Source organism: Neolamprologus multifasciatus, chromosome 23, assembly GCF_963576455.1.
Source record: "Neolamprologus multifasciatus chromosome 23, fNeoMul1.2, whole genome shotgun sequence".
Lineage (NCBI taxonomy): Eukaryota > Metazoa > Chordata > Actinopteri > Cichliformes > Cichlidae > Neolamprologus > Neolamprologus multifasciatus.
In genome coordinates, this window is record NC_140460.1 from 42,066,178 (window position 1) to 42,138,266 (window position 72,089).

The 72,089-nt window shown below is 43.0% G+C and overlaps 1 protein-coding gene and 1 long non-coding RNA gene across 3 annotated transcripts; both read left to right on the plus strand.

Moving 5' to 3' along the window:
* Nucleotides 1-2,383: 2,383 nt before the first annotated feature.
* Nucleotides 2,384-46,761, plus strand: anos1a (anosmin 1a). 2 transcript variants are annotated; one of them, XM_085151414.1, is made up of 14 exons: nucleotides 2,384-2,873; nucleotides 5,326-5,385; nucleotides 15,064-15,129; nucleotides 15,473-15,695; nucleotides 17,722-17,906; nucleotides 18,532-18,661; nucleotides 19,874-20,079; nucleotides 21,221-21,347; nucleotides 23,742-23,846; nucleotides 37,024-37,112; nucleotides 37,392-37,563; nucleotides 39,646-39,872; nucleotides 43,316-43,464; nucleotides 44,404-46,761. In XM_085151414.1, the coding sequence occupies exons 1-14, from the start codon at nucleotides 2,694-2,696 to the stop codon at nucleotides 44,441-44,443; spliced, it is 1,959 nt and encodes a 652-aa protein (XP_085007540.1). In that variant the 5' UTR covers nucleotides 2,384-2,693; the 3' UTR covers nucleotides 44,444-46,761. The 2 variants fall into 2 exon arrangements, with proteins under 2 accessions (XP_085007540.1, XP_085007539.1); XM_085151413.1 differs by having other exon boundaries at nucleotides 2,386-2,873; nucleotides 43,316-43,457.
* A 16,017-nt stretch (nucleotides 46,762-62,778) lies between these two features.
* On the plus strand, nucleotides 62,779-64,304 carry LOC146492418 (uncharacterized). Its single transcript, XR_014872370.1, has 3 exons — nucleotides 62,779-63,254; nucleotides 63,333-63,486; nucleotides 63,570-64,304. It is a non-coding gene; the product is annotated as an uncharacterized LOC146492418 (long non-coding RNA).
* Nucleotides 64,305-72,089: the final 7,785 nt, after the last annotated feature.

Consider the following 72,089-nt stretch of genomic DNA (forward strand, 5'->3'; position numbering starts at 1 on the left):
AATCGACGTGTATAGGACATTTTGGGAAAAGAGGGAAAATAGCCCGAGAACACTGGCAGACACAATACACACATAGTGAGTCTATTACGCTGTCATAGTATGTTGTTTTTATTTGTGAGTCAAACCCCTCACCGGGGGGCTCAGAGGGATTTTCTCCATCCTGTAGTGGGTGGGTGGGCCGCCACAGCATCAGCAGCTCACCACTTCTTTGGAGACACTCGCTTCATTAGCAGCCTGTTTTAGGACGATCCCTGGCAGATGCAAAACAAATCGCAAAACAATTCAGAGGATTGCTTGTAGGCTTCGTGTCATTTTCTCCAGCGAGTACACCGAGGAGCCACTGTTAATTAAAACGCTCGGAGCATTTCATCGCCGTGTGTTCTGAATGTATATGCAGAGGCGTAATGAACCTGCTCTGCCTCTCGTTTTGAAACTCTGAGAGGTAAAAAATCTCAGCTGTAAAGGCTCATTAGGTCAAAGACTGTACTATAAAACCTGAGAGGGAGCGGTGAGGCGTGAGTGACTGTTTGGAAATCTAGTGCAGCGGAGAAAAAAGCGCCTATTAACACTGCAGGATGCTCCAGCAGTGCAAGGGGGGCCCTTACGCCAGGCATGAGGGAACTGACAACCCGAGGAGGATCTCTTCAGAATTTCCAAAACGTCATTTTTCTCCTTTCCTTGGGCAAGGAAACCAGCAGTGAACCGCTTACTTATGAGAGATATGCTTGTGGTTACTTTAATAGAGGAGTCTATAAAATGGTGTTTGCAGCTACCACTAAACATACCAGCTAGAATTCCCTGACAAGTACATTCCCTGCTATGCCCTGGTCACGTCGAGGAAAAAGCTCTCGGAAAAAAGGTCTCCAGGGTGTAAAATCACAGATTCAGGAACATAAATGTTTCCTTTCCATTAATGGAGCAGCAACCTGTGCTGGCATCATGCAGCACATACAAGCACAGAGTAGGTAGACTCCTTTTTCATTCACTCAGAAAACACACCAAGGAAACACAAGCTAGAGTAACAGTACAATATTTCATTGACTGTGAAATAAAGGCCTGATTTACATGAAAACAATTAAAATAGGATGATGTGGTGAAAGCAAAGCAAGAGTTCAAATCCAGTCTGAGCCGTGTCTGTGTGGGGTTCTCCCCGAGTACCCTGCTTCCTCCCACAGACATTAATGGGGTTAGCTGGTCATTCTTTATATATGGACAGAAATTTGCCTCAAAAAGGTCACAATTGCTTATGATATGATCCACGAGCATAAAGTAAGATTTACAATCTAGCAGATCATTACATGAAGCAACCTTTTAAAAACAAGCGTCCATGCTCACAGGTGTACACACGGGTGCTCACACACACAAACTACACCCTTTTTGGCTCCTACCTCAAACCACACTGTGCTGTCGATCTTACGTGCTGCACAATAATGTTTAATATTTACTGTTATATTCACATATATCATTGTGATGTTGTTTATTGTATTACTCTCGTTTTCTTATGCTTGTTTTCTTTTTTCTTTCTCAACAGGTGATCCAGGTGATCGATGGATGTATTTTTTTTGTTTTTTTTATCTGCTTATTTAGTTGGTTTTTGTTTTTTTGCCCTTTATCCCCGTCCCTCTTCTCCGCTGTTTTTCCCCCTCTTCCTTTCTCCCTTTTCTTTTCCTCATTCAAGTCTGTCCTGTATCTAGCAAGTAATTTACAATCGTGTAGATTTGTGCGTAACTTTAAAGGGCTCACAAATGCATACTGCAGTCCACACAAAAATACATCTGACTGCATGTAAAACTATTTTACAAATGTGCACATCCAAACCTGAATTAACAGTTCAGCTCCACAAAAGTCTGAAAATCCTCCTGGCTCATAAAACAGGAAGTCTTCACAGAAGTAGATCAATAAAATACAGAAACAAGAACATCAATGAAGCTGGTATCAGACACACAAACCATGATGGTGTAATTAGATGCTCGAGCTTGACATTTATCACGACCAGTGCTCATGAAAGCAAATTTAAGTTTGTATTTTAGTTCTGCGGGAGGGCGTGGTCGGTGGCGGCTGCGGGGGGGCGTGGTCGGACGCACCGGAGCTGCATCGGCTCAACAAGCCTCTTTAAAGGACTGAACTGGGTCGTGACTGTTGGTGGTGTTGGTTTGTGCTCGGCTGGGAGCTGGAAGGCTGCAGCCGTGAGAGGATAAAACAGGAACCGGTAATAAAGAGTGTGAAGAATGCGGTCATTCATTAATGCATTCATAGCTGGCCTTCAATTGGCCTGACTACTACACCTTACTGCCAATCAGCCATTGAACTGGTCATGATCAATTATGACGTCACTGCTCATTTATTCGTCATTGTGCGTTTTTGTGAGCGTCGTATTATTCTGGCTACATCTAATGATAAGTAAATAACTGTCTTGTGGCTTTTTATCATTGTTTGTTTCTTCTTAATGTTGCCCTTGCTGCTAAACTAATCCCCCCTTGTGGGACAATAAAGTACTGAATTGTTGAGCCAAAGCTCCTGCTGTGCGCACATTGACCGACTGGGATGAAAACACCGGCTCGTGAGCATCCTGACCCGAGCTGTGCACGCCTAGATCTCATAGCTCCACCCTTGGCTATATAATAGCCAGTAAAGCGGGGCTTCCATCACATTACTCCGCATCTTTTGTTTCAGCATCCCACCTCGGAGCGGAGATGCTGACCACAAACAGCGGTGTCAGGACCAGCCTGTGGATTATTTTCCTCTGCAGCTCAGGTGTCTGCGCCAGGAGGCGGCACGATGCTGACGAGTCCTGGTCGGAGACCGTTTCCAGGGCCAGGTGTGCGTCGCGATGCCTCAGCTTGCACAGTGTAGCGGCGCTCTCGATTCTGCAGGTCAGGACACCTTTGACATCGGCTGTTTATACATAACCAGCCAAAAGTCCTTAAATTTCACTTATTTAACTTTTTATGCTTTTTTTTTATTGGTTTGAAAGAAAATATCCACGACCTTTACATGAGTTCTGAAAAAGAGTTTCAAACAATAGATATGTGCAATAATATTTATGTAAAGTTACATTACGTTAATAAAATAATAAGTAAATATATTTCTTATTATATATACTGCTATAAAATGAAACATATGCAGTCAGATATGGGCACTTTAGGGAAACCAGTGTGGAAACCAGTGCACAAGGAAATGGAAAGTCATGTTTACACTACAAAACAAGGTCTGAGGATGATGGTGAGTCTGCTCCAGAGACACTGACTCAAGAAGAAAAATGAAAAAAACTTTACTTTAGAAATTACATCTAAATATCATAAAACTCTAAGAGTCTGAAACGATGTAAAACGGTGACGTCATGGAGTCGACAACATGATAAAAATAAGTTCAGTCATGCTTGATGTTCACTGTTCAACTGAAAGGCCAGAATAGACCATACGGCTCATTATAGGGACTCAAACGGATTCTTCTCTCTCTCTCTCACACACACACTGACACGTGCACACGCACACTGACACGTGCACACTCACACTGACACGTGCACACACTTGCAGTGTGACTCTCTGGTCCAGGCTTTCGAGTGTGCCTCACTTAGTCCAATGAAACTGCACAGAATGATGGTCCTGTAACGTGTGCTGTGGTGCTCGTCAAACATGCCATGAAGCAGACCACTGCACCGTGTCCCTGCTTCAGTTCCAGCTCTGCAAAGCTGCACCTCAGACATGCATCACTGATACATCATTTGCCTTTCCTAGTTTTGCAGCAGCCAGTATTCCCACAGCACTCATGTCAATTCATTAACTATTGAAGTGTGAAACGTGCTCACATTGACTTTGTGAACCTGCATGTCACTTTATTTTAGGGCTACCCTTTGTACCCTGTTTTAGATTGAGACTATTATAGTCAACGTCCATCTGCAGGTTTTCACCGCTAATTATTCTTCGGCTCCAGTCCTCACAAAGCTCCTGTGAAAGTCACAGTTAAAAGCACGACTTGTCCTGTATGTTTCATGTTTCACCACTGTCTAATTCAATCAGCACCTCTGTTATGATTTCTACTTTGACAAAATATAGAAATGATTCATTTGTTAACGCTGGTGATGTTTCCAGTTATCGACCTGATGCAGTAGTTCTCACTGCACTGTAATGGTAAACAGACTGGTTCTTATATAACGCTTCTCTTCTGAGCACTACACAACGTGTGCATTCACCCATTGACACAAGTACTTTCTAACTAACATTCACACACATCAGAGAACAATTTAGGGTCAGTATCCTGCTCATGGATATTTGGCATGCAGACTAGGGGAAGCCAGGAATCGAACCACCAACCTTCCAATAAGTAGATGACCTGCTCTACTGCCTGAGCTACAGCCACCCACATGTGAGGCTCACTGGCCAGCTTAAACTGGTAACAGCCAGAGCTACACTGGAGTGGTGTAGACAGTGCTAGAATTAAAGTCCACACCTAGATTGAAATTCTGTGGCAAGGCTTGAAAATTGGGATTCACAGATGACTAAACTGGAGCTATTTTGCAAAGAAGAATGGGCGAAGATTGCATGGAAAAAGTCAATGAACACTTTTTCATTATCCCTGTGATTCTGTGGAAGGAGTCTTCTCAGGAAATTGATGCGAGCTCAGTTTTAAACAGCCGATAACAAAATAACTAAAACTGTTGATTGACATAATGACCTCGGCTTCAATAAAACCAAACAGAAGACAGTTTGTCTCCGCTCTCGATCATCCATTTATCTACGGGCAGAGCAAACAGCGCTGTTAGACTGTTCGATATTTCAATCTCACTGTTTGCTGCCAACATTTTCAACGGCTTTGAAATGGAAAAGAAGAAGAAATGGAGAACAGTGTTCCCCAGCTGGTCGTAGATTAAAAAGAAACAAACATTTCTTATTCACCTGCCAAGTCACCAGGTTTAACTGCAGAAGAGCAGGAGACTGTCAGCGTTAATTCAAAAATGGATGTAGCCACCACTACTTACTGGTCAGTGGCATCCTGTCTCCATCTGAGCACTTTGGATGTTTGTGTTTTAAAACCAGGTCATAAGGTTTTTATGGAGGTTGTATTCGGTTACACTGGATTGTTCTGTGATAAGAGAAAACTGGGAGTCTGTTAAAGGGTTAAAACATCAGAGTAACAGGCCTGCAATCAGTCTTTGCTGTCTCATCCCAAACACAGAAGCTGCTCCGACAACAGCAATGTGTTTGGAAGTTTGAATATTGGTGGAAAAGATCGTCGTGCATAAAGTATCTGTAATCACGTGTGGGCTGAGCTATGAGGGCTGCATGCTTTATTTAAATGAACGTGTCCTTGTCTTCCTCATTTTAGTCTCGTCTTCAGAACAACGGATCCCTGGGCTGGTGTCGTAATCATAAACAGTGTGCAAAGGTAGGAGACATTTTTAAAAGTACGTCCTTCTGATTTTCCATTCGTCACACCAACCTGAGACAGTGGGTTGTTCCTGAGACAGTGGGTTGTTCCTGAGACAGTGGGTTGTTCCTGAGACAGTGGGTTGTTCCCGAACCTCATTTGCATGAAGTGCTCTGATTTTCCATAGAAAATAACAACAGGTGGTGCAGTCCTGCAGCGGTTTGCACTCTCATCTCCTGGATAAATCTCCTGGTTAACTGGGCCACACTACATGTTCTTCCTCCCTGTGTGGGTTTCCCCACTACATGCAATTTAAGTTTGACAAGCATGTAAAGAAGATTTCTAAGACGGTCAAGGCTAATCTGAATTGTTTTAAGTTAATTCGGCACCATATACCCACTTCAGCAGCTCAGATATTTATGCATTCTATGATATTTTCTCATTTTTCATATTGTATGACAGTTTGGACCCAAGCAGCACCATCTACACTTCAGCCTGTGGTGTCCTTATATGATCAAACCTTAAAAATAATGGATAAAAAATCTATTTGGTGGCATCACTGTCACATTTTACAGAAGTATAACTTACTTAGCTTTAAGAGTTTTAATCATTGGTGTTATCTTAAATTAGTTTTTAAATGTATAAATAGGATGGCCCCAGAGTGTCTCAATAGATACATTCAGAGACAAGACAGTAATCGTGTTACTAGGAGTAAGGTGAACGGCAACTGCAAGATATCATATCACAGATCTACATTCAGTCAGTCAGCTTTTTCTATAAAGGCCTGACGTCTGTGGAGCTTCCAACCGACATCAAACTGATCACAGACATCAGATCCTTTACATTGAAGGTTAAAGGGAAACCAAAGTTGTCATTTTATCTGATGATTTTAATTTTATTTTAAATTATTGTCTATCAATTGTAATTGTATTTCTGATGTAATTTGGTTTATGAAAAATGTATGTTTTATTGTAATATGTATTTATTTAGATTGAAGCCCAACAAGGGACAATTGTTGAAAATTAGCAGTAGCTATAAACCTGTGTGCGGTACATCAGTCTCATGTCTTGCACTTGAACTATGTTTAACTGCACTGTCCCTTTTAAATAAATAAATTCAAATTCAATTTAAGTTAATTGTTGTAAGTGTGGATGCACGATGGATGAAGTGCACTAAATGATTTAAATGTGGCTTGTAGTCTAAAGTGTTTTACATTGTGCTATTTTCATACAGTATAAGACAGAAGTTTATAAAGTGATGAGCTCATTAATGCATGAATGCATGTAACATGAATGTGCTCCTCGTCCAATCTGAAGCACTTTATTGAAGTGTTTTTGTACTTTTGTAAGGGTGCAAATTCAATTCAATTCAATTCAATTTTATTTATATAGCGCCAAATCACAACAAATGTCGCCTCAAGGCGCTTCATAGATACAGAGAAAAGCCCAACAATCATATGACCCCCTATGAGCAAGCACTTTGGCGACAGTGGGAAGGAAAAACTCCCTTTTAACAGGAAGAAACCTCCGGCAGAACCAGGCTCAGGGAGGGGCGGCCATCTGCTGCGACCGGTTGGGGTGAGAGAAGGAAGACAGGATAAAGACATGCTGTGGAAGAGAGACAGAGATTAATAACAGATACGATTCAATACAGAGAGGTCTGTTAATACATAGTGAGTGAGAAAGGTGACTGGAAAGGAAAAACTCAATGCATCATGGGAATCCCCCGGCAGCCTACATCTATTGCAGCATAACTAAGGGAGGATTCAGGGTCACCTGGTCCAGCCCTAACTATATGCTTTAGCAAAAAGGAAGGTTTTAAGCCTAATCTTAAAAGTAGAGATAGTGTCTGTCTCCTGAATCCAAACTGGAAGCTGGTTCCACAGAAGAGGGGCCTGAAAACTGAAGGCTCTCCCTCCCATTCTACTTTTAAATACTCTAGGAACAACAAGTAGGCCTGCAGAGCGGGAGCGAAGTGCTCTAATAGGGTGATATGGTACTACAAGGTCATTAAGATAAGATGGGGCCTGATTATTTAAGACCTTGTATGTGAGGAGCAAGATTTTGAATTCAATTCTGGATTTAACAGGAAGCCAATGAAGGGAAGCCAAAACAGGAGAAATATGCTCTCTCCTTCTAGTCCCTGTCAGGACTCTTGCTGCAGCATTTTGGATTAACTGAAGGCTTTTCAGTGAGTTTTTTGGACATCCTGATAATAATGAATTGCAGTAGTCCAGCCTGGAAGTAATAAATGCATGAACTAGTTTTTCAGCGTCACTCTGAGACAGGATATTTCTAATTTTAGAGATGTTGCGCAAATGGAAGAACGCAGTCTTACATATTTGTTTAATATGTGCGTTGAAGGACATATCCTGGTCAAAAATGACTCCAAGGTTCCTCACAGTGTTACTGGAGGCCAAGGTAATGCCATCCAGAGTAAGAATCTGGTTAGATACCATATTTCTAAGCTTTTCAGCGCCGAGTACAATGACCTCAGTTTTATCTGAGTTAATATTTCCATTAACATGCAGTTTTGAATCCAACACAACTTCCCTCGTTCCTCAACTCTATATTTATTTCTAATAGATTGTCTTATTTCCCACGGGCCCCTCTCACTTGCTCTCCCTTAGTACATTTTTAAAAATCCTGGAATTGCCTGGAAAAAAATTGTATTGTGTAAATCTCCCCTTGTTTTGCAGTGTGAAAGAAAAGATGCAGATTAAAATGTAAAGATAGAGTTATTGGCTCACACTGTGCTCTTATACACTTTCAGTTAGCTGTTGAGTGTAAAAATAGGAAGTCATGTGGGACCGCTGGAGCCGTTCAGAGTAATAAATCACTCTTTCTCGCTCTCCTTACGTGTGTGCAGTTTTATGCTCCCTGCTTTTGCAGCAATAAATCAGCCCACATGCAGCCTGACAGCGTGCTCTGTGCACAGGTGTACATCTGTATGTACGGAGACGTGCTGGTGGATTATCGTGGTTATTACCCATTTCTTAAGTCTGCCATTCATCACCAGTTGTGGCTCTTTATTCTGTGACATCCTACATGTCACAGCAGTTTCCCCGTTAATACATCAGGAGTCATGAAAGAGGCCGACAGTAAAAGATGGATGACATTGTTTGCAAGCTATCTTTTTGATAATCTGAACATTGTTTGTGAAATGATGCTCAGGTAGTCCTGCTGTTTTTAAATCCACTCGTGTGAAAAACAAAGTATTCAGCAGCGTGAACAACCATCTTTAGCAGCAATAATAAGAAATAATCCTTTTCTATATGACTTATTAGTGTCGCACACTGATGTGGGGAATGTTGCTGCTTTTTAGTGTTACGTCAGTTCATTGAGGTTTGTGGGCTTTTCTCTGTCCTTTCAGCCCGGCTCTGCTCTGTGATTGGCCACTGCAGCACTTTGAGTCTTTTCTTTTTCAGCCTTTGTGTTGTAGATTTGCTGCTGAGATCATCGTCCTGTGCAAGGTGCCCATGTCCCAATAAACCCAAATCAGAGCTTATCAGTGTGAGATACTCTAACATGCAACATCAAGCAATTTTGATAAGAATGTAACTTTTTTTAAATTTTATTATTATTATTATTATTATTATTATTATTATTATTATTATTATTATTTATTATTATTATTATTATTTATCATTAATATTATTATTATTATTATTATTATTATTTTTTTTTTTTGCCTATCCCATTTGGTTCTTTAGCCGTCAGAATTGTTGTCTGAAGACCAACAAGGAGACCCAATGGATTTATTTTGCCAAATGGATCATCATGGCATTGCCGTATTGGTCCATTTGATCAACCTTTGTTTTTATTGTTTATTTTATTTTATTTTCAGTTGTTACAGACGGGACAGACATGAGTGAGGGATAGGAAAGGGAGAAAGAAAGAGGAAGGAAAAGAAAAACAGAAGGGGAGAGGGACAGTGAGAAAGGGGGGGAAAAAAAATATCTCCGGGATCACCTGTTGAGAGAAAAAGAAGAGAAATCAAGCAAAAAAACCCAAAACAAAGCAACATACTAAACAACTAACTTATAGAAAATAAAATGGTTATTTATCTAAATAATTAAACATCCTTTGTATGAACTGACTGTATATCAGATTCCATTAAATTGAACATTTATACCCAAATTACATGGAAAATTTACATGAATTTACTTAAAGTCGCCATTTTGGGCATAAATACTTTTTTAATTTTAATGTGACAGGACACAACAAGGAACAGAGAAGACAAAAAGGACGATGCAGTGGTATATAAACGTGTGTGAAAAGAGATGAATGAAGAAGAAGAGCCGGCCATCACACAGAGTACTGAGATAGTCTGAGCCTATAATTGTATAACAGATGGTTCAACTCCACCTGGTCCAGCCCTAACTATATGCTTTAGCAAAAAGGAAAGTTTGAAGCCTAATCTTGAAAGTAGAGATAGTGTCTGTCTCCTGAATCCAAACTGGAAGCTGGTTCCACAGAAGAGGGGCCTGAAAACTGAAGGCTCTGCCTCCCATTCTACTTTTAAATACTCTAGGAACAACAAGTAGGCCTGCAGAGCGAGAGCGAAGTGCTCTAATAGGGTGATATGGTACTACAAGGTCATTAAGATAAGATGGGGCCTGATTATTTAAGACCTTGTATGTGAGGAGCAGGATTTTGAATTCTGGATTTAACAGGAAGCCAAAACAGGAGAAATCTGCTCTCTCTTTCTAGTCCCTGTCAGGACTCTTGCTGCAGCATTTTGGATTAGCTGAAGGCTTTTCAGTGAGTTTTTAGGACTTCCTGATAATAATGAATTACAGTCGTCCAGCCTGGAAATATGTTAATGAAGGCAAAGGTAATGAATCCGGTCAGACACCATCTTTCTGAGAGTTTTAGTCGTAAATATAAAAACTTTTTTGTCTGAGTTTAGAAGGAAATTGGAGAATTTATGTCTTTAATACATGCCTGTAGTTTCATTGATTGATTGATGCCACCAGGCTTTATGAATAATAAAAACTGACTCTAATGATTCCTACTGTGTCCACATGCTTGCTCTCAGGAGTTCATCTGATTGTTGGGTTTCTCTGTATTATTGTACAGTCTTACAATATAAAGCACCTTGAGGTGATTGTAGTGATTTCGTGCTGTGTAAATTAATCTGAATTGAATTGTATGCACAATTATCAGGGGAAGGCTTAATGATGTTGGCCAGCGGTCCCCGAGCCCCCGAGCCCCCGGGCCAAACGTACCATGTTTCAGTACCAAACGACTTAGTTAGATCTCTCACCACCTTAGCAGCCTTGTTGTTGCACAACATCCTGATGGGCTGGTTACAGAAGAACTACTGAAGCTTCCAGTGAGCACTACTGGGCCATAATCTGAAAGTGGAAACATCATTTCACTCTACACAGCTGTTCCCCACAAGATTTCAGACAGTGGAGTAAAAAGTTATCAAGAGTTGTCCCAGAGCCAACCTGTGAACGACCTGGAGTCAGCAGTCGTTACCGCGCTGCCAGAGTTCAGGCTTTTCACACTTTCGGCTGTGAAATTTATGATTTTCAGGGTTTTCATCGTTAACTCGGTTTCCCTGGGTCTTTTCCCGTGTTGTAGTCGTGCGTCTTATTTTGAAAGAAATATTTACGTGTTACCATAGCGACCAGAGAGCATTAAGGGGCAGAGAGGAGGATGTTCCTCTCAATGTTGTTGGTGCATTTCAGGAGGACGCTGCTAACAACGTTACACAGTTACACAGTGAATTCACCTTTATTATTATATTTACAAAATACCAGTTTCTGTCTCTGCAGTTTTATTTTGTCGTATTTATCTGCGACACCTTAAAGGCCCTGAAAATGACTTTAAACCGTCCGTGGCACAAAGACGGTTGGGGGCCGCTGTGATAGGCTGATTAACAGCTTACCTACTTACATTTATAACAAGCATGCATATTTAAAGTATCAGACTGATTTAAGAACTACAATTAAAGTTGGAAACGTAAATGACGATGCAGATCTTTATTAAAGTACTAAATCCTCCACTCATGTCTGCCCACATTCGCCTGTCAGCTGACATCGAACCTCAGCAGTAAAAACACAGAGGCTGGATGTGGGCCTCACTCATTACTTTTATACTTACAGACAAACAGCACTTTAAATATGAACCACAGTAAAAGATAAAACATCTTATATTTAATATTCCTCCGAGTTATAAAATATTACTCGTGTCAGACTTGTGAGTGTGGCTAACATGACAGTCCCAGTTCCAACACACCCCTGCCCAGCTCTTAATCTCAGAGAGGTCTGATGATAAGCTTGCTGATCCTTGTTGCTGTGAGACAGCCTCACTTTGGCCTCGTGTCGTCCTCATGGGCTCTGGTGGTAATGAGCGCTTGTTAATCCTTCTGTCACTATTTCCTGCAGGCATACAGCCATTTGCAAATGCCAGAGTTGATTAACAAGACAGTCCCGCACAGTCTAGTTCGATTCAGCTCTTAAAAAAGGCTTAAGATGGCACTGTGGCATTGGAACAATGAGCGAGCATCACGGTCACGCGCTGACACCAGCGTCCTCAGCGAAACATACACAAACTGGACCTTCTTCTTCCTCTCAGCAGTAATTAGTGTAACTTCAACACACAACAGCCTTGATGTGATGTTTGATTAAGAGCCAGGAAACCTTTTCTTTCATTCCTTCAACTCATATTTTCAAGCAAACAAAGAACCTGCGAAATAATTTGCTGGGAAAAGTTAAAGTTCGCCTGTGGATGTTCAAAAATCTGGAACACTTTCAAAGACAATGTCAAACAGGAAACAAGAGACGACTGTTTGGTCTCTGTGGGGTTCGTCTGGGCAGAGAATCAAACTGGAACCAAAGGAGAGAAGATGATCTGCTCCATTATCTCCGTTTGCTCACGGAGGAACTGGAGCCTCCACTGCCAACATCACACAACAGTAATATGTCCATTAGTTTACTAATGTAAACTAATGGACATATTACTGACATGTTGATGCTGACATATGGACCATAGCTGAAACTCACCAACCAAACCTGCACCTGACCTTTAACCCCAACATCAAACCCACTGAACATCCTGAATTACGACGACTTGTGAAGACACACAACATGACCACATAAACAGAATCACTACAATAATAATAGTATAATGACACAAACACTGCTGGTAGATAAGCATGGCTCAGGTTTCAGTAAGAAAACATTTCACGGGCTGCTTTATCTTCAGAGCAGTGAAATAAAAATGCTTGATTGAAGCTTGAAATGGGGCAGAAAACTCAGTGATGCTGAGCTACAAAGGGAACGACACGAGAGTAGGAATGTCAGTGTGCGTTAGTGGAAGCGTCCTCGTGTGGAGAGCGTGGACAGGAGATGGGAGATGACAGGCCTGGAACAGGGCAATCAGACTGTGGAGCAGCACAGTGTGGTTCACACTCTGTGCTCTATTCTGCAGCAACTTCTTCTTCCCTTATCTTAGTGCACATCACTGACTGTGAGTTTTGCCCTTTTTAACTTTCAGAAGCCTTTTGTTGATTAAAAGATGTGGAATTTGTGGTTGCCTCAGCACGGGGCTCTAAAACATCATGTCAAATAATTTTGCAGCTCTCCCTTGTCACTGCAGGGCGACCTGACCAGGTACCTGCCTCTCACGCAGCAAACTCAGTGATGTACATGATCATTACGGGTTGATCTGTGATACTGGAAGAACAAACAGATAAAGCCGCCGACTGAGTGACTGGAATTTGTTGTCACTCGTTGTTCTGATCACAGATATTTCCATCAGGTTGCAAATGACCCAAACTAGTTGGAACATCAAAGCGAGTCTGTGATCTGTGTTGTTGTTTGCCTCTGCAGCAGGTCGACGCTCGCACACAACATCTTTAACGTGTTCTTCATCTTGCTTGTGCTGCTGAACTCTTCCTCGTGGAGCACTAAGAGCACCTGCTTCATTCAGCACGTCTACAACAGGACACGTGCGGCTCGTTTGTGTCTGTGGCTTCATATTAACCCAAAAGCTTATTGTCCACCCTGTGATGACAAATCTGTAAGCTTTACAGAAAATAGTAAACATGTGTGACTGTAAGCCACAGCTACACTCTGAGGATCGAGCCGCTGACGTCTGGTTGGTAAATGACGCCGCTGTGTCTCCTGAGCCACAGCCGAGACTATGAGCTTAACCAAAAAAGACGTTTAAAGCCCAATTTGTGTCGTTTCATTTCTTCTTTCTCTGCAGTGGACTATTGTGCTGCATACCTGAGCAACTGCATCTCCCCGTGTTGCAAAGTGGATCGAACCATCTGTCTGAGAGGGAGACCAGGATGATGCTCATGTTATTGTACGAAATAAAGCAGAAACAATGGTGCAAACTGGATTAATGGAACCTTGTCTTGCAGCTTTATGTCTATTTAATATAACGTTAGACTGAGTTTAGCTTCTGCACATGAGCACTGGGAAGCAGCCTGAGGCCAGCTGAGCAGGATCTTTACTCAGAGCGACAACAGGCTTCAGCATGGCGAGAAAAATCATTCATGGGGAGATCTGTTACGACTTGGTGCAAACATATTATTGACATTAAAGGTCTACAGATTGGATTGTGAGGGTATGAGTGATAGATTCATCTAATTCTACTTTAAATGTCCAGTGAAACACAGTAGGCCCACAGTGTGAGACACAGTGAGAGACTCTGAGTGTAAGATGGGCCTGAAGTATTTGTGGAGATTTTAAATGTGATTCTGGATGTAACAGCAGACATGCTCGCTCTTTCTGTGGAAGTAAACAAATGCATGAGCTCGTTTTCACTCCGAGACAGGACATTTCTAATTTTAGAGATACTGCATAAAAGGAAGAAAGCAGTTTGAGATGTTTGTTTATATGTGGATTGATGTCCTGATTACCAACAGTGTTACTGGAGCTCAACGTAAGGCCAGAGTAAGTATGGCAGTAGATTTGAAGGACAGAGTACAACAAACGGTTTTTCCAGGCCAGACAAAAGTGTTGTGAGTTAGTGAAGCGTCACTTCCTCTGCAGCGTTTATCTGCTGAGCATTTGGAGCACTCCTCCAACTCTCAGATGACCTGCTACGCCCTCGTGAGGCGTGCTTTTCACTTTTCCCCGCTGCTTCTTACAGCGTGAAATTAGAATGAGTGCACACTTGCTCCCCTGGGCTGCTTACTGGTGCAGGATTGGGCTTCGTGGTGCAGAGGACTACACTGTTCATTCTTGACATGCAGAAACCCCCTGAGTGTGACTTAAGCCCCCTCACACAGGTGTGCACCTACACAGTGTTGTGTCAGTGTGTTTGCTGACAGACGTGACAGAGAAATATGATCATATTTAAAAAGGAAGGAGGCACTGATCTCCTCACTGTGCAACGAGTCTGATGTCACCACACTTTCATGTCCACTTCCCCTGGAAACAATCATTATGAATTAATAACATTCATGAAAAAAGCACCAATTATTCTAAGTTTTTTTTGTGCATCGTTGCATTTGTTTGCATAATCTTTACAATTATTTCTACTTAACTAAAGCGAGATGTGACGGGCTGTGATCTGTGGTTACCTGCAGTTTCACAGAGACGTTAAACTGTCTGACACGCTTGTGTTCAGCAATAAAACACGAACACTTCACTGTGTATAACCTCTAAATGTATTTCTTCATTTCTGACCGTAAACCTTAAACGTGCTCACGCTGCTTTGACTTCCACAGTGCCTGGAGCCCTGCAGAGACTCCTGGGAGATGACGGGGAAAGGCAACTGCAGAGAGTTATGTGAGGTACGGTGCAGCATAGAGTCAGGCGTACTGTATGCTTTCTGAGTACAGTAGAAAAACAGCCGAGGGTTGTTTTGTGCAATCACAGTTTGAAATAAAGGTGGAGGGTCTGTTAAACTCCTGGAAATGATTTTCATATTCAGTGCTGTTCTTTTTGTCTCGCTTTTCTTCATTTTCTTGTCTAGATGCTACTTATTGATGCAAAGCTGACATTATCATATTTCACCGTTTATTCATCACTGTCGTATGTCAAGTGTGAGAATTACACCATGTTCTCAGCAAAGAGCAGAAAGTCGCTGTGAAAGTCGTTAACCTCTGCTAACTAGTTTGCCTTTGATTCATCCAGCGGCTGTTTCCCAGAAAGCACTGGGAGTGTGTGACCAGCTGTGAGTTCCTTCACTCTGTGCTGATGGTGAAGCAGGGCAGCTGTCCACCTCCACAGAGAGCCAGTGGTTTTGCTGCTGCCTGTGTGGAAAGCTGTGACCACGACAGAGAATGCTCTGCTCAGAAGAAATGCTGCTCTAACAGCTGTGGCCACACCTGCCAGACTCCCAGTGACATCTACAAGGGTACGTTGAGCCAGAATCACTGGCACATCACTATAACCAGGGCTGCACATACGCAGGTGAACATTCGCTGTCAAAATAAAAGACGCGCACCAGATAAGAAGTTGCAACGCGCGTTTGCGTACATAAGATTTTGTGGAGGAGGACAGACGTTTGTTTAGAACTCTTAAAGATGTCGAAGAAGCTCCTTTAAGCAGTTAAAGGAGCTTCTGAAGGAGTCTGAACCACAAAAGAAGTGTGTACTCTTGGGAAAGTGGTTGCAGGAGGTGAGCTGGCTTCAAACAAATGATGAACGCACAGAGATGTGGTGCAGAATGTGCTGTGAAAATCCCACTCTAATGGACAGAAACAGCCTTTTATATGTGCGCAAACGCACGCTGCAACTTCTTATCTGGTGCGCGTCTTTTATTGTAACATTCGCACCTGCGGACCACTTATGCGCAGCCCTGACTATAAATGTGTTTAACGATTTTGTAATGTTCGAACTTTTATTTTGAAATCACCGGATGTAGATAGGTACGCCGGCTGTGTGTTCATGTGCTAGCTTAGCAGTTTACAGTTGCGTGGATGCGCTGTTCTATATTTACGGAATAAAAGAATCTGTATGACGACTCCGAGGTGATTTCTTCATAAGCAGTGAAGACACAACAGATTTGACTGTAGGAAATAAATAATAAAGAAGCTCCAAGCGTCCATTTCTCCCACTTATCCGGTCCAGCTGGAGCTTATCCCGGCTGTCACAGGGTGAGCGGCGGGCTACAACCTGGACTGGTCACAAATGAGCAGTGTTGGAGAGTAACGGAATACATGTACCGCCGTTACGTATTTAAAATACAAAATATGAGTAACTGTATTCCGTTACAGTTACGTTTAAAAAGGTGGTATTTAGAATACAGTTACTTTGTTGAAATAAATGGATTACACGGCGGTACTTCCCTGTTTCATATTGTCGCAGGTCAGGACTGTTTGGGTTTTGTTTGACAGCTACGTTCTGTTGTTACAGGCAGCGTTACGGTTGCCATGGTTACAGGGTGACGCTCTCTCTGCGTGTTTCCTGGGTGAGAGAGGCCTTGTTGTTGTTGTTGTGCTAAGCTAACAGGCAGAATGCTACAGGTATAGCTCTAAAGAATGTAGCATCATGGGCAGTGTAGTCCGTGCTGCAGGGAGAATGGACTGCCGTACACGTTATGTGTCTGTGAGCGAGGGAGGGAGAAAAAGGAAAAGTACGAGCTGTCATCGAGCAGAAACGGGAGCTGGAAGCATGTAAATATAATAATAACCACTGCAGCCAAGAAGAGAGCCTGACGAGCCCAGCTGTAAGTAAGCTATTAAGACTCGACTGTACACCGTGTTCGTGTTTTCCTCTGAAACAATAAGTTCTGTTGGAGCAGCCTTTCAACGCCTCTCTCTGTCTCTGCTAGCAAAGTTGACCCAGACAACAAAGTAAAGCTAGTTTTCAGCTACGAGCCGACACAGAACCCACCGTATTAGTCAGAGGTCCCTTTACTACGGTTCGGAGCCGCGGACCTTCAGTAACAGTAATAAATCACAGCAATAGTACATTCATGTAGTTGTAAACAGCATGATAATATATTAAGTAATCCAAAGTATTCAGAATACGTTACTCTCATTGAGTAACGTAACAGAATACGTTACAGAATACATTTTGGGGCATGTAATCTGTAATCTGTAATGGAATACATTTTAAAAGTAACCTTCCCAACACTGCAGATGAGTCACACTTGATGATATAGATAGAGGAAGCCCGAGTATCCAGAGAGAACCCATGCAGGCATACACACTCTAATGTTATCAGTCCTGATGACCTAAAAATGCCCCCCTGGGCCTTTACTCAAATAAATGAAGTGGAAATTCTCTCTGAGTAAATCTGCAAATCCCTGCAGCATTGGTGGTGCTGACTAAGCGCTCGATGCCCCCACTGTGGAGCTACAGCAGATGATGGACAGCACTGTGCTCATAAGAGTCTCTGTACTCTGTTTCACCTTTGGTGGATGTTTTGTCTGTCCAGGTGCTCCTCTGAAGCCGAGGAAGGAGCTAGCCTTTGAAGAAGTGTCTTCTGGCCAGCTGGAGGTGCGCTGGTCATCGCGCTTCAACATCTCGGCTGAGCCCGTCGTCTACGTTCTGCAGAGGAGATGGAACTTTGGCATCCAGCCCAGCGAGGACACGGCCACATCGTGGCAGGTGGCTGCACAGGTTAGTTCACTGCCTCCAGTATAAACTGTTACTGAGATGTGACAAATTAAAGGAAAAAAGCCCAAATAAAGTCTCTTTGTAAGGTGCTGGGTCTCCCAGTGCTGACAGAACAGCTCTGTTGTTCTGTTGATGGTGGCAGCACTGCAACACAGGCGTCACATGATGCACTGGGACTGTTGTGGAGGCGAATAATAAGCTGAACTCAGCTCTGCTCGGCATGAACTTCATAAAGTGCTGCTGGTGAAAGTAGATGTTACAGTTCAAATGTTCAGACTTTTAACTTTGTGAGACATGAGATTATTATTGTGCTTGTAGTTTAATAACTTCATCTGCAGTTTCTAGCAGCTGTGCACTAAAGTGAGGTTAAGTTAAGGTGGAAATCTGAAAGACAAGCCTGCATCTGCTAAAATTCATCACTGAATGTTCAAAAGTGCCTCAAACGTTTTACGGGTCATAAGACATTTTGGTAAATTTCTCTTAACTCAACAATAATTTGTGACAAGCTTAAAAATCGATCAACTTATTTTCTTAGATGTTAAAAATCTTCATCGCCACGACAGAAACCTAAACACTGACTAAACACGCTGTTTTCTCCCAAACATCACTGACTTCGCTTCCCCCGCAGACGACGGAGCAGAGAGCGAGGCTGTCGGACGTCCGGCCCGGTCGCTGGTACCAGTTTAGAGTGGCAGCCGTTAACCTTCACGGGACCAGAGGTTTCACCACGCCCAGCAGACACTTCCACTCAAGCAGAGGTCAGACACACACTGCATGTCTGTGTGCATGTGTGTGTTCTGCTCCTCCCATTCGCCAAACAGCAGCTTTAACCACAATGAGTCACCGTCAGGGGCTGGAGCCAGGTGACAGTCAGACTTTGACAAGCTGCCAGCTGCAGAGACAGAGAGTGACTGTGCTGATGTAGCCGTGCTGATGATCTTCAGAGTGGCTGTAGGCCAGTGAAGAAAGTAGGTGATGCAGCAACGTTCAAACAGGCAGACGTGGTGACAGAAGAGGCGTTCAGACCGAGCAGCTACACTGACATCAGCTGAAAGCAAAATATATTTTAACAGCTGTGACAGAGCACAGCACCAGGCCTACCCCTGCCTCTACTACCCGAAGTAGAGAGATTTTCTTTAATGAACTAAAGTCAAGAAGCCAAAAGTTCTTAATATCAACACTGGCACAGTTGAAGCCATGCAAGAGAAAACAGACTGTTTCGATAACGGTTGAACTGTTGTGTATGTGCAGAGTTTATGCAGAGAATCCACAGAGGATTCGTTGTTTTCCTCTGTGTGATTTCTGCCACAGTCACAGAGGAGCCGCCTCGGCAACTCGCAAAGACGTGAACCTTAATCAGCTCAGACGTGTTCGTGGCGTTCTCCCACTGTTTGCTGCGCGGTGCTGAGGTACTTAGGGGCGCAGTGTAGGTGGTGCCCTTATGTGTTATTAGAACAGTTTTACCATCAGATTGATCACTGATCAGGCCGAGGAAGCAGCAGATATAAATACCAGCATGATGGTAGGCAGCAGTCCTCACTATTAGTGAATGCAGTGGTTGTGTGTGATAGTAAAGCCCCACGCACACAGCGTTACACGCCGAGTGTTCGCTTTTATCCGTGATCTGTTTCTGCAGCAGCTTTCCAGCTGCCCTCCTCCGCTGCACGCCGCACACAGACCGCTGCTGATATACTCAAATACATGATCAGATGATGGCGGTCAGACCCCCCTGACACCATGCCCTGAACCCACCGCTCCTCCCTTGCAGCCAAGCCACAAACCACAGCCTGCCACACAACTATCTGTAAATACAGCAGATGTCTTCTGCAATCGATTTTTTGGTTATTTTGAGAGTAACGCGTGAACGAATCTATTGTGAACTTTGCAGGATGGGTTAAAAACGAAGCACATGTCAGTGCACTAAAGGTCATTGTTGTTGATATTAATAACATCCAACATGTGCCCCTCAGATCCCTCCAATCCTCCTGCTCCTACTGAGCTGAGAGTAGCAAATATGAGCTTTGGTCCTGGGAGCACAGTGGCAGCCAGGATTGAGTGGAGCATGCCTCCTGACCTGGATGTTCCCGTCCACCACTACAAGGTCAGCTGGAGCTGGACTGCAGTCGGACATTCATCTGCCTCATCCCTGACCAAGAGGAGGAAGACGGTCAGAAAGGTGAGAATGCCACAGCTGCAGATGGAGCGCGTCAAAAACACGACTTCTGTTTAACCCTTTAAAGCCGGTCAGAGCAGCACGCTCTGTTTTGCGTAACTATTTTTAAATCCTGGTAGCTCTGCAACCACGTGAGCTAGCGCAATAATTTTTTTTACATATGAAACCGGAGGAGTTGTACTTACATCTTATGCCATCAGCTTGTCCTCGGTCACAGTTTCCTTCCACATATAGCTTTGCAAAAACTGCATAAAAAGCACTTGCAGCAACAAAAACATAATATTCCAGAAACACGCTTTGCCGATCTGATCAGCTGTTTGTAACACTTCCTACGTCCATCAGCGCGAACTATCGCATGTCCGCCATGTCCTGCCTGAAACCGGACGTCATGACGTCATTTTGAGGAAATGTAGTTTTTTACCATCAGGGCCTCATGAGCCTATACTGGTGTTTTTAAAAGTTATCTTTGACTTTCTGACTTTCTGTGTGGTTTCTGGGATGCTTAGGACTCATATTGCACTGCTGGAAATAGTTTATTTTGATGCATATGCTGCTTTTTTGCAAATTTGCATTATAATATTTATTTTGTTTTTCCTGCAGTGTATAAAAATTGGTGTATTTCAAAAATAAAACTATGAAGACACTCAAAATAAATTTCCTGTGGTGGGAAACTATTTTGTGCAACTTTTTTGTATTTACAGTTTTGAGGGATAAGCCTCTTAAATTTCTCTAACTAGAAATATATGTTAAAAAAACAAAAACGATTTTCAGTTTTTTTGTAGTTTATTGCACTTTTTTGCAATTTATGTAATTACTATGCACTTAATGCAGACATATTATTAAAATTTGGGCTGTAATGGTTGTATTGATGTATAGCAACTTGAAATGCTCCCAAAAATGGCTCCACAGCATGTAAACATATAATATAAGCTCTGGCGGACTTGGTTCTATGGTAGGTCTTAAAGGGTTAAGATCCAAGAAAGATATGATGTATGTAATGTTCTCTGAAACCCTCGTGGAATGGAGTGTGTGTAGCATGTTTACATCTGTGATCACAACTGGAAGCAAATATGACAAACTTGAATATAACGTGGAATCAGTGGTGTGTGCCTAATTGTGTGTCTGTGTGTGTCTGTGTGCACAGAGCCAGGTGGAGCTGGACAGCATGAGGACCAACAGGAGCTACAGTGTGGAGGTCCAGGCTGTGTCTCACTGGGGACAAACTCAGTTCAAAGGGCCGCGCGCTGTCCTCCACTTCACCACGCAGCAAAGTACGGAAACACGACGCAGAGGCGTCGGCGTTTTCAGCTTGAGCTTGAGATTTTGTCGTGAAGGAAAGAAAACGTCTTCATGTCGGCTTAAAATTTGTAAAAGTGTAAAAGCGTGTTCAGATGTTCAGGCTCGCACTGAAAGCTTCCTCTTGCTTTGTGTAATCGTTAGGTTTGCTTTTACACTTTTATGGTGACATTTTTTATTTTTAAAAAAAGCACGTCGGGGTTTAATATTTCAAAGGTTTTCTCCTGCTCGGATGTTCGATCTTTGATCTCCTGCATCTCAGAGCTTCACTCCAGATGCAACCTTAACACACCTACAAACCTATCAGTGTGACGGGGCTGAAAGCTCTTTTAGCTTTGAAATTCAAAATGTCAAGGCGTTCCTTTCAAAGAGGTGGTTGACATTATACGAAGAAAAAAAACAGAAAATGTTCTTGATAATTACAGAAATGAGCGTGAGAGTGAGTGCATGAAAGAAGGATTGAAGTGAAGTCGCTGTCAGCGGCGGCGCTTTTGTGCAGAGCAGAAAGCGTCAAGGTGAAAACGTTCACCAGCACATCAACGTTTTCTGTACGTGACATTTTTCCCTCCTGTTAAAATGCAAAGTATGTGTGTTTTTCAGCATTTTCACAAGCTGAATGGTTTCTGTTCCTGGAAAAACCTTCACAAGCCAGAGTTCATTCACAAAAGCACGTTGTGATAAGCCCCTCCTCCAAATGTATATATCGAATTGGCAAAATTAAATGTATAAATTTGTCTTTAACGTAAAGGAGAAACTGCTTTTTTATTCTAAGTCTTGCAGTGATGAAATGATAAAAACTTGAAAGTGAAGGGAAATGCATTAAAACAGAGACTGGAGATGCATCAGTACGTGCACAGCACCACCTGTGACACGGGTGGGGATAGCTGTTGCATGCAGATACAGAATAAAGTCATAGTTAATACAAACAAAGAAACTGTCATCAAACCTACACGTTCTGATGTGCAGTGGAGGCCCTTCAGTCAGTTTCTGTTTGCTTTGGTTGGGTTTTCCTGCACATCTAGTTGATAATCAGTGAATATTCATTTCAACTTTATCTTCTAAAAACCCCTGAATGAGATCGACCTATCAGCTTTCCACAGCGATGCTCTGTATTCACTGAGATTATGTAACATAAAGGTAGTCATGTGAAAAACAAAGGTTTTACAGGGTTATGCAGCCTTACTGCTTCCATCCGAATTAAGAGGAAAAGTAAGTCCAGCTTCTCCCAGTCAGATGCACTTTATTAAGAGATTATCAGTAGATGAGAGTCAAAGTGAGGTACTAACACAGCGGTCCCCAACCCCCGGGCCTCGGACCGGTACCGGTCCGTGAGTCGTTTGGTACCGGGCTGCGAGAGTTGAGGCTCAGGTGTGAAATGTATAGTTTTCAGGGTTTTTATCGGTTTTCAGCGTTATTTTGTTATCGTTTTTATCGTTTACTCGGTTTTCCTGGGTCTTTTCACGTGTGTTATGAATAAATCTTCTTTTTTTCAGTACCAGTACTAGTTTTATTTTGTTGTATTTATCCGCGACACCTTAAAGGCCGGTCCATGAAAATATTGTTGGGCATAAACCGGTCCGTGGCACAAAAAAGGTTGGAGACCGCTGCACTAACACACTGAGGAGGAACGACATCAGCAGTGATGTAATCATTGCTGTCCATCAGTCTGGGAAGGGTTATAACGACATTTGAAGTTCACCACAGGAAAAAATATTATTCATGTGTGAACCTCAGGAGTCCAAGCAAATTCATGCACAGTCAGACTGCAAAGGCCTCAGTTAGCATATTTAGTATTGAGTTCATGCTGGTGCACAGACTGCAAAACAGCAACTCTTCAACAGGACAAAATCTATAGCAGAAAGAATGCAGCTGTGGCCCAAAGTCCCGACCTCCACATGAAATACTGTGATGGGCCCAAATTCCTCCACAGCAGCTTGAGACGCCAACAAGTCATACAGAAAATAATTACCTCCAATGATTGATACTAAAGGTTTTTGTACCTGCATGTGTTTGGCTTTTTACAGAGTCACTCACGTATCACTATGTGGCTGTAGCTCAGGTGGCAGAGCGGATCAGCCACTAACCAGAAGGTCGGTGGTTCAATCCCAGGCTGCTCCAGTCTGCATGCCAAATATCCTTGGGCAAGATACTAACCCCATGTTGCTCTCCGATGCATCCATCGGAGTGTGAATGTGTATGAATGTTAGATACTTAGCACTTAGAAGTGAATGGGTGTGATTGGGTAAATGAATTAGTTGTATAAAGCGCTTTGAGTGCTCGGACAGAGTAGAAAAGCGCTATATAAGAACCAGTCCATTTACCATTTAAGATGTCAGGTCATGTTTAATTGTCTTTTGTCTGTATTGAAGGCACGAGTGCTCCCAGAAGCCCTGCAGGTGACGTGCTGGATGTGGGGACACCGTTCTACCAGGACGGACAGCTCAGGGTTCATGTTTACTGGCAGAGAAGCGTGGGTATGTACAAATCATATCACACGTAACTGTTATGTGACGGCTGTGTGCAGACAGGAACAGGACCCAAAGTGCAGACTCCGGAGACAGACGTGAACTCAAAAAACAGCTTTAATGTTGAACTCAAAGTAACAAACTTCCAAAGTAAAAACATTAACGCAGGCATGAAAAACAAAACACACAGCATAAGTGAGGGTAGATAAGAGTAGATCACAACACTGACAAACTGAAACACAGGGCTTAAATACACAGAGGGAGCAATCAGGGAATGGGCAACAGGAGGGAGACACAGGTGGGGCAAATCAGGCCTAACGAGACAAAGGAAGCAAAACCAGATACATTAACATCAGACATGGACCTTCAAAATAAAACAGGAAACATAACACAGACTGAACTACAGACACAGACTCTGACTGGACACAGAGAGACAGCAACTATGGAACACAGACACAGAAAACCAGAACACTAAAACTAACCAAACCCCACCCAGAGAACCTAAACTAAGAATAATCCTAAACCCATAAAGCAAAGCTAGAATATAATGAAATAACAAAATCAAAGAACCAAAAATACAAAACACTGGGTCGACGACCCAGGGACCCTAACAGTAACATCGGAGTTATCCTGCAGCTGCTCTGCAAACGTTCAAACGACTGCTGTTAAACGACAAATACCCCGTTTGAAACAGCGTGCAGAGATAAATGTGCCGAGGTTTACTCAGCAAAAATTGCAATACACGTTATTCTGAAAAAGAAACGTATTTTCTGTGCAGAAGGTGTAAATATGATGAGTAATTCATGCTATGGAAGGAGGCTAGTCTGCTGCCATGAGACACAATGTTAACCACCAACATCAGCAAGAGGCTGAAGCGAATCCTGAAACATGAGCTGAGGTTAGAGCTGCTTAATGTCTCTTGGAAACTACTGCATCACAGCAGTCGGTGCCAAACTGCATAAAAAACAAGAAAACAAGCACAAAAATAAAGTATGCAGAGCAAAAATGCAATTTTATGAACACAGACTCAAAGTTAAAAACAACATAAATGCTCTGTACCACACTCACAGTCAACACAGGGGAGGATTGAGTTATGTTGACCTGCCAAACAGTGGACTGTGCAAAAATGTCCTGTGGAGTGAGGGATTTAGTCGCTCCCGTAATCTTTCCCTGATGTGACTGACAATCCGTCTTGCAATGATGCAAACTGTGAGCTTCTAGAAACAGCTCTATTCCTCTGCAGCCTGAAGCCTGTGCAGGATATGGAAATGCAGGAGTACACTAAGCTGTTGTTGGGCTTTAACCCACATACAGGTCAGAAGTAAGTCAGATGTAATGATTAAAAGTTCAGCAGTTTAGCCTCAGTAAAGGTTTATTGGTGTACATGGGGCAAAAGGCTCCGTGAAAACCAGTAATAAAGAATCAGCAATAAGCTCACTGGTTAGCTGACATTTAAAAATAATGGCTCAGGTATCTGGAAAAAAGGACGACACAGCGCAGCACTGCTAAAACCTTTACCCTAAACACAAGGATGAAAATGAAATACCAGGAAGGATTGGGAGGACTGGTGACAGGTGGTGACAGAATCATCCAGCTGCAGTGGAAGCTGCAGAGATTTGGGTGAATATAAATTCATGTATTTGAAGCTTTAGGGCTGGTTGGAAGCACACACTTCACCGAGCGAGTGCTTGGAGACTAGAGACGAGTGTCATCACATGACAAGAAGACACCACAAATGGGTGTGTCTGTGTGTCTATATATATATACACACATATGTGTGTGTATATATATATATATATATATATATATATATATATATATATATATATATATATATATATATATATATATATATACACACACACACACATATATAAATATATATATATATATACACATAAATATGTATATATATATATATATATATATATATATATATATATATATATATATATATATATATATATATATATATATATATATATATATATATGTGTGTATATATATATATATATATATATTAGGGGTGCAACGATACACAAAATTCACGGTTCGGTTCGGTTCGATACTTTTGTTACGACCCGTCTAGGGCCAGGCAGTAACACGAGTGAGGCCCTCGCATCCCCCCCAAGACCCAAGCAGCCACAAGAGACCAATCCTTCAGTTTTACTGTGATTTATTTACAATTTACAATGTGAAAAATAAAGGAACCAAAACGGGAGTGTCAATGCTTCAGGGTGAGCCAAAGCCAAAACAATAAACAAAACAGATCTAAACAAATCCCGCACCCCTGACCTCACCAAAACAAAGCCAAAAATAAAAACAGAGTCTAACCTCCTTAACTAACACAAAACAGGAGAAAAACGGGTGATCAAAAGAAAACGGCAGCTCACCCCTACCCACTCCACTTTCACAACTCTCAAAAAAGCACTGCAGCCAGCGGCTGCCACGGGAAGACTGCTGGGCCGTGAGGAGAAACCCGAAGACCTCTTTCGCTGTAGCACTCCAGACTCCTTATAATGGGCGGGTCCTCCAGCTGGAACCAGTCACGTCGTTGCAGCGTATCCATGCACCAATCGAAGCAGGGCCCTGGCACAGCTAAATTAACATGGGACATAACACCTGCACAAAACACACACGTAAACATACCAGTTCGTAACACTTTGGTGTCACGGTTCGATATTTTTTCGATACAAAAAAAATGTTCATGCCTTTTTATTAATTTGTCATTTATTAATTTTTCACGGCACATTCTGCACCACATCTCTGTGCGTTCATCATTTGTTTGAAGCCAGCTCACCTCCTGCAACCACTTTTCAGAGAATACGCGCTTCTTTTGTGGTTCGGACTCCTTCTGACATTCTTTGGAGGTGGAGGAACATCACAGTAATTGCTTAAAGGAGCTTCTTCGACATCTTTAAGAGTTCTAAACAAATGTCTGTCCTCCTCCAGAAAATCTTATGTATGCAAACACGCGTTGCAACTTCTTATCTTGTGCGCGTTTTTTATTTTGACAGCGAATGCGCACCTGCGGACCACTTATGTGTAGACCTGGTTATTTAGCTCGTCATATTGCAGCCACAGAAATTCTTTTGTCCATGAAACCATAAAGCTGCTCTTTCTTTTTGCCTTATAGTCTGATTTGTCATAACTTTTCCGTTTTGTGGTAAGCTTTTCTTTGGCTGTCACTTCTTCACCCTGACCTGTCTTATTTGGCTCAGCAGAACTAAAATATATATCCTGCTGCTTTTACACACGCACTCACATAACGCTCAGCGATTCTCTGCGCGATCAACCTCTCACATGTTTAAGCTGCGGGAGATTTCACTTGTCATGTTTGCATAGTAAGCTAACGATTGATAAGACGATGTCAGAGGAATTGGTGCGCAAATTATCATCACTCACCAATCAGTGCTGTCGCTCTCTATACACAGTTCGCGCGATTGCAAAGTGAAAGCAAAAAACAAGCGCAAATTCAAACGCGATTTCAATATGTCACATATTGACAGTGGCTCACCGATCCCAATGACATAATTATCCAGCTACATTTCTGAAAGAATGCAAAAGCATTGACATATATTTTTCCTTCCTACGATAGGCCGACGAGCAGAGCAGGGCAGCCCGACTGGAAAAATCGCTAGCGATTTTGCGAGCCCTGTATCTGATTGAGGAATCACTCATCTTTGGAAAAGAGAGTTTATTACAGAGAAATGTCTCTTTCCAAAATAAAAGCTCTACTATACGCTTCTTCTGGGCTATATTCTCAGCAGCATATTAAACATATCAGGTCCCCATAAGGAGAATCATGTGCTAACGGCTGACTAAATGACTCGGGTAAAGTTTGTAGCATGCGTGCTTGTTGTTTTTGTCTGCTTCCACTTGTCTTTGCACTAGGATGATGTCGGAGTAAATGTGCAGTCATATTCGTTGTGTTCCCACTAGTGCTGTCAGCCTTAATCTGAAATGAGGTTAACGCCACAACACGGCAAATCTCCGTTAACGAGCTACCGCGGATCGCCCCGTGCGTGGGGCTGGACGGCGTCAACACATTAACGAGCTAACTGCGCTAACACACTAGTTCCCACCAATGTAATTGAGCATTGCTGGCACATCCAACATACTGTTTTACTTTAGTCCATGACGCGCTTACCTTCAGGGTCATACGTCACATGAAGACCAAAATAGTTCCAAACGCCAGATCTGAATGAGGGTGGGGGAGGTTCAATTTGCCATGTTACAACGAGCTTAACTTCTGTCTAGCTAGCTTGCCCTGCGCTCAGTGAATCTGCGTTCGACTACTCCGCCTAGGCTGCACTGTCGAGCGCAGATCCACTGAACTCTCAACACAGACAGCACCGTCAGAAGGAAAGTTGATAAAATAAATTAAAAATGTTGTATTGTTCGATACATATGCGTACCGAACCGAAAGCACTGTATCGAACGGTTCAATATCGATACGAGTATCGTTGCACCCCTAATATATATATATATGTGTGTATATATATATATATATATATATATATATATATATATATATATATATATATATATATATATATATCTTTATTAATCCCTCTGGGTTCCTCTGGGAAATTCCAAAAAAGCACAACACCGACAGAAGTTACAGAGTTACAGAATATTATATATATATATATATATATATATATATATATATATATATATATATATATATATATCTTTATTAATCCCTCTGGGTTCCTCTGGGAAATTCCAAAAAAGCACAACACCGACAGAAGTTACAGAGTTACAGAATATTATATATATATATACAGGGACATAACACCTGCACAAAACACACACGTAAACATACCAGTTCGTAACACCCCCTTCCATAAGAATTAAACAACCCTCCCATTGTTTAATTCCCAAACTATGAAATTGCTCTCGACAGGGCGTCAGCGATGACGTTTTCCGTTCCTTTCTTATGTTTGATATGCAGGTTAAAATCTTGCAAAAGAAGGGACCAACGCATAAGTCTCTGATTTGAGTTTTGCATCTGGGAGAGAAACACCAATGGATTGTGGTCAGTGAATACTTGAACAGGGATAGAGCTGGATCCGATATACACCTCGAAATGCTGCAGGGCTAACAACAAGGCAAGGGCTTCCTTTTCAATAGTGCTGTAGTTAATCTGATGTTTGTTGAACTTTTTTGAAAAATAACAAATAGGGCGATCCACGCCGCGATGGTCTTCCTGCATAAGGACAGCTCCTGCACCAGACGCACTAGCGTCAACCTCGAGCTTGAAAGGGGACATGAAGTTAGGTGCCGTAAGAACAGGGGAGCTGCACAGTAATGCTTTCGCAGACTCGAAAGCAGTCTGACACACAGGCGTCCACACAAAAGGCTTCACCGGACTGATCAAATCGGTGAGAGGAACAACAACAGTGGCAAAGTTCTTACAAAAACCTCTGTAATAACCACACATTCCCAGAAATCGGCGCAGCGCCCTTCTCGTTTGTGGGACTGGAAACTCAACGATCGCCTGTATTTTCGCAGTCACCGGCAGTACTTGTCCCTGACCCACCTGTTTTCCTAGATATGTGATGGTGGCTCTGCCAAATTCACATTTGGCTAGGTTTAGCGTAAGCGAGGCTTTCTGAAAACGGCTGAAAACGAGAGAGAGGGTTTGTAAGTGGTCAGACCAGGTGGATGAGTAAATGACAACATCATCCAAGTAGGCATCGCAGTTATTCACGCCTGCCAGTACTTTGGCCATAAGACGCTGGAAAGTAGCGGGTGCATTACGCAACCCAAACGGCATAACCGTGTACTGGAGAAAATGATCTGGCGTGACAAAAGCAGATATCTCAGATGCTCTGGGAGTTAAAGGTACTTGCCAGTAACCTTTTAACAGATCAAGTTTGGTTACAAAAGATGCCGATCCCACTCTATCAATACAATCCTCCATCCTAGGAAGAGGAAATGAATCAGGTTTGGTAACAGCGTTAACTTTCCTGTAATCATTACAAAACCGAGGAGTGTTGTCAGGTTTTGGTACCAGCACACACGGCGAACTCCATGCGCTGGCGCTCGGAATGGCTAAACCGTGTTCTAAGAGATAGTCAACTTCCTTCTGCATTATCGCTCTTTTCACAGGGTTCACTCGATAGGCATGCTGCTTGATCGGTTTATGTCCTGCCACGTCAATGTCGTGGCACAGGACAGCAGTTTGACGAGGATGATCAGAAAAAAGTGATAAATTATTCTCTATCAGATCAGTGATGTCAGCTCGAGTGGGCTCAGATAGGTGGGCTAAATATGTGTCTAAATCATTTAAGATCTCCGAATTTTTCAACCGGCCGCTACCCAGCGCTTCACTTTTCTGGAGCAGTCCGTCATCAGAGGGTTCATAAGGAGAAACAACACTAGCGGCGCACACTGGAGATGGCGCACCCGAAGGGCTCCTCGAGTGATACGGTTTTAACATATTAATATGACAAACCCTAGACTTTCTCCGACGGTCTGGGGTCTGGATCACATAATTGTTGTCACTGAGTTTCTGTTCCACCACATATGGGCCAGCGAACCGGGCTAACAAACTGGACCCTACCACAGGCAGCAACACCAACACTTTCTCGCCCGGCTGGAAACTTCTGCAAACAGCCTTTTTATCATAGCGAGCTTTCATTTTGGCCTGCGTATGTGACAGATTTTCTCGAGCTAACTGACATGCAAGGTGGAGTTTTTCCCGAAGTCCGCTAACATAATCCAAGACATTATGCTGAGTTTCAGAAGTTTCTGATAACCACTTCTCCTTCAGAAGCCGGAGGGGACCGCGGACCACATGTCCAAACACCAGATCCATCGGACTGAATCCCAAGGATTCCTGAGTGGTCTCCCTGACGGCAAATAACAATAGCGGCAGACCCTCGTCCCATTCTCTACCCGGCTCTGCGCAGACCTTGCGCAGCATAGCCTTGAGGGTTTGATGGAATCTCTCCAGAGCACCTTGACTTTCCGGGTGGTATGGACTGGATTTTACATGTTTTATGTGCAACTCCTCCACAACCTGTGCAAACACTTTTGAAGTAAAATTCGTTCCTTGGTCTGTTTGAATAACCTTTGGAAGCCCGAAAGTAGAGAAAAACTTAATTAGTGCTTTTATTACCGGTTTTGCTTTCAGCGTGCGTAGTGGGATTGCCTCCGGGAACCTTGTTGCTGAACACATTATTGTAAGTATGTATTGGTGTCCGGATTTAGTTTTTGGCAGGGGACCCACACAATCCAATATTACTTTTTCAAACGGCTCACCTATTACGGGAATAGGATGTAACGGAGCAGGTGGGATTGGTCTATTAGGTTTCCCCGCCATCTGACATGTAGTACAGGTACGGCAATATGCCACCACATCAGCCTTCAGCCCTGGCCAAAAGAAGTTGCGCAACACCCGATGATAAGTTTTGTTCACCCCGAGATGTCCAGCCATGCTGGCATCATGCGCTAAACTAAGCACCTGCCCTCGATGTGGCTTCGGCACCACCACCTGCGTAGCACCAGGCAAACCACTATGGTCAGGGGACCACCTTCTCATAAGAACTCCGTCTTGCACAAAAAAAGAAGTGGGGGGTTTACTTTCTGCACTCGCGGCTGCGGATATAAAACAAGGAGCCAGTGATGAGTCCTTCCGCTGAGCGGTTATCAGTGCATCCCTATTCAACTTTTCATCCAACTCTGGCATCAGTTTTGTCACATCATTGCCGCTTCTTATTCTGCCACTCTCACAGCTGGGGAACTTTCTTTCATCTAGCGTCGCCATAAAGGTGTCAGCGACATTCACAACGTCGTCAAATTTGCGCGATTGCGCACGAGTAATAGCACAAACAGGAAACATACTGGATATAGGGGTGGCAGCATCAGTAACAGAAGCAACAGGCGTTTCCACCACTTCAGGCGGGGGAAAAACTGTCCCACCAGCCAAGTCATTTCCCAGAATAAATGAAACCCCTTTGATAGGCAACTGGGAACTCACGGCAACTTTAACATGCCCAGTTATTACGGGCGAATGCAAATGCACCTGGTGTAGCGGCGCCCGAAGAACGCTCATCTTAATTCCCCAAACTAACACATCTGAATCACAAGCAGTTTTATCTGACAATGGCAGTACTCTGTCCAACATAAATGACTGATGCGCACCTGTGTCCCGAAGAATAGTAACAGGCACTTTATCCCTCTCTTCTCCCGTCACAGAAACAAAGCCTTTGGTGATAAATGGTTTAAAACGTGGCTCTATTTCAGCATCCGCATGGTGCAAATCACGGGTGGAATGCATTTTAGGCGAAGGGACAACTTTAATAAGACCTACGCCGGCTGGAGTTTTAGAGCCTTTGCGCTGCTCCTTCCTCCGGAGCGCGGGACAGACAGCGATCAGATGTCCGGGTTCGCGACAATAAAAACAGTCGCGATTACCACCATCCTCCTGTCTATCCTTCAGTCCTACCTTTGGTGATCTTATCTTCCTCTCCTGTCCCACCCTGATATTTTGTGCGACAGCGGCTGAAAATATAGTTTTGTGAGTGAGAGTAAACTCATCAGCCATCACTGCCGCTTTAGCAAGTGACGTCACCTTTTGCTCATTCAGGTAAATGACTACTTGGTCCGGCAAACATTTTTTGAATTCTTCTAACAAAAGAAGCTCTTTCAGCCCCTCAAGATCCTTCACTTTACTGGCCTGCAACCATCGTTCAAACAAGCGACTCTTTTCACGGGCAAACTCCACAAATGTCTGATTGGCAGTTTTTTCACACTTCCTAAATTTCTGACGGTAGGCTTCTGGGACAAGCTCATATGCCTGCAACACAGTCTTCTTCATAATGTCATAATCCAGGCTATCTTCAATTGATAAACTGGTACACACTTCCTGGGCTTTGCCGACCAATTTGCATTGCAATAGCAGTGGCCAAAACTCCTTCGGCCAGCTTAACGCGGCCGCTATACGCTCAAAAGCATTAAAATAGGAGTCCACTTCGGCCTCACGAAATGGGGGAACCAGTTTAACGTGCTTAGTGATGTCAAAACCCGTTGAGACAGCGGTGGATGTACTAGGATGACTAGAGGCAGATGTGGAGGGCTTTCGCTCCAGCTCCAAAGCTCTGACACGGAGGTGCATTGCTTGTACCTCAAGCTCTTTAGCGCGGGTTTCCACCTCCCTTATACGGAGGGTCAAACGGAGATCCTCCGTAGACCGCCCCGCCAGGGGTTCCCCGGCCGTACCAGACTCAGCTGCTTCAGACTCCACCTCAGCTGCATCAGAGTCCACCTCAGCCGGGAGCACGTTTACAGGCCCTTTGGCATCCGGCTCCGGCTCAGCCTCCAGAGCCACCTTCACCCCTCCGCCGCCAGGCTGCTCAACAGCTGCCTTCGGGGCAGCAAGGATGCCTCGCTCCACCAGCCCTGCACACAAAGCGTCCTTAACCTCCGCTTTACGGGCACTATAGGACAGTTGAACATCATAAAAACTAGCAATAATTAGCAAATCCGCTTTCCTGCACTTCACTATTTTATCCCATGAAGGCGAGGTAACAAACTCATCCAAAGAAAACTCCATAATCCCACACACCAACTATCCCCACACCAAGAAAACTGCCAAACAGACTAAAACACACGAAAACCACAGAAAAGGGCAGAGGACGAGCCCCCAATTCATGTTACGACCCGTCTAGGGCCAGGCAGTAACACGAGTGAGGCCCTCGCATCCCCCCCAAGACCCAAGCAGCCACAAGAGACCAATCCTTCAGTTTTACTGTGATTTATTTACAATTTACAATGTGAAAAATAAAGGAACCAAAACGGGAGTGTCAATGCTTCAGGGTGAGCCAAAGCCAAAACAATAAACAAAACAGATCTAAACAAATCCCGCACCCCTGACCTCACCAAAACAAAGCCAAAAATAAAAACAGAGTCTAACCTCCTTAACTAACACAAAACAGGAGAAAAACGGGTGATCAAAAGAAAACGGCAGCTCACCCCTACCCACTCCACTTTCACAACTCTCAAAAAAGCACTGCAGCCAGCGGCTGCCACGGGAAGACTGCTGGGCCGTGAGGAGAAACCCGAAGACCTCTTTCGCTGTAGCACTCCAGACTCCTTATAATGGGCGGGTCCTCCAGCTGGAACCAGTCACGTCGTTGCAGCGTATCCATGCACCAATCGAAGCAGGGCCCTGGCACAGCTAAATTAACATGGGACATAACACCTGCACAAAACACACACGTAAACATACCAGTTCGTAACACTTTGGTGTCACGGTTCGATATTTTTTCGATACAAAAAAAATGTTCATGCCTTTTTATTAATTTGTCATTTATTAATTTTTCACGGCACATTCTGCACCACATCTCTGTGCGTTCATCATTTGTTTGAAGCCAGCTCACCTCCTGCAACCACTTTTCAGAGAATACGCGCTTCTTTTGTGGTTCGGACTCCTTCTGACATTTCTTTGGAGGTGGAGGAACATCACAGTAATTGCTTAAAGGAGCTTCTTCGACATCTTTAAGAGTTCTAAACAAATGTCTGTCCTCCTCCAGAAAATCTTATGTATGCAAACACGCGTTGCAACTTCTTATCTTGTGCGCGTTTTTTATTTTGACAGCGAATGCGCACCTGCGGACCACTTATGTGTAGACCTGGTTATTTAGCTCGTCATATTGCAGCCACAGAAATTCTTTTGTCCATGAAACCATAAAGCTGCTCTTTCTTTTTGCCTTATAGTCTGATTTGTCATAACTTTTCCGTTTTGTGGTAAGCTTTTCTTTGGCTGTCACTTCTTCACCCTGACCTGTCTTATTTGGCTCAGCAGAACTAAAATATATATCCTGCTGCTTTTACACACGCACTCACATAACGCTCAGCGATTCTCTGCGCGATCAACCTCTCACATGTTTAAGCTGCGGGAGATTTCACTTGTCATGTTTGCATAGTAAGCTAACGATTGATAAGACGATGTCAGAGGAATTGGTGCGCAAATTATCATCACTCACCAATCAGTGCTGTCGCTCTCTATACACAGTTCGCGCGATTGCAAAGTGAAAGCAAAAAACAAGTGCAAATTCAAACGCGATTTCAATATGTCACATATTGACAGTGGCTCACCGATCCCAATGACATAATTATCCAGCTACATTTCTGAAAGAATGCAAAAGCATTGACATATATTTTTCCTTCCTACGATAGGCCGACGGGCAGAGCAGGGCAGCCCGACTGGAAAAATCGCTAGCGATTTTGCGAGCCCTGTATCTGATTGAGGAATCACTCATCTTTGGAAAAGAGAGTTTATTACAGAGAAATGTCTCTTTCCAAAATAAAAGCTCTACTATACGCTTCTTCTGGGCTATATTCTCAGCAGCATATTAAACATATCAGGTCCCCATAAGGAGAATCATGTGCTAACGGCTGACTAAATGACTCGGGTAAAGTTTGTAGCATGCGTGCTTGTTGTTTTTGTCTGCTTCCACTTGTCTTTGCACTAGGATGATGTCGGAGTAAATGTGCAGTCATATTCGTTGTGTTCCCACTAGTGCTGTCAGCCTTAATCTGAAATGAGGTTAACGCCACAACACGGCAAATCTCCGTTAACGAGCTACCGCGGATCGCCCCGTGCGTGGGGCTGGACGGCGTCAACACATTAACGAGCTAACTGCGCTAACACACTAGTTCCCACCAATGTAATTGAGCATTGCTGGCACATCCAACATACTGTTTTACTTTAGTCCATGACGCGCTTACCTTCAGGGTCATACGTCACATGAAGACCAAAATAGTTCCAAACGCCAGATCTGAATGAGGGTGGGGGAGGTTCAATTTGCCATGTTACAACGAGCTTAACTTCTGTCTAGCTAGCTTGCCCTGCGCTCAGTGAATCTGCGTTCGACTACTCCGCCTAGGCTGCACTGTCGAGCGCAGATCCACTGAACTCTCAACACAGACAGCACCGTCAGAAGGAAAGTTGATAAAATAAATTAAAAATGTTGTATTGTTCGATACATATGCGTACCGAACCGAAAGCACTGTATCGAACGGTTCAATATCGATACGAGTATCGTTGCACCCCTAATATATATATATATGTGTGTATATATATATATATATATATATATATATATATATATATATATATATATATATATATATATATATATATATATATCTTTATTAATCCCTCTGGGTTCCTCTGGGAAATTCCAAAAAAGCACAACACCGACAGAAGTTACAGAGTTACAGAATATTATATATATATATATATATATATATATATATATATATATATATATCTTTATTAATCCCTCTGGGTTCCTCTGGGAAATTCCAAAAAAGCACAACACCGACAGAAGTTACAGAGTTACAGAATATTATATATATATATATATATATATATATATATATATATATATATACACACATATATAAATACACACACACTTTATATAAATACAAAGACATATATAGATAAAATATACAAAGGGGATAAATAGAATAAATAGGAATAAAAATAAAAAATAAATATAAATAAAAAATAAAAATACAAGTTTCAAACATTTCAAGTATGGAGTCTATTGCACCGTTGACTATTAACAAAAAGTATTGCACAAAAGGTAATTGCACAGTGAAGTGAAGAGGCACTACAGCTTGCTTGTCCCCCCCTCCTTTGTCCTCCTGTTTCCCCTCCAGAGAGGAGTTAAACAGTCTGATGGCGTGTGGGACAAAGGAGTTTTTAAGTCTGTTGGTTCTTGTCTTTGGGAGAATCAACCTGTCACTGAACAGACTCGTCTGGTTGTTTAAATATAATAATAAATATAATAATATAATGTGATAAAGCAGAAACGGGACTGAGCTCCGGGCTGGACTCAGACACCATATTGGATCTCATGAATGAGTATTTAAATCTTGTTGTCAGGTATTATAGTGAATAACAGCTGGTGGATCCTTACGGTGGGTAAACTAGCATGATAACAACCTCCATAAAAGCACTCAAAGGAAGCTTGAGGGAAAAAGCGACATAGCAAAACAATTCTGAGATGATCTGTGTCATCACATAACTGGTTTCAAAAAGCAGGTTCAAAGAAGAAAAACACTTTAAAGGTTGTGTGGACATAACAGTGTAATACAGCTAATGAACAAAGTGCAAGACTCAACATAAACATTGCTTCTTCTGGCTTCTTGTGTGCAGATCCTTTGGTTGAATTCTACAGAGTCCAGTGGGGACCTGAATCCTGCGGACACAACCAGACCAGCCCTGTGCAGAAGACCAGTACAAAGGTAACCCTACTCAAATAAATGAGCATCATTCTGATCATGGAGGTGAAAGTATTTCATCTCCATAGCCAAAATAAAACAGTTGAAACGCATCACATGGGTGGTACAGATAAAAAGGGCTGCTTTTATTAATCTTGTTATTGATAAGACGAGACAACGTGTGCATCGTGAACAGGTGATTTTAGTCTTTGCCTCGCCTGCTGTGAAATGAGAGTTGCAGTAATCTGAAATTGGGAATCAGTCTCCAGTCAGCCATGCTCACATCCTGTCTGTCTAATCTAGGAGAGCTTTATCAGCCTGCAGGGCTTACTCTTCTCCTGTAAGTATAAAGTCCTTCTGCAGCCAGTCAGCAAGACGAGTCGTCCTCTGGCAGAAAGCACCAGCTTTCATACGCCTCCCTGCACCGCCATCCAGGCCAAGAGTCCAACACCTGTCAACTGTCCCAGAGAAACCGGTGAGGCCAACGCATAATGGGTTATTTGTTTTATTTTACTTATCAGTGTCTGCACACCTCAACACTTTCTAAGTGCAGCAGGAGTCAGCTCTGTTAGCTTCTAATCAAGCCTTTTTTTCTTTAAACACAAAACAATTCTGACTCACAACACACATAAAAACATTACTGACGCTGAACTGACCAATCAAATCGCTCGATGCAACCAGCCCCTCCCCTTCCGTACATCGTTTGAGGAATTTGAAACTTTACACCCATTATCGGGGTTCAACTTGGAAATGCTGAGAAAAGAATTATGATGATAATATGGTGCAAAATAGTGCAGCAAATGAAACTGTAAATAGCAACACTGCAAACCAGTCAGTGTATTAAACGGCCCCGTTTTTCACGCAATCCTCGAATGACACAAAAATTTGTGCGCTTCAGTTAGTTTTGAAAGATAATTAACAAAAACATAATGCAACAATACATATAGATGTAATTATATAATATAAATTAAATTTAACTTTTCCAGATGATCAAATCTTACTTGTTGAGCAATCCTTACCCTTCAAAATAAAATCTTAACTTCCTCTCATGTCCTCTCTTTCTCACACCTCTCCATTAAGAGTCCTTCACATTACCATGACATTAACATATTTTTTCCTTCTGGTAAAAATAGCACTTTTGCATTAGTTACAATGATGCAGTAACAAAGTACACATATTAAAATCTTTTGTTTGATGGTATTTGTTGAGCTGTTTGAAAAGATGTGCTTCAAATGACCTTAAAATGTTATTCCATGTATGCTTTTTTCAGTAGCTTCTGAGGTACCACAACATCGACACCTTTTCTTATTACTAGGGATGGGTATTGTTTAGGTTTTATCCGATACCGGTGCCAAACCGGTACTTTTGAAATGGTGCCGGTGCTTAAACGGTGCTCGAACCGGTGCTTAATCAATTGAAAAAAACCAAAAACCTCTCATGTTTAACTGTTTTCCACTTTTTCTTTGGTCATTTTAGCCTTTTTGTCCAGGGTGAAGGGAGTATCTGCCATCAAACAAGAAGACAGCTGCATGTAGCTATGATGGTGTTTGCTAGTTCACCTTACATGCATTAATGTAATAACGTGGTTAGCCTACTCAACGTAAATTACACACGAACAACATTAAGCTACTCACGCAGAGAATAACGGCTACTGCTGCATCATCATCCTCATCATTTCTGCTACACTGGCAGGGCTAGGGGCCAGGACTCTCCTCTTCGGGTTTTTGGGGGATGTTGCTAACTCCGGGTCGATAACAGGCACCACACCTGCAGTAGATGTGCTCGGTGTGAGGTCTCGCAGCAAGCTATCAAATACGGCGCATTTCTCGTCTTTAAAAAAAACGCTATGCGTCGCCAGGTGTTTCATCAGATTTGAGGTGTTACCTTCTTTGACAGCATCACAGTATCAGCTTAAAGCACTTGTTGCAGCTGCTGAGTTTGCATCTTTTGCTGTGAAGTACAGCCAGACTTTGACCGCTTCGCCTTGGACATTTTTAATCTGTAGCTCTGCTCTAAAAGAACGTACGTACCTGGACCCGCCTACTATCCTCGGAAACGTAAAATGATTGGCTAGAATCTAAAGTGTATCACAGCTCAGGAAAAAAAAGCACCGAAATGTGCGCTGCTTTTCGGTCTGGTTACTACCGTGCCATCATGGCACCGGATACCGGTACCCATCCCTACTTATTACTGAGCAAATATCGGGATGTCGTCGGCTGGAGCACAACATGAAAACTTAACTCAGTAGTATTGTGTATTTATCTATCAGATTGAACTATTCATTTCCTGAAGGTGCCAGAAAGCCGTTCCAGAGTGTTTTCCCCATTTTAACCCCTTCACATTTCAAAAGCAGCATAAATACACAACACAATGATGTAAATATGAATCATATGCACAAATATTCAAAATTGCCTGAGGAGACATAATCATGTTCCAGTCTGTCTGTTTTTATACTTCTTCTGCTGAGTGATTGGAAGTTTATGCCACTTGCTTCTTCATGGAGAGGAAAACTTTCCAGTATCTGACTTCATTTGACTGCCGGTCGTGTATTTTTCAGCTATGAATCTTCAGAAAGTCCTGGTGAAACCAACCAACCTGATCGCATCTTTTGAGGTCCTGGGTGGCAACGTGACAGCTATCTTTAGCTGGGATATATCTATGACTTCATCGCACCAGCAGCTAACTGGTTACCAGGTTACCTGGGCAGAAGTCATCTCAACTAACCGCAACTACAATGTCAAGCTGCCTCGCACCTTGATCTCCCAGTCCCAGATCCTACCGCCGGTCAGTGAATGACTTTACTAAACTATTCAATGTGGAAAATTCAATCTGAAAAGTGATGTTTTTAAAAATACATGCATTGCTTGGTATGAGAAAATCCACCTTATTGCAAAACATCAAAGCCCTGAGCATGACGGAGAGATGCTCCAGTGTGCCTCGACTGCTGGTTATATGTGCAAATGTACAAATAAAGAACCACGATGAGCGTCTAAGGTTTTAACCTGTAAAAGTGTCAACTTGACTCAACTCATGCTGGGCCTAAAGGTCGTCACCAGCTTTTCTAAAGTCTTTGAGAAATGCATAATCTGTCTTTACTCACTATTAAACCAGTAAAAGAGAAAAGGCACAGTGAAGGGAACTCATCACTGCTGGAACTGAAACAGGAAAAGTCACCCTTCCATTTGCTTACAGTCGCCCTCTTGTCCGTCACCACGTCAGACGAAGAACTACAGAGCTCTGCTTCATCGGTTTGCCTCCAGGCGATCCAAGAAACCCAAACACTCTCAACGTCATGGCGACGCTTCAAAAGGACCAAATGCCGAATACCCTCAGTTATGAAGTAACTCTGGCCACTCGCCACCTCCGTGAAATTCAACAAGATCACCCACCAGCAAAGCTCACAGCTCCACTCACGTTGCTCTGAAACAGGCCCACAGACCGGGCAAGTTAGTCGAAAAGCTGACAGACTCCGAAGCCATGCCATTCCAGCGCTTCCGAAAGGTCTCCCAAATATCCTTCCATTACAGATTCAAACTGGACTGCAGCCTGGTTTCAGCTGCTTCTACCACCAGCATTCGAAGCTAACTTTTGTAACCTCACACATCTAAATGTCCAAAGTCTTCTTCCATGCAGAAGCAAAACTGTACCTCCAACAGCAAAAGCTACTGTAGCTCCTCCCACCCATCAGTGCCAGGTAGCAGGGGCAAGCTCAGTTCTGTGCGCCTGCCTCCATTTGTCTGTGTTAGACAAGGATGCCAGCTTTGATGTTTTCTATGCCTCCTTCAGGAGCAAGTAAAGAAGTTTGTCACTGGGATGCCAGGTTCTTCTCTATCCGTCATTCGCAAAAACCAGTAGGCTTTTCTACCACCAGTTCTCTGCATCTATCTATCATTTGCACAAAAAAAAAGAGGGGGCACTGGTTTGCCAGTTTCCCTTCTCTCTAACCTGCAAATGCAGCAGCAGTTCTTTCTACCACTGATGCTTGTTTTTCCGCATTGATCCTTCATACAAAGCAGCAGTGAACCCTTCAGCAGTGAACTGGGATGCCAGATTCTTTCTCTATCCCTCAGTCGCAGAATGCAGCAACAAGCTTCTCTGCAGCTATCATTGCAAAAAGCAGCAGGAAACCCTTCTTCCTTCTGCAGATCAGCTCTGTGCATCTTTCTATTGTTTCCAAAAAACAAGTTTTCATTCGCAAAATGCAGAAGCAATTTTCTGTAGAACTGGCCAGTCTCCATGCATCCGGCCTTCAGATGCTAATCAGCGGCGACGCCAGGTTCTCTGTGTCTATCCCTTATCTACTAATGCAGCAGAAGGTTTTTTGCACCGGGATGCCAGGTTCTCTGTGTCTATCCGTTACGTACTAATGCAGCAGAAGGTTTTTGCACTGGGATGCCAGGTTCTCTGTGTCTATCCCTTACCTACTGATGCAGCAGAAGGTTTTTTGCACCGGGATGCCAGGTTCTCTGTGTCTATCCCTTACCTACTAATGCAGCAGAAGGTTTTTTGCACCGGGATGCCAGGTTCTCTGTGTCTATCCCTTACCTACTAATGCAGCAGAAGGTTTTTTGCACCGGGATGCCAGGTTCTCTGTATCTATCCCTTACCTACTAATGCAGCAGAAGGTTTTTTGCACCGGGATGCCAGGTTCTCTGTGTCTATCCCTTATCTACTAATGCAGCAGAAGGTTTTTTGCACCGGGATGCCAGGTTCTCTGTGTCTATCCGTTACGTACTAATGCAGCAGAAGGTTTTTGCACTGGGATGCCAGGTTCTCTGTGTCTATCCCTTACCTACTAATGCAGCAGAAGGTTTTTTGCACCGGGATGCCAGGTTCTCTGTGTCTATCCCTTACCTACTAATGCAGCAGAAGGTTTTTTGCACTGGGATGCCAGGTTCTCTGTGTCTCTCCCTTACGTACTAATGCAGCAGAAGGTTTTTTGCACCGGGATGCCAGGTTCTCTGTGTCTATCCCTTATCTACTAATGCAGCAGAAGGTTTTTTGCACCGGGATGCCAGGTTCTCTGTGTCTATCCGTTACGTACTAATGCAGCAGAAGGTTTTTGCACTGGGATGCCAGGTTCTCTGTGTCTATCCCTTACCTACTGATGCAGCAGAAGGTTTTTTGCACCGGGATGCCAGGTTCTCTGTGTCTATCCCTTACCTACTAATGCAGCAGAAGGTTTTTTGCACCGGGATGCCAGGTTCTCTGTATCTATCCCTTACCTACTAATGCAGCAGAATGTTTTTTGCACCGGGATGCCAGGTTCTCTGTGTCTATCCCTTATCTACTAATGCAGCAGAAGGTTTTTTGCACCGGGATGCCAGGTTCTCTGTGTCTATCCGTTACGTACTAATGCAGCAGAAGGTTTTTGCACTGGGATGCCAGGTTCTCTGTGTCTATCCCTTACCTACTAATGCAGCAGAAGGTTTTTTGCACCGGGATGCCAGGTTCTCTGTGTCTATCCCTTACCTACTAATGCAGCAGAAGGTTTTTTGCACTGGGATGCCAGGTTCTCTGTGTCTCTCCCTTACGTACTAATGCAGCAGAAGGTTTTTTGCACCGGGATGCCAGGTTCTCTCTTCCCTAACATTCTTTCCCAAAATACAGCAGCTCACTTCTCCAGCACTAGATTGGCAGCTTCTGTCATCTATCATTTGAGCTACAGTTCAGAGTTGAGCCACATCACGACCTGACTGAAGTTTCCCCTCATTCATCTATCAGGTTCTTACATTGTCCAAAATTTCCTTTGATCTCCTCCAATTCCTATATTTCTGAGCTCATCCACTCTTTGGCATCCTCAGCCACCGTATTGAGGCCATGGGCTACTTATCTCCGCTTGCCTGTCTACCAGTTCTATTACTGGTCTTTGACCTTTGTAATGCACAGTTATTACTGGTTTTAGGGGATGCCTCCTTTGGGGATCTGCCAGGCCTGGGAGCTGCTTTCACACGTGAAATGAGAAATTGATCATCTTAAATGTAAAAAAGCAACAAAAATCACCATCTGCTGATATCGATTTCTTAGTGTCTTCGTTTTGTGATAGTACAGTGAAATACTGCATGAAGGCTAAGTTTAAATGCAAGTTCAAAAGTATTTTCTTCTGTGGGCAAATCTCAGGGGCGCTCAGCTGAAACCTGGTTTAGTTGTCCTGCACTTTCACACAACACGAGTGTTTCACGCTTTGTCTCGTACGTTTCCTTGACTTGTTGTCTCCTCTCTTTCAGGATGGTAATGTTCTAGTGGTGTCAGGCCTACGCCCTGCTAGTTTGTACAGGCTGGAGGTACAGGCCATCACAACGGAGGGTGAAGGTCCTACAACCAGGAGAACTTTCCAGACCCCTGGATACCAAAGCACCTTACTGCACAGTAAGAGGTTAAAACACTTATAGAAAAATCTTTTGTTTGGACATTTTGGTAAAAGCACAATTACATTTTAAAATCAGTGTATTCTGAGCATCACACAGTGCAAATGTCTGATATTGGCCAAAAAGTCACAGTTAGCTTGACTGGTGATGCACAACATCCTTCTAAGTGTCCTACATGGTCAGTAAGTGAAGACAAATGTAAAAAGGCAAAAATACTTGAAATAAAAAAATGGTGTTGAAAATAAAAGCAAAGCCAAGGTTCCTGATACATCTGGAAGTCCATCCATGTGTATATGTTGTCACTGGGAAGTAGCAAAGCCTGACTGAATAACGTCACGGCTAAAGTGCCAAACACGCCCTCGTTATGTTGTATTTTCATTCTCTGTAGTCACCAGCTGTCGGTGTTTGCCTCACTCCTACTGTTAGCCTCCAGAGTTTGAATAAAAATGCCCAAAGCTGCAGGAAGGTGTCTTATAATGAATATAACAGAAGCAGAGATATAATGAGTGTGGCTGCCATCGGGGTTTAAGCTTTCCTGGGCGATTATCACACAGTAGCAGCATCCGGGCACAATAGTGGAGCTTCAATTAGCCTGAGCCAAGCTAGCAGTGTGACACTTCCTGTGCTCATACAGGTCAGTAATAACTCACCACTGTTATAAACCTGACCCTCACTTTGATGTTGATCAGCAGCCTGCACAAGACTAGAAAAAGCTCGCTTTAATTTGCCTTACAAGTGAAATATTTTGTATCCAGGAAAGCCTGAAATGGTATTCTCTATGAGCAGACTGATAGTCTTTGGGAGTCGTCGCTGCAGTGGAGAAACAACAGCTTGTTCTGTATTGGCAACGTTGTGCTATTAAAAGTTACGTGTCCTTTTTTGAAACCAGAACCAAAACTTTATGTTAACATTAAAATATAACCTCTCCCACCCCTGCTTGCATTCAGGATCAAGGCTGAGGAAGCATCCCGAGCAGCCAATCACTGACAGACACTGAGACCAGACGGCCTCATGAACCGAGCTCCCAAAACAATAAAGAAGAAGCCGCAGAGCAGCAATGCTAACTGACAAATGCCAGCCTGTCAGTGACAACAAGACAACAAGTGACAGCTGACAGACATATGAATCCCTCCCTGCAGTATCCCATAATGGACCGAACTTACCGAACGTAACCCTCAAGTAAGCATGTAAACAACATATTTCAGTAAAAGTACAGATACAACTTCCACCAACAGGAAGATAAACAAAAAGCTCTCTTTGTGTTTTCAGTTCTTTTTACTTCTGTTTGCTACAGTTACATGTAAAAAAAAAAAATACAATAAAAGCATGAAATGGATTTAGTCTACAATGACATCAGAGATGAAAAAGATATTAACATCACGAACAAGCACTGATAGTAAACTGGATCCTAAAAACTGGATCTTAATTTAAACTTGCCTGACTGACTAAACTGAATTTAATTCAAGGAAACAAAGTGAGAAAATAACGTGAATCTAAAATCTGCAACGTTAGTTAAATACACTGACAATCATTTAATGCCAACTTAGTGCTCCAGCTTCTGTTAACATCATTTTAAAGTAGTAAAAACAGCACGAGGCAAATAAATCAGAACTAATATTTGTTTTTAGGTTTCATATTGGCCAACCTTTTTTTTTCTGGGGCATCAGTTCCTCTAGTTTTATCAAAGATGCTGCATCTCAGAGGTAGACATGAGTCACAAAGCAAACACACGTCTGTGTCTGCACCCTTCCTTCTCCCGTAAGGATGAATTTACCACTTTCAAACAGGATCGTTTGCTCCTGGTGTCCAGCTTTTCAGAGGCCAGTGTAATACGTCACCACTACGGGAGAGCTTGTGTGACAGCAGGTGACATGGCTGTGAAAGCCCAGCTCTTCTTCTTCTGCAGCATCAACAGTTTTGAAACATTTGCATGTAATGATAGAAATTATTGTCAGTGTCACTGAGTGGTGCCATTAAAAGCTTATTTTCTAAAAAGATTTGTTGTTTTATAAATGACACGTAGCTCCTCCCACTCTCTCCTCAAATGCTGTATATACTGTGTGTCTCTATTTATTGGTTGTGGTATGTTTGTGCCTGGACTGTTACACCTGTGTTGCATGTGTGTGCGCACATTTGTTCACCTCTCTGTACAAAGATGGTTTTAACTACAGATACGTGTCAAATACAGCGTGCTGCACCCGTGTACAGCTTTCTTTTTTTCTGTATTTAGCCATGAGAAGTGTAACCAAGACTTATTCATGTGGACAGAAACAAAACTATGAGAAAACTAATGGTTGTACTGCAGATGTGGTTCTGTTGTTCTTGAAGTGTAAAACGTCTCATTGCCAGGATGAGCTGCTGTATGTCAACAAACCTCAAATACAGTTGATTTCCATGATGAAGTTGTGCTACAGATGGCTGCATACAGACCATAAGAGCATGTTTGCTTTACGGTTACCACAGTGAACAGAGCTGCAGAGACAAACACAGGAGGTTGGTTTAGTGCAGGCCTGCACTGACAGTGTAAGTTTAAGGCTATGAAGAATATTTATCATAGTTCAGACCATAAACAATAAAAAGATGCAACTCGTCACCATCATGTCACCCTTTGGAGACCGTGCTACACATGTATGTATTTGTTGTTGTGTTAATCCATTCATTTTCTTCTGCTTATCCGGGACCGGGTCGCGGGGGCAGCAGCATAAGCAGAGAGGCCCAGACCTCCCTCTCCACAGCCACCTCCTCCAGCTTATCCGGGGGAACACCAAGGCGTTCCCAGGCCAGCCAAGAGATATAATCTCTCCAGTGTGTCCTGGGTCTGCCCCGGGGCCTCCTCCCAATGGGACATGCCTGAAACACCTCACCCAGGAGGCGCCCAGGAGGCATCCTTGTCAGATGCCCGAACCACCTCAATGGGCTCCTTTCGATCCATATACATGTTTATCGTTAATCTATATACATGTGCTTTAATCTGAGTGACTGGAGCAGCCACATGCAGAACAACAAACAACACTGTGTACAACTATAATGCAGAAAGGACACAGAAATGATCTGACATGCGATTCTTTCCTAGTTTGTTACACTTTTACATGATAAACGAACTGCCAGGGAAAAGATAACAGACATGAATCAAATGTGTTTATGTGAAAAACAAAAACGTGTTAAACATATTAATGAAAAGCACTGAAGTGTCTTATGATGCTCTTTAAAAACATGCCTGGTTACACATGCGTATATGTTTTGTCAATACAACCTGAAACCTGTTAATGTGTAAAAGAAATAAATAATAAATGAATTAAATTAAATGCATTTATCGTATATTTAGTTCAGTTAGCAGCTTGTGTGGAGTGTGCACAGCTACAGTTTCAGGGGTGACACAGGCTCACCCGGTGGTAAATTAGTGATTTATTTTGTTCCATCGTTAATTAATTCCAACCATTCAGCTGATTTGGATTCCCGTGGCCTGAGCACTTATAAACTGGGCTTGAATGGGCCTGGTAAATGGCCTACTCTACAACAACGGATCACACAACAGTGCTGAACACTTTTCACTACAGCAGATGTCTTTGGAAAGTGCTGTAACTACATCTAAGGACATAATTCCTCCACTGCTAATTTCATCAATACCATGTGCAACACAGCCCAGAGCAGCTACTGTGTACACTCAGTTATCTTAGTAATAACATCCTCACACTGTATGACTGGATACTGTGGCTCCTCTGAAAAAGAAAGCATCAAATCGAAGTACTTGACTCCCTGGTATAACTCTCAAGTGTGCACCTTAAAGCAGAAAGGAAATGCCATCTCACTAATTTAAAAGATCTTTATTTAGTCTGGAAAATGTTCTTTTCTCTAGAATAGAATAGAATAGAACCAAGGACAGAGGCTATAAATAGTTGTATATAAGCTAGCTAGCTTACTGTTGATCAGTGATTGAAGACACTAAGAACAATCACAGGTCTTCAGCGCTGTAAGCAGGTTAACAAAGAGTCAGAGTTTTGTTGAGGCAATTATTCCTTTAACCTTAACTAATGATCTGTAGCAAACTGATTGCTAACAGCTCAGTTCCTTGGACTTGTTAGCCAGCTTAGTCAGCAAAGAGTTGGGTGTTCGTCTTGTAGCCGGAAGGTTGCCGGTTCGAGCCCCAACCAAGGCTCGGACAGTCTCGGTCGCTGTGTCCTTGGGCAAGACACTTCACCTACTGCCTACTGGTGATGGCCAGAGGGGCTGATGGCGCGATATGGCAGCCTCGCTTCTGTCAGTCTGCCCCAGGGCAGCTGTGGCTACAACCGTAGCTGCCTCCACCAGTGTGTGAATGAATAGTGGAATTGTAAAGCGCTTTGAGGGCCCTGAAAAGCGCTATATAAATGCAATCCATTATTATTATTATTATTATTATTATTATTATTATTATTATTATTATTATTATATGGCATCTAAGACAGAAACAACTGCAATATGCTGCTCTCTGCAAGCAGCTGCACAGATAGCATGCTAACGCTAAGCTAGCCAGGAACCCAAAGTGACCTTCGAGCAGTGATAAGCAGTCAGGCTGCAGCTGGCTTTGTGTTCATGTTCCCATTATCTAATGTTAACACTTACACAAGTGTAGTTCATTGCTTTCTTTATACTATATTTGACCATTTTTATGACCCTGACCTCCTTTGAGCCTAAATGCACTAGTAGAAAGGTCATTCAAACCATCAAATAATAGGAAACCTTCCTATTGGGACCAGCAGTTGTGGAATCACCTGCTGGAGGAGGTCAGTGACACACATTAAGTCACATGAATTTTGCTTTGTGACTTCAGGGCGTCATAGCACCTGATCTGCTCTGTGGTTGTTTTTCAATGTTTTTCTTGTTTGCTGCTACTGTTCCCAACAAAGCGTTACAGACGATGCTCAACGCTTTCTGTGTGCTTATCCTTAAAGGTAGCAGAAGTATGAGATCAGCATTCTCATTTCTGTTTGTCAGTCTCGTTGTCATTTGTATCTTGTAATCCTGTTTGGATGCTTAAACATTTTCTCTTTTTCTCCCCACCTCCCCGTCTTAGCCTCGTAAGGTTTCTTTCCTTCCCGTCAAACAAAGAGATTGTCCCTGAAAACATAATCTTAGTCCTTATTTTAGGAGTCATTGTGGATTATTTCTGGATTATTGTGTGGATCAGATTAGACAATCTCCATGACACCAAATTTGTACTGTGGGACATTAAAATGTTTCCCTGTATCACTGAATGAAGTTATAGCAGTTAGACTTCATTAAACGATGTCATACACATGGTGTACTTTGTGTGTTTCATAATGTTTGTGGAAACTTTACACAGAAAATGTGTTTTTCACTTTAACCAGTGATCGTGCATGAGAGCGAGTGGAGATGGCAGTGAGCGTTTTTGAATTTGCACGACATCTCTTGCACAGTGTGAGAGTTCAGAAGAGCCCCCCCTCAAACACAGAGATTGGCTTTGGTTAAGAGAACTTGTTCAGGAAGAATAAATTGAAACTTTTGATGTGTTAAACATGAAAGGCAACACGTTATTTTTGCCCTGAAAAGGAGCGTGTGGAGCGTGTTTTTAAAGGAACTGGAATGAGATGATAACCTGCTGTGTGGGGAGCATCAGCATGTTTTATGCTTATATGTTTGTTACAAATGCGTCCTTTTGATTAGAACTTTGATTGCACACATCTGTTGGTCACATTTATTCCATCTTTTCATTCAGTGCATTTAGTGTTTTATGATGGTGTAGACAACCAGAATTAATGATAATATCTAGCTCGTAATGTGGGAAAGCAATAGTTCAGCCCTCCACACACCGTGCTTTCACTGATGATATGAGAGGCGGCGCTGCTTTGGTGCTAATGCCGTGTCTGTATTTACTGAACTGCGCACAAGGACACAGCAACACAAAGAGATTTGATAATGAATTCTTGGATCTTAATGAGTGGGAAGACCTTGAAATAGAAATATAATTTGACGGCGCTGCCTACTGACGTCCTCTGCCATCCTGTTTATCTGTTTATCTGTTCCAGCGTCTGTTATGCAGTTAACAAAAAACGAAATAAGCAAAACTGGAGCCAGAGAGAGACCTCAGAGGCAGGCGAGGGGATAAACAATCACTGTGTTACCTTAAAATACGACATAAAAACATTTATTAAGAGAATAATTACATTTGATTTACTGAGCTTACAATAGTCCCTATAAAGACACATGTACATGTAGATAGTTCTCAACGCTTCTTATTAAAGCTTTTAAAGAAACATTTACTGTGAATGTAATAATAACCTGTTATAATAATGTTATAATAATAACCCTGATCAGATGTGTGACATCACATCGGGAAGCTAACTCCTCTCCCTTCTAATATTCTGAAAATATTCAGTTTTCGTGGGATAAGAAGCGTTCACAGCACTGGAGAGATACAATCACAAATTAATGATGTGTTTTTGCAGTAACTGTAACAACTATGGATACAAGCTGTGTGACTCTGTGTTTGTTGGGGTGAGCCTCTGACTTTCCCGTCAATAAATGGAAAGAGACTGGTATCAGTTTTCTTTAGTTGTACTGATCACACAAAGACTACGAGTTCTGTTTTGAATCTTGTTAACTCATTATTGTTTTTATCTATAGTTTCTATTGGTGTAGTTTTGTTTCCTTCTGCTTATGACTTTTCTTGTTGTTACCTCGTAATATGTTCGATGACTTTAGGTTGCTTAAGGTTCCCTTTAGCGTCCAGTCTCCTTGAACTTGAACATGTGTTTATTGCATCAAGTTTGTGTGTCTTGAGTTTGGGTTTCTGTCTCTTTGGCTACGTTCACACTGCAGGCGAAAGCGCATCAAATCAGACTTTTCTGACCCTCTGCGACCATCTATCCGATCATGGTGTGACAGTGTGAACGGCACAAATCCGATATTTTCAAATCTGATCTGGGTCACTTTCGTATGTGGTGCTGAATCTGATACATATCCGATGTTTCAGAAAGCGACTGCTGTTTGATGGTCATGTCGCATTAAATCCGTCTTTTACGTCACCGACACAAGACAGACGCCAATTATCAGCGTCGGAGAAGACATCGCGAATGCTTCCATCCGGTGAAACTGTTGGGAAGACAACGTTGGAAAAACGTGAACATTTTATTTGTTCTGTATAATCTGCAGATTCTGACAGAAATCTGCAACTATCCTTTGAAGCTCCGCTCCTCTAAAACAGCAATAAGGATCATTATTAGCTTATTTACATTATTATGTAAATAACAAAATAACTTAAAGCAAAAATTGGGAAACGTGAAGTCTGAAGTCTTTATATTAAGGCCATCAGTCAAACAACACTGTTGGTCTGGGTCTAAACAGAGCGCATTGTGTGTGACGTCTTCTTTTGTGCATGCGGCTGCTTTGAGCGTCACACTAGAGCGCGTTTGCTGTCACATTTTATTTGTAGTGTGAACGAGCAGACAAAAAAATCGCATTTGCTCAAAAAATCAGAATTGAGCATTAAGACCTGCAGAGTGAACGTAGCCTTTGTTTGTCATGTTTCCTGTCTTATTTTGAAAGTCCTCGTACCTTGTGTAAGCTTTCCTTCCCCTGTCTCATTATCTCTGATTTGTTCCCGCTGTGTTTATGCAGCCATCAAAGCAAAGGACGCAAACAAACTCATCAGGGAGGCCCAGTCTGTTGTTGGCACAGAGCTCGAAGCCCCGGAGGAGGCGATCAGTGACAGAACGTGGACAAGACTGCTGGTAATCATGGACAATGAGTCCCACCTCTCCATAACACACGGGACATCTGAAGAGCAGCTTCAGGTTCCTGCAACCTCGCTGGGGAGCGTTTGAACTAAGCAGGAACTAATCCTCTAGATTGAGGTTGAGTTTATGGAGAAAAGGAACTGGTCCAAAGTCCTCTTTTCAAATCAAAGTAAATTTTACTTTTCATTTAGAAATCTCGAGATTGGAGGAGGAGTGACCCTCTGCTGGTGTCTGTGCTGGTGTCTGCCTCTTCATGCTTCTATCTGCTCACTAGCTTTGTGAAGACGCTGATTTCCTTTTCCAGCAGGACCTATGCAGAGCCTCCCCACAGCGCCACGACTAGTACTGAATGCTTTGCTTGACTGTCTGTCAACTCGCCTGACCTGGACCCCACAGAGAGTCTGTGAAGAGGAAAACAAGAACCAGCGGACCCAGAAACCCCCACAGACTAAAGACAGCTATCAGAGCAACCTGACAATGACGATTTTATTCATATTGAACATTTCATTACATGAAAACTCAACGTGTTTAACACAGAAAAAAGTTTTACAATGTCTGAAGCCAATGAAAACAGCAATAACACCTACTGAGTGCAGGCCTGTGTGAATGCGTTTGACTCTGTTTTTCTAAATCTACGTGCAGATGTAACTGATGTCAGGTCAGCAGGCAGCTTGTTCTAAAGAACAGCAGCACAATAAGTGAAAGCTTATTAGCTTAGCTTAGCTTATTAGCTTAGCTTATTAGCTTAGCTTATTAGCTTAGCTTATTAGCTTAGCTTAGTGAAAGCTAACCTCCGCTGACTGAGATCCGGTTCTGGGAACAGATCTGAACCTGATGATCTGAGGGGTTTGACTGGGTTGTAGACAGTGAGCATGTCCGAGGTGTACTGGGGGCCAAACCACTGAGAGCTTTGCTAACTAAAAGAAGAATTTTCAGGGTTATTCTCTATTACATTCAGTGCTCCAGTCAAATGTACCTGTAAAGATTCTGGTTGTGGTATTGTGACTAATGATTTGGAGACCCTTGCAAATAGAGCGTGGCAATAATCCCACCTACTTGATACGAATGTACGGATCAATTTCTCAGAGTCAATTTGAGATGGGTCACTAATCGTGCCAAGGCTTTCAGAGAAATGTATGATGAAATGTTTTTGTTTGTGTCTTGTTTATTTGCCGTCCTAAAGTTTCTGAGACATCCAACAGTTAATGGCATCATTAGTTTTGACCCCATGATGATCCTCAGGTCATGATGCTAGTAAGAGCTTTTTCTGTGCTCTGATTGGTTCTGAACCCTGATTGATACTTATCATAAGGACTGTGAGGCTACATCCACACGTACCTGGGTATTTTTGATTAACGCAGATTTTTCTATACGTTTGCACCTTTCGTCCACACGTAAACGGCGTTTTCGGTCACTGAAAACAGAGATTTTTAAAAACTCCGGCCAGGGTGGAGATTTTTTAAAACTACGTTTTTGCATTTACGTATGGACGAGAAAAACGGAGAAAACGCAGAAAACGCAGCGTCAAAGGTGTGCGCATTTTTTGACGTCACACTGTGCGCTACGTTATTGTTTCGGTGAAATGAATTTCTACAATACTGTTACTGTTAATTGTTCTCTCTGCAGTGTTTAAATGCTTACATATACACACACAGTTACTGTCCCTCTACACTCGGTTCTGCTTCTATGCCCCAGCTTTGTTTACTTTTTCCCACCGAGGCTTCTAGACTTCTGATTGGCCAACATTTCTGCACGGTTAGGAATATAGCGCCACCTGCTGCTTTGGCATGTTCATAGCAGCGTTTTCCTTCATTTCTGCCTTTACGTGTGGACGGGATTATTTTTTATAACGAAAACAGAAAATCTCAGTTTTCAAAAATACCCGTGTACGTGTGGACGTAGCCTGAGTCTTAATGAATCCAAGTTATTTTTCTTCACCGCTGGTGTCATTACAAAAGGCCAGACTGTAGAGAGCTGTTTTCTAAATATTTTCTAAATGGTTTGTGAGACAGTGAGATACAGATTTGAATACTTTGGTGGGAATGAGGTGAAGCAAAGAGATCCAAGACTTTAACTGATGAAGAATTTCTTCCAGATCTTTAGAAATGACAGGCGAGAATTGTGATTTCATCAGGATGTGAGGCAGTGCTGGATAAATTACTAGGATATAACATCTAATATTGGAAACTTTGTTTTGGTAGAAAAATGCAAATTCATTATACTTATCTGCTGAAACCAGTTCAGTTAAATAAATCATTTATCAATCGATGGAAATAAAAAAGCCGAATTAGGCTTGTTATTGTTGATCAGTTGGGAGGTGCAGAATGGTTTGATTTCATGGTTGTGTCAGTAAAGTGCATCTTTTCAAATTTATTTTTTCTATATTTTTCCTCTCCTGCAGGTTCTTTTTGCCACCTCAGACCTGCACTTATGCAGCAATTCGTGGCCCAGCCATGATCATCAAAATGTACTGGCAGTGCCGCTGTTGGATTAAAGCAACGCACCGTGAATGAACGCCGACCTCTGTCAGTCTGCATTCAACCCCAATCAATATATCAGTGCTCTGAAAAACCTGAACTGAGTGACCGGAGGACAAACTCATTATTATTTGCATGTAGCCCAGGTGATGGTGTTGGGGTAGCGCATCTGCTTTATGCAGAGCTTGAACAACAGTGACAGACTGTGCATAGCTTTAGCTTTGCAGCCTTTGGCGTCAGTTTGAACCACAGCAACCCTGGATTAACTGATCCTCATATACACTCACATTGTTTAAGTAGTGGATATCGACACCACTGCAGTATTTCATTTCTTTAATCCAGTGTCAAACACTTGAATGAATAAGTAGAAGTACAGAATTAGAAACTGAAGTAGAAAAGTAGAAATCCAAACATGTAACAAAGCTAACAAAGCTCTTAGTTAAATACAATAAACTCCATCATGAACTGTTTCCTCCACACCAAGTGTTGAGCAGATGGACTGTGAAAAATAGCTAAGAGAGTGTTGAGAACGTGTAATGAGGAGGGAAACCAAATGTGCTTTTGAATAATACACTACTGAAAAAGGTAGTTGCTTCCTGTAATCCTGTCAGGATCCATATGACGGGGACTTGAAATGCTGCTCAGCATGTTTCCTGATTCTGAGTGTTACATGTTTGATCCAACACAGATCAGGTCCTGTGGGATCAACACAATTATCCAGCACTGAGAAAGAGAGCAGACACCTCTGCATGAAGACCCAACACCAGATTAAGTATTCTAAGGCTGATCTAGATTGCTATGTGAAAATCCCAAACACTGGTGTTGGAGGAAGACCGGAGCCTTTTGTTGTTTTTCACACAGTGAGCGGATGAGTCCAGAATCTTATCTCAAAGCTGTAGGTCATGAATTAGACCAGACACTTTGAAAAAAGTGTTTGTGTGAATGGATGAACGAGGCAAGTTGTGTAAAGTGCTTTGAGTGCTCAGCTATATAAGAACCATTCCATTTACCATTTACCAAAAAGGAAGGCTGCTATTTCTTCAGTCCTCCGAAAGGTTGGAAAGACGATTGGCTGCTGACACAATTATAGGATCTGGGCTGCAGAGTGCTGCTAAGTGTCGTTAATGACGTGTGCTTATTTAATTCAGACTGAGGTATTTGTGGAACACTGAGTGGTAGAGCCAGGAGCTACCGACTGACACCTACATGCATGATCAAGTGTCTGTAATTTTAGTTTTGAACAAAAAGGCGAGTGAGCGCAGGGTTTCCTTTATTTCCCTTTGCTCAACAGGGCAGTTAGGCTTTTATTCTTTCTTTATTCTTTGTGTTGATCCACATTAGTTGTTACCACAGCAACAACTATTCTGCCTGTTGTCCGGAGATAGGCTTTAGTGGGTCAACTAGTTTTCACTTTGGCTTTGGGTGCAATGTGAGTCGGGCGGCGGCCAGGAGCAGAGGCCCAGGCGGACTGATCCCTGGCTACCAAGACAAGCAATTGGGACGTGGAATGTCACCTCTCTGGTGGGGAAGGAGCCTGAGCTAGTGCGTGAGGTTGAGAGGTACCGGCTAGATATAGTCGGGCTCATCTCAACGCATGGCCTGGGCTCTGGAACCAGTCTCCTGGAGAGGAGCTGGACTTTGTCTCAATCTGGAGTTGCCCCTGGTGAGAGGCGTCGGGCTGGGGTGGGTATCTTGGTATGCCCTCGGCTTGCTGCTGGTACGTTGGGGTTTCTCCCAGTGGATGAGAGGGTTTGTTCCCTTCGCCTTCAGGTCAGGGAACGGGTCCTGACTGTCGTCTGTGCTTATGCACCGAGTGGCAGTTCAGAGTACCCAGCCTTCTTGGAGTCCCTGAGTGGGGCACTGGAGGGTGCTCCTCCTGGGGACTCTGTTGTCCTACTGGGAGACTTCAACGCTCACGTGGGCAATGACAGTGAGACCTGGAAGGGCGTGATTGGGAGGAACGGCCTCCCGGATCTGAACCCGAGCGGTGCTTTGTTATTGGACTTCTGTGCAAACCACAGTTTGGCCATAACGAACACCTTGTTCGAACATAAGAGTGAATATAAGTGCACGTGGCACCAGGACGCTCGTTGATCAATTTTGTAATTGTATCACCAGACCTGAGGCCAAATGTTCTGGACACTCGGGTAAAGAGAGGGGCTGAGCTGTCAACTGATCACCACCTGGTGGTGAGTTGGATCAGGTGGCGAGGGAGGACGCTGGACAGACCTGGCGCACCCAAACGTACAGTGAGGGTGTGCTGGAAACGTCTAGCGGAGGCCCCGGTCCGCGAGATCTTCAACTCACACCTCCAGCAGAGCTTCAACAGCATTCCAAGGGAGACTGGGGACATTGAGGCCGAATGGACCGTGTTCAGCACCGTTGACGAATTTGCTGCACGGAGCTGCGGCCGCAAGGCACTTGGTGCCTGTCGTGGTGGTAACCCCCTTACCAAATGGTGGACACCTGAGGTGAGGGGAGCCACCAAGCTGAAGAAGGAGTCCTACCGGGCTTGGTTAGCATGTGGGACTTTGGAGGCAGCTGACAGGTAGCGACAGGCCAAGCGGAATGCGGCTCGGGCGGTGGCTGAAGCCAAACCTCGGGTGTGGGAGGAGTTTGGAGAGGCCATGGAAAAAGACTTTCGGGCTGCCTTGATGAGATTCTGGCAAACTGTCAGGCGACTCGAAAACGGTGCTCTACCTGCACTGTGTATGGTGCGGGTGGAGCGCTGCTGACTTCGACTGAGAAAATCATCAGGCGGTGGAAGGAATACTTTGAGGAGGTGCTGTTCGTTGCTGGATCGTTGTCTACCACGCGTTAGTGAAGCCAAGCTACTGCAAGTCCAGTTAAGTGTGTTTCCTTTGTGCGTTGTATTTAACCCCATCTCCCTGTCTACAGATTCCTCCTCCAAACCGTAACACAAAGCTTCCACAACGTCAATTAAAACTTTAGTTGACGCTGTGCCAGTGCTGTGTTGCTGTTTGAAACCAGACTGATTGGGGGAGAGACAAAAATCTGTCCAGGAACAGTATTATTTTGATTCGTTTGACAGTATTTGGTATTGTTTTGCAGACGTCTCATGTCATCACATTTTTAATTAAATCATCACAGACGTATGATAAATTCAGTCTCCTGTCAGGGTTTGGAAGCAGAACCACCGAGACATCTGAGGTGTTCACGGCATCCAGACCAAGAAATGAAAGAGAGTGGGAGAAGGGATCAGTGGCATCGTAACCATGGTTAGGTGCAACATGAAGCTTCTGCAGTTTACACTGCAAATGTAGGCAGTGGTGCAACAGCTGAAAAACACTTTGGTCACATTGTTTCTGCTCCAGCAGTTAATCTGTTCTCCTCTCCTCACGCTGCCCTCCAGGAAAGGAAACAAAGTCTGGGCTATTAAAGCAGGCAGTTAGAACCAGCTCCTGGTTGTCTCTTCCTGAACTGCTTTATTTTTGCATTATTGTGAAATACAACTATGTACCATTCAGAAATTGCCCCTTTTTAAGAGATTAGCAAGCTAATACTCAGATATTTTTGACATGTGGGTCCCAAATTACAGATCTGGATCAATTCTGATGGTGAGAAAGGCAAGTGAAAATTTCAGGCTTTCATCTTTAAGAGTTTTTGAGACATTCATGGTCAAACATCAGAACTGGGTCAGGGGACCAGTTTTAAATATTTGATTTATAAAGCTAAAATTTCAGAGCAATAGTTCTATATTTTGAAGCTTTGACAAAGTTTTATTTTGGATAATCAGAAATGTTCGAGCAGGAGGCCTGTGCTGACCCACCTGTGTTTCCTCTAAAGCGTGTTCGGACCAAAAGAGTCCCCAAGCATCCTGGTACTTTTTAAAGGTTCCAGGTAGCAAACACCAAGTAAGCATCAGTTTCAGAGTATAAGCTGTAAGGCATTGATTTAATGTTAATACAGATGATCAGATAAGCTGTGTATTTAGTTCATTAATCTATAATCCTAAATAATCATCAGGCTCCTGCTTGAACCGTGTCCTGGGCTTCACTGTTTTGTGTTCATCAGTGTTGGACTGCTCCTCATCTCTGCTGCGAGCCTCCTGTTTTAATCCAGCCTCCCGAGGCCAGGTCTGTCCAACAAAACCAGCTTTCTGTGATGTTCTTCAGGAACTTCTCCAGAAACTGGAATGTTGTATTCTCAGAATTCCAAAGTAAATGGATCTACTTTGGCTCACACGGCTGCATCCTGATATTGTACCTTCAAATCTTGAAGAAACACTACAAATATGCAGCAATTACTGCTCGGATACATACGTACCTGCCCTTAAAAAGCCACACATAGTTACTAAAGGTCCAGGTCAGCTCTAAGTGTAATTCAGTTTTATTTATATAGCACCAAGTCACAATGTCAGTCACCTCAAGCTGCTTTATATTGTATAAGGAGCGTAAAACAATTAAAAGCAGAGAAACCTGACTGCAAAGACTGAAGTCTGTGGGTGCAGACTGAGCGAGCTGGGCCTCTGAATGAACTTTCAGCCTTTGCATCTTCAGCCAAATGAAATCATGAGGAGTCCAAACGCCAGCACACAACATCCATCGAAACAGTCTGAATGTGTCTCCCATCATCTCTGAAGTCAGCAACTGCATGCAGATTAAAACGGGATTAAATCCAAAGAAGCATAACATTGGCATGTTCAGAGAAAACAAACGATTGTGAAGGTTTGCTTCATTTCTGAATCACAAGAAAGCTGTTTGGTCTTTATTAGAATCGTGCCTTTCTGTGTAACAGAAAACCCCGAGGGCCACGAGTTTTGATCAAGTCTCTTTCATGTTTTATGTTTTTGTGTTACTGCACTGCTGTATTGACTCGTGTGCGCATACATCTGCATCTCCCTGTTGCCACATGCACGCTCTGACCTAATTCTGCTGTCAGTGTATGGGAGCTCTTCCAAACTGCTGCAGGCTGCGGATGCCTTTCATGGTTCTGACCTGGAGAGCGAGTGTGTGTGTGGATGTGTGACGAGACGGAGGTGAACACATAGTTCAGCAATGAAGAGGGACAAAACAGTATGACTGCCGATATTACCCTGGAAACACACGCATGCTCTCATGAAATACAAATATACATACATGGTAAAACTGCATAGTAAGGTACAGATTGAATGCTGACTCGTGATTGAAGTCAAACACATCAACATCTGCTGTGGTTCAGATCCCACTACAGCAGTTTGCAGCCTTTGCTTTGGTTCAAGCATCAACTAAAACTCTCTTCATCTCCGGCATGGCTGGACTTTATCACTGCATTGTTTTTCTTGTTGTTGTTTGTGTGGCACTATGTTAAAGACAGAGACATGAAAATAGTAGCCCCCCATTTTATTTGATGCTCAGAGACATTGTCTTTTAGTAAGGCCAGTGTAATGTCAGTTTTACTGTTGTATAAGTTCCACCAGCAGAGGGCGCTCAGTCCTGTACACATCGGTAGCTGCAATTCAATTCAATTCAATTCAATTTTATTTATATAGCGCCAAATCACAACAAAAGTCGCCTCAAGGCGCTTCATAGATACAGAGAAAAACCCAACAATCATATGACCCCCTATGAGCAGCACTTTGGCGACAGTGGGAAGGAAAAACTCCCTTTTAACAGGAAGAAACCTCCAGCAGAACCAGGCTCAGGGAGGGGCGGGGCCATCTGCTGTGATTGGTTGGGGTGAGAGAAGGAAGACAGGATAAAGACATGCTGTGGAAGAGAGACAGAGGTTAATAACAGATATGATTCAATGCAGAGAGGTCTGTTAACACATAGTGAGTGAGAAAGGTGACTGGAAAGGAAAAAACTCAATGCATCATGGGAATCCCCGGCAGCCTACGTCTATTGCAGCATAACTAAGGGAGGATTCAGGGTCACCTGGTCCAGCCCTAACTATATGCTTTAGCAAAAAGGAAAGTTTTAAGCCTAATCTTAAAAGTAGAGATAGTGTCTGTCTCCTGAATCCAAACTGGAAGCTGGTTCCACAGAAGAGGGGCCTGAAAACTGAAGGCTCTCCCTCCCATTCTACTTTTAAATACTCTAGGAACAACAAGTAGGCCTGCAGAGCGAGAGCGAAGTGCTCTAATAGGGTAATATGGTACTACAAGGTCATTAAGATAAGATGGGGCCTGATTATTTAAGACCTTGTATGTGAGGAGCAGGATTTTGAATTCAATTCTGGATTTAACAGGAAGCCAATGAAGGGAAGCCAAAACAGGAGAAATATGCTCTCTCCTTCTAGTCCCTGTCAGTACTCTTGCTGCAGCATTTTGGATTAACTGAAGGCTTTTCAGTGAGTTTTTTTGGACATCCTGATAATAATGAATTACAGTCGTCCAGCCTGGAAGTAATAAATGCATGAACTAGTTTTTCAGCGTCACTCTGAGACAGGATATTTCTAATTTTAGAGATGTTGCGCAAATGGAAGAACGCAGTCTTACATATTTGTTTAATATGTGCGTTGAAGGACATATCCTGGTCAAAAATGACTCCAAGGTTCCTCACAGTGTTACTGGAGGCCAAGGTAATGCCATCCAGAGTAAGAATCTGGTTAGATACCATATTTCTAAGCTTTTCAGCGCCGAGTACAATGACCTCAGTTTGATCTGAGTTAAGAAGCAGAAAGTTAGTGGCCATCCAAGTCTTTATGTCTTTAAGACATTCCTGCAGTTTAACTAATTGGTGTGTGTTATCTGGCTTCATGGACAGATAGAGCTGGGTGTCATCTGCATAGCAGTGAAAATGTATGCTATGTCTTCTAATGATGCTGCCTAGGGGAAGCATGTATAATGTAAACAGAATTGGTCCTAGCACCGAACCCTGTGGAACTCCATAATTAACCTCAGTGTGTGAAGAGGACTCTCCATTTACATGCACAAACTGGAGTCTATTAGATAGATATGATACAAACCACTGCAGTGCAATACTTGTAATACCTACAGCATGTTCTAATCGCTCTAATAGAATATTATGGTCAACAGTATCGAATGCTGCACTAAGGTCAAGAAGGACAAGCACAGAGATGAGTCCACTGTCAGAGGCCATAAGAAGATCATTTGTAACCTTCACTAAAGCTGTTTCTGTGCTGTGATGAGCTCTGAAACCTGACTGAAACTCTTCAAATAAACCATTCCTCTGCAGATGATCTGTTAGCTGTTTGACAACTACTCTTTCAAGGATTTTTGATATGAAAGGAAGGTTGGAGATTGGCCTATAATTAGCTAAGACTGCTGGGTCTAGAGATGCTTTTTGAGTAAAGGTTTAACTGCAGCCAGCTTGAAGGCCTGTGGTACATAGCCGATTATTAGAGATAGGTTGATCATATATAAGATCGAAGAATTAATCAATGGCAGGACTTCTTTGAGCAGTTTTGTAGGAATGGGGTCTAAAAGACACGTTGATGGTTTGGAGGAAGTAATCCAGTGTTGCCAACTTAGCGACTTTGTCGCTATATTTAGCGAGTTTTCAGACCCCCTAGCGACTTTTTTTCTAAAAAAAAGTCGCTAAAAAAAGACGTGAAAGACATTACAAAAAACAATAATTGCTAAAAGAAATTTAATTTGTAGTTCTAAATAAATTCTAACTGCATTTAGGACGTTTTTGCTTTGATTTGTAGTTGGGCTCAAATCCATGAATTACCCAGAGACGAGCTGCCTTTCTTTCACACTGTTTATCTATGAATGAAAGAGTGAATGAGGCATGTTAGAAGAAGACTGTAAAGTCACTGTTTCATAGTTTCTTACTGCACATGGATGATAACTGATCCTTTGAACCTTCATTTTAAAACACTTATATCAGACTTATATGTAATATTTCAGGTTCTCTGTGTTGATTAAAGTCAGGTTACAACAACAAGCAGCAGGACGAAAAATATTTATATGTACAGTATTTGTTCATTAAAGGCTAAAAAAGGATCTTCTGTGTGTGACTCATATGAAACATATCTCAGGAACACAATCAATCCCTGGTTACTGCTTCCTGACCTGAATGATACTCTAAATGCCCTTTGGGAATGTCTAACAGCACCGCTCCCTGCTGCTGATGCTGCGCTCCCTGGTGGGAAAATTATCCTGGTGAAAGTTTCCTGAAATGGGAAAGAATGACCTAAAACTCTTGTTTGTTTTTTTGCTTTGAAGCATTGCATGAAATCAAACGAGCCTAACACCATCTTGTCCGTTTTTTCACAGCTTGTTTTTCTATTTCAATGAAAAGATTAAAAACTCTAAATGACGCCTTAGCTGTTGCACACAACCTGCACACGCTCTTACACGTGTGCGTGGGAGGGAATGGTTTCTCTACACAGTCGTTAGTGCACGAGAGCCTTTGGACTGCACTGTTTGTCACATTCATGAGATTCTGGGCTGACAGCAGGTGAAGCGTATGCGTCCTGTAGGGAAAGATGCCGACACAGCGAGTCACATGTATTCTTTTTCAATCAGTGCCACAAAAGGTGGATGTTTTGTTTTGTTTTGATCAGATATATTTTCTGTACATTGCATTGAATTTAAAAAAGGAATTTAATATTCTACTGAATATTACAGTTTGCACTGCTGACACCAATAACATCGTCACTGGTTGGTGCATGAACGCACCGTCAACACAACCTCCTGTGATTAATGTCTCTACAGTTACACAGCTAACCTTCATTTGAGCCGTGCATTTCCTTAAATAGGCGTTTGTGTCTGTATGGATTTTGTTTTGCATGTCACACTTCTATATCAGGACAAACAGGACAGCTTTCCACATGAGACACATTAATCTGAGTCTGACTTTCTAGAAAATTATTAGTGTCATGGTCCTGGGTCGGTGACCCAGCGCTTTGAGTTTGTTATTATCATTTTTCTAGTTTATTCTGATTTCGTATTTGTTCTTAGGGTTGTGTGTTTCTATCATCCCTACCTGTGTCTCTCCTCTGTGTTCTGTTCGTGTCCCCAGTTGGTTGTGTAAAACAGTCTGTGTGTTTCCTGTTTTACTTTGTAGGTTGTGTCTCGTTATGTCCATTAGTTCCAGCTGTGTCCCCGCCTGTCTGCCTTTTCCTGATTACCTGGTGTGTGTATTTATAGTGCGTGTCTGCCTGTGCTCCTCGTCGCGTCGCCTGTGTTCGTTCCGTGTTCATTTGTGTATCTGCCGTGTATTTAATGTTGTTCCGTGTTTCTCCGCGTCTCTCTGCTCCTCGCTCCATGCCCTCCTTTTGTATTAGCTTTTCCAGTTTAGGTTTATGTTCAGTTCCGCCCACACCTTGGTTATTTGTGCACTGTAAATAAAACCCACTTGCACCTCCGCCACTGTCTGCTTTTGGATCCTGCTTCCTCACCTCCACACGACTGCCGCCCCAGCCGTGACAATTAGGCTAACGGTGTTAAGGTCCTGCGTCCAAACGAGCTGCGGCTGACTGCATCACGCTGCACATTCATCTACCTGATGATGAGGCTCATTTTCACTGGTCCACTGTGTCTCAGAGACCTCAAAAAGCTCCATGTAGGAGCTGGGATGTGTTTCCGTTTTTTGGGCAGTGATCCTTGAGGCTCCCCGACACACCTGTGGAGCGTCAGGCGTCATCAGTTGTCTGGTGTCGTCTCACCCACAGGTAGTAAAGTGTCAGCTGTGCTTAGTGTCTGATTCTACGACCGTCAAAGTGTTTGCCTGTCTTCCTTCCTTCCTCCAGCTTTCCTCGTTTTCCCTGGCCACCAAACTTCCCGAGGACCCCTTCCATGCTCATCAGTTTGCCTTCCTGAGTTCGTCTCCTCTGGCTATCCATCACCAGCTCCACCTGCGCCGCCTCAGCCACCAGCTCCACGCACTCCTGTCCGAGCCTATAAGTAAGCGTGTGATAAGTACGCTCTCCGACCCCGTCTTCCTTCTCAGCGCGCCCTAACCACTACTTTCTCTCCTTCCCCCATAGAGCGCTCGAGTGTCTCTGCCAGCTGACCCAGCGTTCCCAGTATCCAATAGTTTCAATGTTCTTTCACAGTGAAAAACAAACAAACATCGTTTCATTACTTCAAACGTGTCATTGTGATCGGCTACCTGGCTCCACCGGAGTTATTCCTAACAAGGCACAGTACAGGCATGACGTGCTTTGTTATGAACATGAGTCATCTCAGGTGAACGTCTGAAGTCTGAGGAGCTCAATCAGAGCAAACACACAGAGAGCTGAGAGACAACGAGCACGAGCACCAGGAAAGGAAACTTTGCAGCTTTATCACACTTTGCACTCAGCTCAAACACACATGCAGTGTTTCACATGATTACAGCTGCTGCTGAAATCCTTCATTGCTCACGAGCTTCTGTGTAAAATGCACTAAAAATAGTGTTTAGACACTAGAGCCAAAACCTGAATAATCGCCCATATTATGCTGATTGTGTTATTTTTCTGACACCACATTCTGCTTGTGTGACTCTTTCATTTTGTAATGAATCACATTTAACTGGAGATTTCTCTAAACCCTGACACTCTGGACCAAGCCAGCTAATAAAAAACCCAAGGGAGGCAGGCAGAGCATCCCTGTGTCCTATTCATGTCTTTGTATTTGTTCTCATGCTTCCCTCTTTCAGACATTCAGTTTGGGAGCTGCTTTCTCACTGTATTCTTGTTGTTTTCATGTTCTTTTTAATTTTGCTTCTTCCTTGGTTTGTAATAATAATAATAATAATAATAAATTTTATTTATGAGCGCCTTTTAAGTCACCCAAGGACACTTTACAATAGGATAAAACACTTAGTAAAACAATGGCAGAATAAGAACAATAAAATAAAAGCACAAGATAAAATTAACAAACTGTGGATTCACAGTGAACATGCAGATTTGAACAGATGAGTTTTGAGTTGGGATTTAAACTGTGGGAGAACCAATGTGTCTTATTTCTGGGGGCAGAGCAGCTGAAAGCTCTGCTTCCCCTGGTGGTGAGGCAGAAGGAAGGTACAGCAAGCTGGATAGAAGAAGAAGAACGAAGTGAACGGGCAGAACAGGTGGTGGTTAACAGGTCAGAAAGGTAAGGAGGAGCGAGGTTATGAAGGGCCTTGAAGGTGAGCAGAAGAAGTTTGTATATTATCTGGAGTTTCACAGGGAGCCAGTGACGTTCCTGAAGAACAGGTGATGTGCTGGTAGGAGGGGTTCTGGTGATAATGCGAGCAGCAGAGTTCTGAACCAGTTGAAGCTGATGGAGGGATGTTTGGGGGAGACCATGCAAGAGAGAGTTGCAGTAGTCAATACAGGAGGTAACAAGACTGTGGACAAGAATGGACGTAGACTGGGTGGAAAGTGAAGGACGCAATCTGTTAATGTTACGTAGATGGAAGTAGGCAGAACGGGTGAGATTATTGATGTGAGATTTATAGGAAAGTGAACTGTCTAGGATGACACCAAGGCTCTTAACCTGAGGTATGCTGAAAGCTTGCTTGGTATCATATCAGATTTTCTTGTTGACTTTGTACGGCTATAAAACTCCAAATGAAATTTGGAGTATTTAAAGTCAAATGTTTCTATGCTTGGCGTCTTTTATGAAATGAAGGTGTAAATGGTGTATTTTACATTTTCTGTCACAGCCCTCTGTGTCTTTGGTCCATCCTGAGGTCTCTGCCATCAAACAGATGAATTCTCTGTACGTTCATCATGGATTGTTTAACTGCTATTCAAATAGCCAGCGAGTAGTGTCAACAAAGGGACACTGTGGATCTTACAAACTCTCCTGATCTCTGCCTGGTGACAGCGGCATGAGGCGAGGTCTGGAACAAGAAGTAATCAGGTAAATGGAGAGCTTTGCCTCGAGCCCCCAAAGCCATGTGATCATGTGTTATGATAAATAATTAGGGTAGTATTGTGCGTTGTGTAGTTTTCAGATGCTTGAACAGAAAAACATTTACCAACCATCTGAGCGGTACTTCATAACAACAGTTTATACATCACATTAGATGCAGAGATCTATTATTATCTTTGGGGTAATCAGATTTCTTAGTATGTGAAATTATTAGTTTGTTATTCAAACATGAACTGAAGGTTGCAGAGCCATGTTGCATTCATTTAGTTAAAAATGTTCATTTGTTTGGACCTTGCCAATATGCTTTCTATTTACTTCATACTCTGTATTATATATTGTGGTTCTTTATGTCCTAATGCCAGTGACGCAGTATTAGTTCAAAGGGCTTTGCCATGAGTGGATCGTATCAGCATGCATTTGATGCCTCTCAGGTGTTTAATAGACAGCCTGCAGGAGGATGGTGCGCTGTGTTCTCCACCCTTTGTGTAGGAGGCTGACAATGAAACAGTCTTTGAAGAGAATAAAAATTCTTTAATGCATCAGATAGCACAGACGAGAGGGGGGTGTTTTTAAGAGCTTTGCACAGTCGGGGCTGCAGAAACCTGCAGGGATGTGAATTGACTGTTCATGACGATGCTTAATAGCTGGGTTTTGAGGCAGATCAATATTGGTGTAGTCAAGTGCTGATGGTTTATTATCTTCACTGCAAGCTACAAGATGGTCCACCTGGCCACAACGCACTGCTTCAAGAAAGAGGTGTACATGTGCACAGCAACAGTGAACAAAACTGTCCGCATGCACACTTTCTGCATATGCAGAAACGTTACTATTCCTTGTGTTCGATCAAATTCAAGATACTAGTTAAATGTGTGGAGGTTGTTTAACTTAGTGAATCCTCAGAATATTAAGTGAATGTTATTTTACTAGCTTTTTGCACAATGGCAAGGTATGCCATATGGGTCAGAGATCTTAGTCTTTGAATTCAGATGTTTTCAGTCCTAATGCCACAGTTGTATAAAATCAGGCACTTAGCCTCCTGCCTTTACAAACATCCGTTTGAATGGGTCAGTATTTCCCAAATGTTTGAATGCGGGAGTGTAATGAGATGCCATTATTGCATTAAATATCCCACGATCAACAGTAAACGGTTTCACTGCATATTGGGAGAGTTAAAGAATCAAAGAAACTCAGACAGCCGGAGTTCGGGGGTGGCTGTGGTTGGTGGTTCGATCGTTGGCTTCCCCAGTCAGCTTGGACTGTTTGGGGTCATTATCCTGCTGTAGGATGAACCCCTGACCAACTAGCCTCATACCAGAGGGTCCTGCATGGTGCTGCATGAATGCTGTGGAGCTGTTTTGGTTCACGGAGCCTCTGACTCTGTACAAGTCACCGACCCTGGATCCAGCAAACAGCTCCAGACTCTAATAATTAACCTTATGAACAAAATAAAGTTCACTATTAGTAACATCATAGCACCCACCCAGCTGTAGAAACTCCGTCATGCTAGCTAGTAGCAGTGGGAAAAAGTCAGCATAACTAAAATAAACTCCACCTAAACTTGGTTTATTTCTGACCCAGACAGACTGCAGGTCATAACTTCTTACCTGAAGTTCAGTTCACCTGACACTCCGACCGGCGGCCGCTTTGGGTCTCTGCTCCTCCTGCCTCCCCTTTCCCTCATCCACCTGCTAATGTTACTGAATCTGTGGAAGCTCCGCGATGCCCCCACACGAAGTAACGAGGAACGAGCCTATCTAAATCCCAGTAACGCGTTCCTGATTTTGGCATAATAACTAGTTACCGTGCTTGTTTACCACAATAATAACGTAGTTACTGTAACGCGTTACTTAATAACGCCCACAGTAGACCCATAGTGTTTATGCTCTCGAATCCCTGGATGATTAGCAAGTTTGTCTGAAAAGTCACAGTAACTTCCCACAGCTTTGTAACTCTGCAACATGAGCAGGAAAAATGCACTTTAAAGACAAAAGAAAGATATTGTATAAAAGGCAAATCAATACCAGGTTAAACGAATGATATAAGATGACTATTTTAATCTGTTATGGAACATTTACTGAAATAAAGAAAACAAACTGACTGCAGCATTTTCAGGATATGCTAAGAACAGGACTGTCCAGTGTAACACGCAGCTCAAAAAATAAAGAAACACTCTGAGAACATGTCTAATGGTGGGCTGCCTCGTGCTCTGTGGCGATGGGCAGTGCTGCTGCTTTGGGAGCTGGGTCCAGGAAGGAGGTAATTTGCCCTCCCTCAATCCTTCCCTCCCCAACTGCCTCCCTCCTCCCGCTCCATCACACCACCACACATGCCTTGGGGTACAGGTGTGTCACTGAGGTTCAGGGGGGGCATTCCTCCTCTGTCCCCTCTTGGCCACCTGTCTCAGTTTTATTCCACACCTCAGGCACTCACATTACTTACACTCTCATGACACACATAGCGCCTTGGGGGTGGGCACGCTAAACTGCGACCAGAGGACAGGCTGTTTATTCAGCCTACCTCAGGTGCTGGTGCCCACCTCTCAATTTTAAATACATGCAGATATTGAGGATTCTTGGGAGGGGCCGTGCTGACACCAGCTGTTATCTGGCAGAGGCTCGTTGGTACCATGCCCCTCCCCTGTTTTAAATGCACTCTAGGACAGCATGCATCAACACCACATATGAGCGGGCAGAGTGAGGTATGGGGTCTTCACACCGTTGTATATATTGTAGAATGATGTAACCGGTGACATAACCCTCTCCACAGATTCTCCAGACCCTTTCATGTCTGCCATGTGTGCTCAGGGTGGAGCTGCTCTCATCTGTAAAAGCACAGGGTGCCGGTGATGGACCTGCCAATTCTGGTATTCTATGGCTAATACCAGTCTGGGTCCATGGTGCCAGGCTGGAGTATGTCGGGCCCTCATGAAGTCTGTTCCTGTTTGTTTGGTCAGAGACGTTCACACCAGTGGCCTGCTGGAGGTAATTTTGTAGGGTTCTGGCATCCTGTTCTTCCTTGCACAAAGGAGGAGATCCTGGTCCTGCTGGTGGGTGAAGGACCTCCTAAGGCTCTTTCCAGCTCTGATAGAGTCACTGCCTGTCTCCAGGACTCTCCTCTATGTTCTTAAGACTGTGCTGGGAGACACAGCATACCTGCCAAAGTTGCGTATTGATGTGCCATCTTGGAGTAACTGGACTACTTATGCAATCTGATTAGGGTCCAAGTCTCACCTCATGTTACCAGTAGTGACGGTGGCCTTACCCAAATGGAAATCTAGCAGAAAAAAACAATAAATAAAAGTATATTTACGGTGGCCCCTAGAGACAAAGCACGTACAAACTTCAAAACACGTACAAAACACAACAGAAGTGCTCCAGGATGCTAGGGGGCAGTGTTGAGCTTTTGTTACCGAGTGGCTACACAAGCCAGCAAGTACCAACGACCGGATTTGGTGTGTGGTAGTACTTTTTTTTTTGAATTGTTTGAATATATATGAGTGCTTGGGTATAAATACACAAACAATACACACATGCTGTCAATTGTGTAATTTAAGTGATCCAGGCAGCTGTTTTGGAAGTTCAGTTAATGCTAGAAATGTGTTTTGGAGTTTGTACGTGTTTTGTCTCTAGGGGCCACCACATATATTTATATATAAACATATATAAATAAAACCACAGGTTTTTTTTACATTAGTAATTCCTTTTGTGCATAATTTTATATTATTGTTAATAATAAATTAATTAAAGCAACAAAACAACCTGAAGAGCCGGTTGGGTTGGTTCTCTAAAAAGAGCCGGAAATCCCATCACTATTGGGTGAATGAGGCATGATGCAGGGGCGATTCTAGGATCAGAGCTTTGGGGGTGCTGAGCACCCAGAGAGCTGCCCATCCAGGCAAGGTAAACTTTACTCATCACAATGAGACTTCTTGTTTACTGCAGATACTACTATGGCTCTGCAGATTTTTTCTTCTCTTTTAACCTATGTCGCCTCACCTTGAGGTTGGTAAATCTGTCTATCACATTTTGGTGGTCAAGTCTCTCACGCATCTCTTTCTCAACTGACATCACAGCCAGGTGCTGGAGTCTGCTTTGACCCATGGTCCTTCTCAGCCAGGTGTGGAGCTGACTCAAGACACTAAAAGACCTCTCACAGCTACAGCTGCTAACTGGGTTTGTTTCGGCAACCTGAATAACAGTTTTCAGTTTGGGGAAGATCTGATTATCCAGAAGATTGTACAACGTTAACATATCTGGGATGGCACCAGCCTCACTCTTGAGCTTCATAAAGTCTTTGGCAACCGTGACTTCCTCTGACTGAAGCTCAATATGGTAATGCAGTGCCAGGGCTGACAACCCAGTTTGTTTTGCAGATTCTGTATAGCAGCTTTAATATAGGGAGAACACAACTTCCAGATTGTATGAGTTGTTTGTATTAGTTGTTTGTCTTTCTTTTTCTTTGCCAGTTAAACAGTTACTGTTTTGCCTGTTAGTACTCCCTGTCTGTTTTCTTACCTGGTACTTCCTGATCTTGTACTTTGTCCTCATGTTCCCCTCTTTCCTCTCTCCCCCTTTGGACTGACAATCCGTACACACACACACACACACACACACACACACACACACACACACACACACAACAGGAGTTATAAGGTTAATGGGCATCCAGTCAGTTAGCTAGTTAGTACCTTGGGTTCAATATCGGCACATACGGCAAAATAACCAGTTTCTCTCATTACATTTCAAACAGGACAGTGGTAACAACAGCAGGCTACGGACAATGTTAAGTTTTAGATTTTAAATAGGCTGTATACATTTCAATGAGATCAACAGGGCAGTCAAATATCGCTAATTTTACTACAGAGCAAACATCGTCGGAAAACACGTTTTCAACTAGGGCTGCCACAAACGATTATTTTCATAGTCGACTAGTCACCGATTATTTTTGCAATTAGTCGACTAATCAGATCATGCATCCATTAGATGTACAGCGTACAGCTTATTGCACCAGCAGCATCTGCTCTCATATAACTATCATTAGCTTACAGCTCTAAGTGTTTAAGGTCTGTGCTAACTAAAAATTTGAATGAAATTTGCAGATTGTTTCAGTGAAGTTTAATAAACTCATTGTTATCTAAAATATAACAGGACACCGGAGTATATTCTTGAGCATCTCACACTTCTGATCAGGGGCGATTCTAGGATCAGAGCTTTGGGGGTGCTGAGCACCCAGAGAGCTGCCCATCCAGGCAAGGTAAACTTTACTCATCACAATGAGACTTCTTCCCCGTCTCTGTCAGTCCCTGCATCCCTAAATGTCTCCAGTTGTCCCGAGTTCTGTCTGACTGCCTCCTTGGTGCATTTAAACCCCTGTTCCTCCCTGTCCTCATCGTCTGTTGTCTTCATCTCCATTATCAGTCATCATAATTTTACCCTCTCTGTGCAAGTCTGCAAATTTCTTTATTAAATCATAAGTTTCTTAAATTCATCAAGTCTCTCTGTGCCTGGGTCCTCGTCACAAAACATGACATCACTGTTTTGTACATTTTAACACAATTTAATCCCACATTTTTGAATGAAAAGCAAAACACTTTTTTGAAAAGTCTGTAACAAAACCATCAAATCTGATCAAGGTTATTAAAATGCTGTCAAATAAGAATGGATTGGAATTAAAAAATACACATCCTAACCTTAATTACTGGGGAAAATGATAAATGATGCTCACAGTGAGTAAAAAGTAAACTGTGTGCATTTTTTGGACAGAGATTCACTTCTAAAGTGTGTGTATAATACAATACAGATACATAAAAAATACACTCCAAAAATAGAAGAGTCCTTGAAATATACAAAATATTATTAGAAAATGGAGACACTTGGCCTTTGGTACAATGTATGAAAAGATCTTTACTGCAGATACTACTATGGCTCTGCAGATTTTTTCTTTTCTTTTAACCTATGTCGCCTCACCTTGAGGTTGGTAAATCTGTCTGTCACATTTTGGTGGTCAAGTCTCTCAAGCATCTCTTTCTCAACTGACATCACAGCCAGGTGCTGGAGTCTGCTTTGACCCGTGGTCCTTCTCAGCCAGGTATGGAGCTGACTCAAGACACTAAAAGACCTTTCACAGCTACAGCTGCTAACTGGGTTTGTTAGGGCAACCTGAATAACAGTTTTCAGTTTGGGGAAGATCTGATTATCCAGAAGATTGTACAATGTTAACATATCTGGGATGGCACCAGCCTCACTCTTGAGCTTTATAAAGTCTTTGGCAACCGTGACTTCCTCTGACTGAAGCTCAATATGGTAATGTCATCCAGGAGTGGCAAGATGGCGCCGGTGTGTGTGGCTGCTCGTCTGTCACTGCCAAGTTTGTTCCTGTTTATGTTATTTCTAATTTGTGTCATCCATGAAACAAAGTCTCTGCTGAGGTATGATCGCCAGACACTATTGGACCTCAAACCTGTGGTCCAAAATATTGTGTCCTTTGGAGCTGGTGGGCAGCAACCCCTGCCCCCATTTCGATCTGAAACCCCGGGTTACCTGTACCGGGTTCCCACGCTACCTTCCCGGCGAAAGCGTCATCGTCGCCGGGGTAAACGGAGCGGTCGCCTGGTGAAGCTAAAGGTTTACCTAACGAATTATCCTGCTGTTTTCCGACCAGTGCAT

Coding starts and splice junctions, on each gene's coding strand:
- anos1a (XM_085151413.1), top strand. CDS start 2,694: ATGCTGACCACAAACAGCGGTGTCAGGACCAGCCTGTGGATTATTTTC. Junction 15,696..17,721: donor TCCCAGTGACATCTACAAGG/GTACGTTGAGCC, acceptor TTGTCTGTCCAG/GTGCTCCTCTGAAGCCGAGG. Junction 21,348..23,741: donor CCACTTCACCACGCAGCAAA/GTACGGAAACAC, acceptor TCTGTATTGAAG/GCACGAGTGCTCCCAGAAGC.